The sequence below is a fragment of the Amblyomma mixtum genome, chromosome 1, assembly GCF_055824585.1.
Source record: "Amblyomma mixtum isolate Tamu chromosome 1, ASM5582458v1, whole genome shotgun sequence".
In the NCBI taxonomy this organism is placed as follows: domain Eukaryota; kingdom Metazoa; phylum Arthropoda; class Arachnida; order Ixodida; family Ixodidae; genus Amblyomma; species Amblyomma mixtum.
The window spans coordinates 35,918,978-35,990,255 of NC_143012.1; the positions used below are offsets into that span (position 1 = coordinate 35,918,978).

A 71,278-nucleotide genomic window follows, 5' to 3' on the forward strand; every position below is an offset into this window, starting at 1 on the left:
ACGCTTTGTTGGCGTTGGTATTGCAAAACTTCGTTGTCAAAGCGGTAGCGCTCGCATTTGTGTGTGTGTGTGTGTGTGTGTTTGTGTTTGTGTGTGTGTGTGTGTGTGTGTGTGTGTGTGTGTGTGTGTGTGTGTGTGTGTGTGTGTGTGTGTGTGTGTGTGTGTGTGTGTGTGTGTGTGTGTGTGTGTGTGTGTCACGTAGTCCTTTGTCGGGCATAGCCTTCATCATCGACACACAACGTACGTCAGTTCACTTAGCGAAGAAGTCCCGGCCTAATCGCTGAAGGGCACCGTAGACAATGCGCAACGGAACGGCCCCCTCATGTTATCTTACACCTCCTTAATTGCATCAGTTACGTAACACCCCATAGTGTGCGTGGTTCCACGCCCTGCACTGTGCTAGGTCTAATACTGAGATTAGCAGGTTATCACGCCATCTAAGGCTTTTGTGATAACTGCTCAGTGCTATTGAGAACACTGTTATAAGAAGAAAAAAATGCAGGACGCCGCCGATAGTTCACAGCCCATTCAATGGCGGCACCTCAATCTGCTAAACTCCAGAAACCAGCTGCAGGTTATGCCCCGATTGTAATTCAGAGTTTCGTGCCCGATAGAATCAAAGACCGTGAAAAAAGCTGGTACATTGCGTCACAACCCGCACTCACCCGCGAAGCCTGTCATTTCCACCGTACCACCGTGTCACTTCCGTCAGTGACTTCTGAATGGACAAAAGTAGGGCGTGACCCCAGGCTTGGGCCTACGCAGTATTCTCTGATAGAGATAGCGATGTCTCTGTTCCCGATAGACCTGGAGTCAACGTATAAAATGCCGGACAATCGATCACGGCTGCAGTCACCAGTCAAGGCGCGGCGAACACATAGCCATGCGACACTTAGTTCTCGGCTTCGTTTTGGCTGCCGGTAAGTGTTAGTCCGTTTCCTCTCACTTTGCCGACCTAAAAGTATGTCTATCCCATGTTCTAAATGTCAGCAGGCTTTCGGCAATTGTATAAACAGTATAGTTTGATTAGAGCCTACGAATATTTACATAAACTTCGCAACTGAACTAACTGAACTGAACTTGGAGTATGCGTCATGCATATGGGACCCCTACACCAAAACAAGTATAGACAAGCTTGAAAATGTGCAGAGAATGGCTGCCCGTTTTATTTGCAACCATTACAGACGAACAGATAGCGTAACACGGATGGTTAATCTCTTGGACCTTCAGACCCTCCAATCCAGACGCACAGAATCCAGACGCCTGTACAATAATAAGGCGCAGATAAACAAGACTCTTTACCTTACCACTGTATCACGAGCTAACACACGCTTTAACCACGGAAAAATTTTACAGGAATACCTGGCTTGTACGGATTAATTTAAATATTCCTATTTCCCTAAGAATGTGTACGACTGGAATAGGTTGCCACAGAATGTTGCCTAAGAATGTTGCCTCAGAATGTTGGTGTCGGTGTAAGAACACCCCCCGAAATTTTCCGAGCCCTGCATCCCCGCTCTTTTCAGCCTTTTTTCCGCCCTTGCTGTTGACACATCGATTCGATATAGCAAGATGTAAAAACGAAACTAAGAAGAGTGTTGGTTTGTTGGCGAAAATGGTTCCTCTTCTAAAAACCAGATGGCGACACTAAGCTTTTTTTTTTTACCGGCGGTGTATAACATCTCTTGAAAAATAATGCTGACTACGCCGCTGCCACCTGGGGCTCTTCAAACGGGCGCTGACATCGTACAGTACACGGCATTTATCGTATTTCGCCTCCATAGAAATACGGCCGGCGTGGCCGGAATTGAACCCGCGACCTTGCGATCAGCGGCCGAAGTAACGGGATCTTTAGATAGACGACATGAAAGACGCTATCAAGTGTACGCAGAATATTGGCTTCGCATTTGTCTGAAGCCGATTCTGTTCGTTGCTCAGCTTATAGTAAGCTGCAACGGAATCTGTATTCAGAATACTGCTAAATGCCAAGACCGCTACTGCTAAATGCCGAGACTGCGAGCTGTGCGTCCACCGGCTGCATGACGCCTATCTCTACTCTCTGAGAAAAAAAAAACTCCTTTATACTACGCTAATAGCATGCCGACAGAAGGGGAAACGGCGAGCCGATTTGTAATTGCATCGTGGTAAGCTAACAGCCCTAACACAATGGACAAGAGCGAAAATCTGTATAGTCTAATATCGGAACTATAGGAGCGAAACGCCGCTAATAAAACCTTCACCTCAAAGTTACCGCTACTTCCTGTATATATTTCCCTCATTCTTGTCAGACGTCTTGTGCGCTGTTAACTTAGAGCGATGCAGTACCGAACCGGCTCACCTTTTGCCCCGTCGGTCGTCATGCGACCCAGGAGGTGTATATAGCTCTCTCGTCGACCTACTTCATCATCATCAGCCTGACCACGACCACTGCAGTTCAGAAGTCTCCTCCATATCTCTCCGATTAACCCGGTCCTTTGCCAGCTGCGGCCACCGTATCCCCGCAAACTTCTTAATCCCATTTGCCCACCTAACTTTCTGCCGTCCCCTGCTACGCTTACATTCTCTTGGAATCCCCCCCTTTACCCTTATGCACCAGCGCGCGGGCGGTTATCTTGCCTTCGCATTACATGCCCTGCCCAAGCCCATTTCTTCCTCTTAATTTCGACTAGGATGCCATGAATCCATGTTTGTTCCCTGACCCATCCTGCCCTCCTCCTGTCTCTTAACGTTACACCTGTGATTTTCCTTTCCATAGCTCACTACGTTGTCCTTAACTTAAACAACCTTTTTCGTTAGCATTCACGTTTCTGTCCCAGAGGTGAGTACCACCGGTAAGATACACCGGTTGGGCACCGATAAGATCGAATCTGTTTTGGCGGAAGCCAAATCGCGGCCGATTCGTGGTATCTTCCGCAGTTCTGGCTTGCTCCAAAGCCCAGCGCCCTGCGGCAGTCTCGCTTCGCGATGGAGTAAACCTGCTGATTGGCGACGTCGTCTCCGGTGTGGTGGAGAGTCCGGGATTCTCAAAGGGCCAGAGGACGCCCCACGGATTCAGGGGCGCGGTTACGATCCAAGCACCGACGGGGTACGATGTGAGTAGTCCCCACCTTTGCAGATAAGGACCACAGATAAGCACTGCAGAGAACATTCGTCCTTTTTCGTCTGCTTATCGTATTTCTTGAGCTCTGACTTAACAAATCCAAATCAACTCGCCCAGATCTCAGCTTTAAAGCAGAGATTCGCGTGTGCAGATAGCTGGCAGTGAGCCCGTAATACTGATTTTTAAAAAATGGCCGGCGGTTTAGCATTGCTAACCACGAAGTATTGTGCAACAGCACAGTTTTTTTGCAGGCGTACAGCACCTACGTACCTGTAAGCGCGATTGAGGTGTCCATCGACCCAGGGAGTCAGTTATGCGCGTCTTCCACTTTTGTAGCGAAAGCTAGATTGGCCACGAACTTGCGATTTTGCTGTGGCGGTGCTCCGAGGAGGCACAGAGACCGACCTTGAGCCGTTGCCTAGCAATCGCCGAAGCTGGCGGACGCCACGCGCTCGCCGCGCCATCTGGCGTGACGTCACACCGCGCGCCTCGCCCCGGAGCCGCTGCCGCCGTTTGGTGTGACGTCACACCGCTTGCCTCGTCGTTGCGCTCGCTTTCGCTTCATATATTCTGGCATAGCCGAGATGAGCCACTGCCAATTTTTTTGATCGTCAATGCCAATTTACAAAATGTAGGCCATTGTCCTATGCTCCAGTGCTACGTTTCTGCAGCAGTGTTGTCAATGCCAACGCGTATTGCTCTAGTGCCGTGTTTCTGCCGCCACACAGTTGTCCGCGCCAACGCATGCAGCGCACATCTCTCTGTCGCTAGCGCCACATAGCTCAAAGCGGGAATATTAGTTTGATTGTATTATTGGTTGAAGAAGGAGGTTATGTGTAATGCACAGCGCGAGAGTTTGTTGCAGTGTAACGCGAGGTGTGTTCTCCTGCGGCGATAGCCCAGTGCTCTCGCATAGTGGCCAGCGAAGCTGAACTGTTCGCCCCTCCGCGGGTTCGAATTCCGGTTGCGTGTTTATTTGATTTATTTCACTTGGCATAAACCCACAAACACCTCAAGCATACAAACATCGCAAGATCTTGGGTTGACACATCGGAATAGTGCTTTCACACCAAACCAGAAGAGTAGTAGAAAGTTGTTATCGCCGCCGGTAACACACTTTAATTAGAACGTTGTAAGAAAAGACAGTCTGTAAAACAGCTGTAAAAGAAGAGCGGAAATAACAGTGAACAAGGAAAGACCACTGTTGAACGTATACATTCAGGGTACGTAAAGTTAGTAAAGGTAATAACGCGAATTAAATGTCTGTGACACAAGGGTGGCTAGAAGAGACGGTTCTTTTGAAGTGTGTGGCTCCTGTTCGTTCTTCCCGCAGAGGATCCGCCTGGACTTCACCGACTTCGATTTAGAGACGAGTGCCCAGTGCAGCGCCGATATCGTCGTAATCAGGGAGGCCAGGGTGAGTCCCTCTTTTTTTTTTTCCTTTCGCGCGCATGCGCAGACTGAATCGCGAGGGCGGCAAAAAACGTGCTATCTTTTTTTTTCTTTCAGTTGACTGTGAGGACCTTGTGCTCCGACGTGCTGCCCAAGCCGTACCTTAGCATCTTTGAAAATGTAACCATCTTCTTCGTCACCGACAAGATGAAGAGTAGCCGTGGGTTCAGGCTTCGTTTCACCGCCACCAACGACTCCGGTGGGTGCAGCATACTCGACGCTTTCTTCCTTTCAACTGATGGGTTGGCACGGTGGATGGCTGCAAGCGCTCCAACCACTTTTAATTAGTCACGGTTAGGAGAACTGCCTAAATTGTGAGCGACGAAGGTATAAATCCTCTAACCGCGTTCGTACTTGAGCATTTGCGAGCTCAGTTTCTGACGTAAGAACCACGTCACAAGCACCGACAGCCTCGTATTGTTCCACGGACAACTCTGGCGCTTGAGCAAAGCTACAGGTCAGGTAGGAGAGTTTTTGGCCCTCTATTAGGCAGCCACGCTTGCATGCATACTGTACACGTACTCGTAACGTGGCCTACGTAGTCCTACTGCGTAAACTGGTCTGCGTAACCTGATCTAGGTAGCCATACTAAGTAACCTGGTACTTCGTAACCTCGTCTAGGTAGCCATACTAAGTAACCTCGTACTTCGTAACCTGGTCTAGGTAGCCATACTAGGTAACCTGGTACTTCGTAACACTCCACGTAAAATATGTTTCGCATACAAGCTACTGAGGAAAATGAGCGACTGAGCAACGAGGCAAAAAATCACCAACTTGTTGGAACCTAGTCTCTCCGGCCGCTCGAGCCATCGCGAGTGCTCGAAACAGGCTTTTGCAGCTCGGCGGTAAAAATCGCGGGCGTTTTCGCTTGAATGCAAAATGGGCTCTAAGGTCCAGGATGCAGGCGAGCAACGATGAATCCACTTTTCAAATCCGCTTATTAAGCGCTTTGAGATGCTGATTCCTGTAGTGTAAAATAGCCTTAGAGCTAGCGCAGAGGTACTGGTTCAAATCAAATAAAAAATGTTTTATTTCAGGGCATTTCCTGCGGAGGCAGAGAATAAAGGCTAATACAGCCTGACGAGGTCTCTGCCCCCGTTTTTTTTTTTTGAAGTTTGAAAAGTATTTATTGTTTGTTCGTAAAGCGAAAAAAAAGGTGCACTCGACATAGAAATTTCAGTTTTCCATTCAACATTCAACAAAATAAAGTTACAATATACCAGGAAGAGAAAACAAGCAATACTACACATATACACGGTTGACAAAAAAATCATATGCCTAGACAAACTTCGTAACAATTTTAACGCGTTACAGGTATTCAGTGAGCACTGATGCAGCAGCACACACTGCGCATAAAGCAGAAAACAGTAAATCAGAAGGAAAATGCTGCTAATAAAAACAATATAGAGCAATCTACATAACGCATGTGGCTGTCACATGAAAGGTCCAATATATTCTTTTTAATTTAGCAGGGCTATCTGTTCAGTTTATTGTGCCTTCATGTTTACTTAGAATTGATTGTTTGGTAGGTCAGTGCCTGTTTACCGTAATTTGTTCTAACCTTCCGAAGCCTTCTTGTGTGGTTTGGGGTTCGCTTCGGTCTATGGTTCGCTGAGTGTCAAATGCGGTCATGCTTCGTTTTGCTTCCATGCGCAGATCTGTGTAGCGGCACCATGAGGTTCCAGTGCGGCACAGATGACTGCATTCCGAGGAACCAGGTGTGCGATGGACAGTTCGACTGCCCGGACGGTTCGGACGAGAGATTCTGCAGTAAGCGCCGCTTCACTTCGAGTCCCTGTAGTGGCGAGCTCCAATAGAGCACAGCCAAAGCTGGGCCATAAGAGCACATTCCTAGCTGGTACTGGCGATCGAAGGTGCGTGCCTTCAATTTGAAGAACAGCCGCAGGTGCCCGACATGTCTGGAGGTGCTCGCACTTACGCGGTGGCTAGCCCCCGCGGGGGCTCAATGGTTATGGTGCTGGGCTGCTGACCCGAAAGACGCGGGTTCAATCCCGGCCGCGGCGGTCGAACTTCGATGGAGGCGAAATTCTAGAGGTCTGTGTACTGTGCGATGTCAGTGCACGTTAGAGAACCCCAGGTGGTCGAAATTTCCGGAGCCCTTCACTACGGCGTCTCTCACAGCCTGAGTCACTTTGGGACGTTAAACCCCAATAAACCAAACCATTTCTGTTGACTGTTAATGAGTCCACTGACATGAAAATTGCCGAGAGCCCTCGTGAAAAGGTAGCCTTCATCCGGTTAGTTCATTATGTCTTCAGTTTTTAAGAGCGCAAAGAATAGATATCCAGTCTTTGTTTCCGTATTTTACATAACTACCGTAGCTTCATATCGCGGGCATATAATTTTGAGCCTTCAACCGGCAAGTGCCGTGACGGCCGATGTCAGGCTGGAAGTGGCATGATGAAAGGACTCTTCAGCTTACGAGAGGCTGACCGCGTGCTATTCCGCAGGCGTCGACCTCTGGTCCCAGCATTTGGTGACCAACACGACGTGTGGCACCCCCGCCGTGGAGCCGTCCGTCGATATGTCGGACCGTGTCGTCGGAGGCGAAGAGGCAGTGCCGCACAGCTGGCCGTGGCAGGTACGCTTACAAGGACGCCAGCTATTGCCGTTGGCAGGTGACAAGGGGAGCTGATACCCGGTAGTACAGTCTTTGTCAAAAGTAAATAGCCCAATGGCATGGCCTCTAAGCAAACATCTTGGGACTCCTGTAGCATCCGTGCTACAAGAGCCCCAAGGGCTAACTTCAAGAAGGCTGAAGACGATAGCTTCTGTAACCTTCAAGAAACTTGCAAAGCTGGATATGCATAACGGACCACATAGCCCGGCCCCGAAGCAAACCCTTTTGGACTGTATACTTTCGACGCAGTCTTCCAGTTCCCCCAGAGTCGACGCCGCTTGCTGCCTCTCAGATTTTTTTATTTATTTGGAGATACTGTCAATCCTTTTAGGGATTTTTACAGGAGTGGATTAAGTGCCCGTATACATTTGCTCATAGAACCATACACACGTTTGTTCACAAGAGTATGCGAAGACACTGCAACAAAAAAGAGGCAAGCACATAAAAAAAAACACTTAGGATACCGTCATTCATGCACTGACGTTATCACAGATTTACATTTATACATAAAAAGCAAAACGAAGACACATAAGTGATGACATCACATCCGCGTTGTTGACAGTACAGAAATGCTAGCAAGTTCAACAAATTTGTCAATTGAAGACTGCGAGACCACACTCTGATCTAAAGAATTCCACTCACGCACAGCTCGCGGGAAAAACGAAAAACTGAAGGTATTATTGGCACAAAAATATTCTTGGAGTGTGAATTGATGCTTATGACGGGTTTCTCTGCAAGTATTGAAAGAAATGTAGGTATCAGGATTTACTTTAATCATGTTATGCAAGATAAGGTACAAAAATTTCAGACGTTGTAGCAGCGCACGGCTGGTTAGTGTATGAAGCCCAATCTCGGTCAGCATCTGCGTGGGTGAGTCGGTGCGCTGGTATCTGTTGCAGATAAAACGTGCGGCCTTCCGCTGGACAGCTTCGAGCGTAGATATTTGATTTTGGGCAAACGGAAACCATGCCACGTTCGCATATTCCAAGATCGGGCGAATACACATCACATAAGCCAAAAGTTTGGCTTCCCTCGTAGAGTACCGCAGGGCCCGTTTTAGATACATTAACTTCCGCATCGCTTTGTTTGCCACATAATCTACATGAGCTGACCAACCCATATCTGATGAGACCACGACGGCCAAGTACTTATACTCAGTGACTGTTTTGAGGATCGTACTGTTACATCCGTACGAAAAACAAAGCTTAGATTTCTTTTTTGTTATAGACATTGACACTGTTTTGCTAAGGTTTATGGCCATTTGCCAGTCCGTGCACCATTGGGCTATCAAACCAAAATCCTTGTTGAGAGCAATTTGGTCTTGCCGGTTCAGAACTTCTCTATACAGGACGCAGTCATCTGCGAATAGTCTTATCTTGGAATCCACCTGACTAGCTATGTCGTTCACAAACAAGGGGAACAGGATAGGCGCTAAAACGGAGCCCTGTGGTACACCCGAGAGGACTGGCATTGTTCCGGAAGTATGGGCGCCGAACTGAACAAACTGGCGGCGGTCAGATAAGTAGCAGCGGATCCATTGCACAACTGGCCCATCCCCTAGAATATATTTGAGCTTAAGAAGCAATTTTGCATGGCAGACACGGTCAAAGGCTTTCGAAAAGTCCAGGTAAATTACGTCTCTTTGTGTTTGGTCATTAATTGCTTTAGCGAAATCATGTAGAATCTCAACAAGTTGGGTGACAATAGACAGACCTCTTCTGAAGCCATGCTGGTGAGGGTGAAGAATGTTATTTTCTTCGACAAACTGCGTAATAAATTTTAAAATGATATGTTCTAAAATTTTGCAGCAAGTACACGTCAGAGAAATGGGCCTATAATTTGACTGGCAAGAAATATCTCCGGACTTGAAGATAGGCACTATTTTTGCAATTTTCCAATCCGCTGGGAGGCATTGTTCACTGATGGATTTATTGTAGATTAGACATAAATATTTGCTTATAGGCTCCGCATAACGTTTAAGAAAGCAATTAGGGATACCATCTGGGCCACTGCACTTTTTGTCATCTAAATTTAACAGCAGCGAGAACACTCCTGCTTCAGTTATGACTGGTGCACCTAATGCATCGTTTTGCTGCAATGTTTCTGGCCTGTAATCTTGCATCGTGCCATTATCAGGAGTAAATACGGAATGGAAGAAGACATTGAACGTTTCAGCTTGCTTGCTTCCTTCCGTCGGTGACAACGGTTCTCGGGGGTTATCTTTGTGGCTAATATAACGCCAGAATTTCTGGGGCGAATCTTTGATAAAATTGCTCAGCGTTGTACTGCAAAAGCGTTGTTTGGCTGCTGCTGTTTGTTCCTTTATTTGTCTGTTTAATGAATTCACTTTGTTGTGGTAGTCTGGAACTGGGCGTAATTTATTAGATTGCCTTAACCTTTTAATTCTGCGTTTTAAATGGATCACTTTTAAATGGATGGTGACAATGATGATGATGTCCTCAGGTTTAAAGGCAAATACCTACGGCGGGGGATTGGCCAGGGTGCATAGCCTCTCAGATCTGACCCCGCATAGACTTCTCTTTCGTTCGAAGGCAGGTTGTTGTAGAGCCGCGCTTAATCATCAATCTCGCTCATGACGGCAAGCGACAGCGAGTGAGTGAGTGAGTGAAAAACCATTAATGTCCAACAGAATGAGACTACCTCATCCAGACCTCCCCTGTCCTATACCCTCAGTTAAGGGAGGAGGATCAGGAGAGATCCGGCCGCATCGGGTAAGATGCGCCCAGGCGAACACGTTCGTGCTGTTTTGGCAAGTCTCTGATGGATCGTGCTTCCCATAAACATTAGACTGACTTATAAGTGTGGAGCAATCAAACGCTCAAGAGTACTTATCGCCTTTGAACGTGATTGCAGTGCTGCATTGCCCCGCCGCAGTGGCTCAGTGGTTACGGTGCTCGGCTGCTGACCCGAAAGACGCAGGTTCGATCCCTGCCGCGGCGGCTGAATTTCGATGAAGGCGAAATTCTAGAGGCCTGTGTACTGTGCGATGTCAGTGCACGTTAAAGAACCCCAGGTGGTCGAAATTTCTGGAGCCCTCCACTACGGCGTCTCTCATAGCCTGAGTTGCTTTGGGTCGTTAAACCCCAATAAACCAACCAAACCAGTGCTGCATTGTCAGCGTATGTGCTACCTTGGCGCATGATAACGCGAAGTATATTGGGAGGGAGGGGGGGGGTTGTCTGAAGCACTTTCTGGGAGCATATTTTCTCCGTGCTGCCCTCGCTCCGATGCAGGTTAGCATCCAGAGGAAGAACATCCACCCAGCTGCACATTTCTGCGGTGGATCCCTGATCAGCAACGAACTGGTCATCACGGCCGCCCACTGCTTCATGAAGTAAGGGAATTGTGCTTCTGCACGCGCGCAGTCTCGAAGGTGACATATTCATTTTGCATATTAACCTGTCAGAGTTCAACCGGAAGGGCGCGCGTATGTTTTTAATGCGTTAGCATTCGACCCCCCATTGGCGCAAAAAGTGTCCGGCGTTGGCGGCGACGTGTGAAGCCTCAGTGTGAGGAGGTGAAGCGCAGAGATGGAAAGAGAGAGGAAAGGAGAGAGTGTGAGTCGGTGGGAGGCAAAGAGCGGCGAGAGGGAAAACACGGCCGCCAATCAGAGTACAAAGATGTGGAGAGAGGCGATGGGTTACAGCGGGGCACACTGTGACTGATGGATTGGGTCGGGCGAGTGAAGACGGCCGGGGTAGGGTGTGTCACAGTGGTTGATGGACTGGATCACATCCGCCACCGTCAGAGGGAACACTAATAGTAATGCATTACTCCACCGCATGAATAGCACTGATCGTCTGTGACTTGTACAGCTAAAGCTGTCATAACTTTGGTTTAGCCCTACAGCCATGCATTCTGCCTTAAAATCTACAGCGTCAGCCTTAAGACCCTAATTCTTTAGTGAATTATTGATTTAACTGAAATATTTGAATTTAATTTAAATTAATCAAATGCACGTTGCCACCTACGAACCATGGCAGATGGCGGCTAGCTTCCGCAGTCACCAGGCGGCAAACTGGAGAGAAGAAAATTCTCCTCTCCTCATTTAGGCAGGAGGAGGAGAGGGAAGATAGAAGGTGGAAAAAGGCGGGTGGCTTGGGAGATTACGGCGAGGGCGGCGTAATGCCCATTCGGAAATTGACTGTCACGGGAAGAACTCAGAGGCTGGGTTGCTAAAAAATGAGTATGCGAGGAAAACTAAATATAAGCGCTCTAGAACTATACATACACGAAATCGCCCTCATATTGTCTACCCCATCATATCGTAAAATATAAATAATTAACGCCTGCCGCTGAAACTAGCGTTACACAGTGGTAATCGAACTATCAATTTTTGATTTGCCTTTTAAATTGTATCTGTTTTTTTCTCTGCATTGTTGCGCAGGATGCAGCCGTCCGACGTTGTGGTGAAACTGGGCAGCCACAGCCTTTTCGGCAACGACACCGGTGTCCAGATCAGAACCCTCGCTGCCTACGCAAAGCCCAGCGTGAGTCGGTTCCCGGATTTTTACGACGGAAGTGCCCTCTATAATGTTCACAGCTCTAAGACCAAAAACGACTAGAAAAGGACTGCTGCTGCTTCTTTGGTGTCGTGTGGAAGCGTTGAAAATGCATTCTGTAAAGTCTGTGAGCGGCTAACTGCAGCCAGAGCTGCTTTTTTGACAGTCGGGCGCTGGCGCAAAAGCAACCGACTAGCTCAGAACACATGAAATTGGCCACCCGACCTGCGTTCTATTTGTAGATTTTTATGCTTTTTTTTCTCTTTTTGCCATAAAGTCACTTACTGGCCCGGCAAGTGCGAGGTGTGCGAATAATACTTTACTTTTTCATGCGTTAGCATTAGAACGGTCTGTGGAAGCGGAAATGGCGACCGCCGTCTGTCAGTAGCTAGTGGCAGGTTGTCCACCTGCCACGGTAGGCAGGTGGCAACCTTCTCACTTGACTACGAACGAACTTGGTACACTACATAGGATATAACGAACCTTAATATGCCACCTCAGATATAACGAACTTTAGAGCGCTAACCTCGGATATATCGAACTTAAATATGGCCATCTCGGGTATAACGAAATTCAACGGCACGCCTTATTCGAACTTCTTGCCAATTATCGAAAAACATTGGAAAACATTCTGAAAATCTGATAGTTCTGAGCTTGCACTATTTGATTCGTTTGGGCTGATCCAACACGAGGATATTCGATTCACTTATAGAAAATTTCAAATATTCGCACGCCTCCGAGTTCACATTTTTTTAGCTTGCCTGCGTTGTAGCAGGTTGTCAGGATTGAGGGGGGGGGGGGGGGGGGGGGTAGGTTGGTTTTGACGGTGCGATGCCCGCTCCGCTTCAGGAGTCTATCCGCTGCAGCACCATCTCGCGACTTATCAAGCCGCTCATTTAGGTCAGGCTCAACCGATTCATGAGGAAATTCGCTATATAGCGATGACCTGCGCCTGAAGATTCACTGTACCAGCTCTGGGCTACGCCCTCCTCCTCTCCTTGACAGTGTTTTATTTTTGGGGTTGAAAAAGCCGTGATTCTTTCTAACTTTATTAATTGCCGCGTTTAGTAATCCTTGGTCCGGACGGCTCTCCTCACGTCACGGTTTTGTTCCGCGCAGAGCTTCGTCAACTACGACATGACGCACGATGTGGCCGTGCTCAAGCTGTCATTTCCGGTGAACTTCACTGATCACGTGCGACCGGTGTGCCTTCCCGGTGTCGGACAGACGCTGCCCGTGAACACCACCTGCTACGCCACGGGCTGGGGCGCCACGCGCGGTGGGTATCGCAATTACGAAGCGAAGCGACTCGGTGTTAGTTTCCAAAACCAAACCTGTAGTACGCGTCGACAATGTAAAAATTCCCCAGATAGTATCGGTTTGTAGCTCAGCAGCCAAGTGAGAATGTTTTTAGAGCGAACTGATTTTGCAGTTTCAGAGTCTTTCCTTCCTTCCGCATGTTAGGTAGTACAGCCTTTGTTACAAGTATATAGTTCGAAGGTTCTGCTCCCAAGATGCATAGTGGATCTCTTTAGAACCCGTGGAAGCCTTATGCTTCGAAATGGAGGCGGATCAGAATCGATGGGCTGCACATTTTTTACAAAGACTGTAGGGGCTCTTCTCTCATTCTCTTTGCAATGCCTTTATCCCTTCACTTACGTCACGGTGCAAGATACTCGCCATCTGCATGCCAAAGAAAAGGAGCTTTAATTAGTACGACTACTGCTACTACTACTGCCACTACTACTACTACTTCTACTACTGCTGCTCCTGCTGCTACTGCTGCTACTACTACTACTACTACTACTACTACTACTACTAATGCTGCTACTACTACTACTACTACTCCTACTACTACTACTGCCACTACTACTACTACTTCTGCCGCCGCGGTGGCTCAGTGGCTATGGTGCTCGGCTGCTGGCCCGAAAGACGCGGGTTCGATCCCGGCCGCGGCGGCTGAATTTCTTTGGAGGAGAAATTCGAGGCCCGTGTACTGTGCGATGTCAGTGCACGTTAAAGAACCCCAGGTGGTCGAAATTTCCGGAGCCCTCCACTACGGCGTCTCTCATAGCCTTAGTCGCTTTGGGACGTTAAACCCCATAAACCAAACCAAACCACTACTACTTCTACTACTGCTGCTACTGCTACTACTGCTACTACTACTACTACTACTACTACTACTACTACTACTACTGCTACTGCTGCTACTACTACTGCTACTACTACTACTACTACTACTACTACTACTGCTACTACTACTACTGCTACTACTACTACTACTACTACTACTACTACTACTACTACTACTACTACTACTTCTACTACTACTTCTACTACTGCTGCTACTACTACTACTACTACTGCTCTACAGCTGCGGTTCCACTCCTACTTAGAAGCTGTTTAAATTATATTGCTTCTCTATAGGATTATAGGATATACAACAGCAGTACGATTTTGAATAATTAACATACAGCAATTGACGTAGCAGTTATCTGTTGAAATCAATTACGCTTAATTATGCCATTTTAAAGTGCCCTGTCCGAGGACGCGTACGTGCCATCGAAGCTTTGTGAGTCATCGCAAGTGTCGCCGTCACAGAGTTGCACGTCACTGCGGTGAGGCTGACCGTTTCCCCGCCGTTGCGCATGCACGGTCGTGCAGGCACTGGCAGCGCGTTCGAGCTGAAACAGGTTCGGCTGAAGGTGCGCAACTTTGACGATGCGTGCTCCAGCATCCTCCGTATTCAGCCGCACATCGGGCACGACTACTTGGTCTGCGCTGTGGACGAGTCGGACGAGTCCGGGCCCTGCAACGTGAGTTCCCTCTGGTTGCACAGCACATCTCTTTCCCAAAGCAGCACAGGTAATCGGCCCTATACTGCAAATGAATGGTTTCACTCTGGTCCTTTGTAGGACCGACATTTGCCAATGCGTTTCCAATACTGGGCTGATTAGCTGTGCTGTTCGGGTTGATCCTACCAGCACAGTCTACACTCGAATTAGTCTATATATGGGAGTAAAAAGGGAGTAAGCTGTCCTTTTAGCCCTTTTTAGCTGTGTTGTTGGGGGATCATACCAGCACACGAATTAGCCTATATATGGGAGTAAAAAGGGAGTAAGCTGTCCTTTTAGCCCCTTTTAGCTGTGCTGTTGGGGGATCATACCAGCACACGAATTAGCCTATATATGGTAGTAAAAAGGGAGTAAGCTGTCCTTTTAGCCCCTTTTAGGGGCTGTGTATGCTGCCCAAGTCCAGGGCTAGGTTTCGGTCACTAAATAAATGGAATGCTTGCTCTCGGCAACGCAGGCATATTTCCACCGCAAAGCATAGTACTTGGATGCAGTTAGCAACGAAAGGAGGCTTTTTAAGCGCGGCACCGGAGGTTTTGAGGTTAGCAAATAGAGGAAGTTGATAGCTCGATCACAATCTTCATAACTGCTAGAGTTTCATGTTTTGAAGAAGGAATATGTTTCTCTTGCCAACCATAAGTATTCCATATTTTTAGGGGTGGAAATCTATACACTAGGGCTTGGAGAGTATATCAGTATCCTGTCCCAGAAGGGGCAGGGTATTCTGTAGAGGACAGCTTGCACCCTTTTTACTCCTATATAAACTTATTCATGTTCAGAGTGTAGCGAAAGCTCTCATTGCGACCAGGCATCAAAACAGGCACTATAGTTAACCAAAAACTATGGGTCGCCCACGTCACCTCAAGAGTGGAATGCAATAGCATTACACTTCGCATTTGTCGCAGCTTCTGTTGCAACTTCTGGATGTCTTTTCGTCTGTTTCTTTGCAGTTGTCAGTCCATGAACCGCCATATTTGGACTGCTAGTTGCAGTAGCAGGTATCCACCATGCTGTTACTGTGCCAGCTATTGCATATATAACATTTTTTTTATTTCTATTCCCTATCCATGTTGCTGTCTAGAAACTATAGGTGGTGCACTAGAAACACGTGGTGCTGCGTAGGATGCTTCGATACAGTTTGTTTTGCAAAGGAGAGCTGTGTCGAGTCACCCTAGCTGCGAATCGCATGGCGCCATCTACAGGCGCATCGCGCAACTAGCGTGCTGTGACCTTCCCTGTACCCTGTCACACTGTATGGCCACTCTGTTCAAGCGAGGCGCACGCAGCTAGCACTGCGCGAGATGCAAAACCACGCCTTCAAGCGTTCCCGCTAAGGGTGATCGACACTGTACATTCGACTTCTCCGCATTTGGACAACGCGCAGGGCGACAGCGGAGGCCCTCTGGTGTGCCAGCTAAGCCAGCCGGCGCCGTCTTCCAACTGGACTCTGGTGGGCATGACGAGTCAGGGAACCGTAGTGACGCGCTCTAGCACGCTGTGCGGCATGGGCACCGGCACTGTCTGGAGCGGCGTCATTCCCAACCGGCGCTGGATTGAACGCGCGATGCGCGCTCTTTGAGCACGATGCCTCCACCAGATGGCGCCACGTGTCACATCGCGGCGGAGCCATGGATCGGCTCTGCTTCGCAGTAGGGCGCCTCAATGGCCAATGGACTTCAGGTATCTTCGGGGTACCCTACATCGCAGCATCTTTGCGAGGGTAAGGTCAACGCAGGTGCGCCACATTGGCGCGAATGATACAGATAGATGGAATAAACGTTTATTGATGGCGTTACATAGGTCTGCGGTTGCGTCCTCTAACAGACCTGATGGAGTGCTGGCACTGTAGATGTGGGCCGCTGTTGTCAGCTTGCCTGCTTTTATTTCAAGCGAGGATTGCAGCTTCAGCCGGCACGGTCACTTTATTTCTTTGAAGATATAACTTTTGCAGTATACTGCGTTAGCGATGGGTTTGCTGACAAACATACTGAACACGTGAATTCATTGCAAACGATTGTTCGGACCCTCAAGAAATATCCACGGCGTTTCTTGTCATCATCGCCTTTGAGGACTTCTAGGCCCTAGTCTTCTGCTCCACGATGTCTTGCGTTTGCTTCTCCGGGAATTTTTTCGCTCACAAAGCCGACGATGCCTGATTTTCTGCTGAGCCTTGGCGCTATAGCAGTAAAAGGCAACACACCCAGTCAATGCATCGCGCCACCCTTCGTCCCTAGATTCCATTGCGGCCTTGAACAGTGCAATGATTTGCGCAATGAACAGTGAACCACCAACGCTTTCGCTTTCCAACACGTAGTACAGGCGCCCACAGACTTAACACGAAAGGCGGAGCGCGTGGCTTTGACTGCCGTCAGCGCCGCGAAGCGATAGCCATCAGGTGCGAGATAATGCTCACGGTATGTTCACGGCGGCTAACGACAGGCGGTGCGCAGCTCGCTTTCACTGCTTTTTCGCCTGTGGCCGGTCGCCGCGTAGACAGCGCTCTCGAAGGGGGCGTGTCCCCGCATTTTGCTATCGGATGCGGCCTCGCACGCCCGTGAAACGCGAGACAGTTTTCTTATCGCGGGGTACCGAAATTGCGCGCTTAGCGGCCGCTGCTCGCGCGCCTTGCGAGTTTGGCCCACAGGCTGCCGATGTAACAGGATAAATGTTGTGAGCGGTGTGGTCCACTTCCAAGTTCATTCCACAGGAGGTCACAGATATTCTGTCGTACTAAGGCAGAAACATGCAGCACTTCATAAAAGGGCTAGTGCTGCCGGTAAGGTTTGATAGAAAATAAACCTGCTGCATAAAATTTTCATGGTCTTCCTCATTTCCTTACTCTTCAACACAGCGCGTCGGTTTTCTCTGCCAGAGCAATATATTGTCACGTTGTAGTGACGGCAGTCCAGCGGTCAGGAAGACACCAGAAAGACTTGCAAACGAAGCTCTTTATTTGGGCTGACTTGCGCCCGCAAAAGAACTGAATCACTCGGTGGCGGCGTAAGCGACAAGCGTGCTCGTCAATCGTCGAACTACGAATGTCCGCCGCTCGCGGCATCGCTCAATTTAAAACCGGCAAGGAAACTTCCAGATAGCAGGACAAGATCATCGACAGTAATCTGGAAAAACCTAGATGCAGCCTTTCATGGCTGCGATCAATCGAGATTAGACTGGTCGCTTCTCGCGTCACGAACAAAAATGATAACAGCCATTTCCTGCAGCCTTGAGCGTGAACGAACAGACACTACAATGATACGTGGCAATATCGGCGTCCCGCTTCTACTCCGCTCTGGAGGCCATGCATTCTGACGAGGCATGGCAAAAGAGCTGCGCGTTTTCTGAGCGCGGAAACATTTCGATGCAATTGATTTAAACTAGGAATGCGATGTTGTAATAGCGAAAAGTGCTAACTGAATTGTGCCTCGCAGAAAAATAAACATGCTGCTGAAGCTAACTGGGAACAGTCTTGCTATCCACGCAAAGTGTCAGAGGATAATTGCCGAAGGAGCCGCTTACCCCCATACTATCATGCAGCTACTGCAGTTTGGAATATTTTTAGTTTTTTTACTTCTGCTGCACTGTCTTTTGCGGGCAATCATTGTAGGTCATGTTTAGAAAATGACTCTCATGCATGCCATATGTCACTGGACGCCTGAATCTAGATGGATGGTATATGGACTGTATAGTCGCGGAGTGGTACGGGCTATGAGAGGCGTCGTGGTACAAAGGTCTTGATTGATTTAAGCCACCTGGGGTTCTTCGTCATCTGAAATCGCGCGGTGGACGGGCGAGACAGACGTCATGTAGAGACGTTGCCCGCATACGGAATTCGTTGCCTGGAGTTTCGACATGTATTGGTTAACGACGCACGCCGCAAGGCCCAAAATTTACCCTGTTACATCGGCAGCCTCGCGCCCTTGTGTTTGGAAGACGTGAAGAGCTTCGTCAGCAGCTGAGTGTGATAACGGGCATAATCTCAGAGAATGGCAATGCGGTCAATTTTAGCTACAAATATCGCTGTTCTTATCTCTAAATTTTTTCTTTTAGGTGAAGTTTCTTTCCGCCTCACCGTAGTTTGTACTGTGAAGAAAGAACGTCCTGCAAAGCTGCCCGTTAACTGCGGCCGAGCCAAAAGAAAATCATCGGTGAAGAGTGCCGGCAGCAGGGAAACCAGCTGTGCCCTTTTCACCTCGTTACTAAAAATGGCCGGCGCGTATCGCCACAAGTGAGGGTGGAGGCTATCTGACACGCGCACCAGTGTGGTTTGGCGGAATCCCGCCTGACGGGGGCAAACATGATAGTAATGAAACTAAGAGTCATCAAATCAAGAAAGAAGGAAAAAGACGGTTTAGGGTCCGTACTGGTCTCTTGTTCACAATCGAACACAATTTGGCAAGTGTTAGTTTTTTGCTGTTAAAGTCCTCCTTTATTTGTCTGACAGCACACCGCTACAGAAATGACACGTCTGTTCTGCACACTACCTTTACAATCTTTATTTGTTCTTTATTCGCACATATTGTGCACGTCACAGTCTACACGGAGTGAATAAATGTAAGACTACGTAAACAATAAAATATCAATGGTTAAAAACTTGGTAACGCTTGCGGTTATGCGAGGTAAGTCCGGCTATAAAATCCACTGCTAAAAAGCACGCTGCTCAGTATTACGCAGGCCGCGAGTAACGATATTAAATGCATGCACACCTTCGTCCATTGAAGCACACACTTTAGCTGCTGCTTGGCGGTGACGCTTTACAGAAAACGCTATGGAGGGGCTTTAAGACGAAAGCCCTGCGTCTGAGGTCAGAGTATGGCCTTACTGCGTGCCGACAAGTACGGGATACGTCGGTCGCCGGTTGTCACGGTCCGAAGAGCAGTAGTCCATGTCCAATCGCGGGGTAGCCAGGACCGTTCAAGAAGATTCGTCGCCGGCCGAAGAACCGGCCGCCGCCATGGTGGTCAACAGAGAATTTAGTATCTTCTTGAGCACCATCCCCGGTTCCTCGGGCGAGACTTGACGCTGCTGCTGTTGCTGCTGGCTGTCGAAGAAGCGGACCGCGCTCTCGCCCGTCTCCTCCAGGACGCTAGCCGACTCGAATGCCTCTGGCTGGTCGTCGCACACCGCCTGGAAGGCCGCGCCGTCGACGAAAGGCTCGCGGTACGCGTCCTCGCTGCCGAATCCACACGTGTAGGATTGCTCGAATCTGGCGCCGCCCATTAGAGTTTCCAGGAGCGAACCGGTGGCCCGCTTGCCACCGCCGCAGCAGGAGACGGTCATGTTGAGCAGCTTGCGGACCATGCTGCGACGTTTCTCAGCCCCGACTTCGCCGTCGCTGGATGTCGACCGGGGCTGCAGGTCGACAAGGACGTAACGCTGGTCCAGGATAACAGCGTGCGCCCGCTCCACGTGTGAGGTCAGCTTCGCCAGCTTGGCCTCGCGGTGTCCGCACATTGGGCAGGTGTAGGTCTTGACGAAGGCCAGCTGGTGGCTCTTGAGCTGGGCGCCGCTGGCGAAACGAGTCTTGCACTGGGAGCACACGAAGGCGTGCGGATGCAGGGCGCCGCAGTGTCTCTGGTACGAGCCTCGGGAGAAGAAGAGCTCGCCGCAGCACCGCGCCAGGGTGTGAACGTCCCGGTGCATCCTCTGGCAGTGGGATGCCACCGCTGCACTGCTGGACATCGGAGCCAGGCACTCCGGGCACCGGACGTCCGCGGCAGCCACTGTATTGTTGCTGCTGCAGCTGGAATCCATGGCGGCTGCGTAGAGTTGACAGCGTACAGGGGGTGTTGCTTGTGCAGTCGTCCACAGACCTGTCTATAGAGCGCTCGAACTCCGTGTCGTCTGCGCTCCGCAGCGCGCAGAGCGACGTCTGGCGGCAGCGCCGGGGTTCGAGATAGCGCATGTCTGATGCTCTGCCGCTAGACGTCACTCTGCGCGCTGCGGAGCGCAGACGACACGGAGTTCGAGCGCTCTACAGACAAGTCTATGGACGACTGTAACATGCTTCAACAGGGTGAAAGAAGTCGTCAGGACGACTGTCTAACAAACCCAAATCTTCACTCATCTCAGCTATTGCTAATAAATGCCAAGGCAAATAGTGGATCTATGCTACTTAATTGACTCCAGCGCAAACATTGCCTCTAGAACAGCTTTAAAATTTCCCTTCCTTAGTGCGACAGGGCGGCGTTCGAGCTCTACAGTCAGGCGTGCTGACCACTGTAGGTACAAGTTGTAAGATTACATTTCGACTGGCAGCTCGGGGGCATTTTCACATTTTTGGGACCGGAGTATAATCTTCAAACATACCTTGATAAAATGTGCTCTTCCGTTTCCGCACTGTGTCCTCTCCCGGCTAAACTGGGGTTCCGCCACACAATCAATGTTACCACCTTTAACACGACTCACAAAGGCGCTAAAACTGCGCAAGCATGCAAAATATGCCAAATGGTGGTCCATACAAGGGGAGTTAAGAAATCGTAATCTGACTGACAGTCGCTGTAACTTGTCTGAAGAAAAATCGCAGTTAAATTGATATCTTTAGCGAAAAGGCCAAGGACGGAAGAAGGACTACAGACCATACTATCTGTCATCTTTTTTCATCATTATCCTTTCGTGCTAAGAAAATATGAATTTAACTCTGACGCTTTTGAAGTACATATATGGCTCACCAAAAGTTCGCGCGATCTCAGTGCGCACTACAACCGTGCTAAACATAGCAAACAACGTATTTTGAATGCGGCCCTAGGCAACGTCAACAGACGCAAACACACCCAGCGTTCACTGCAGCAAACACAGGCACGGCTTGCTGGACATCGACCTCACCTTCACAGACCGCGTGGGGTGCCGCTATTTTTAGCCAACTGCTGTGCTCCTTCAGTATCCGTTTAAACGCTTCTGATTGGCGTAAGTCCGGGAATAAGAACGCACAACTCGCTCAAGCCCGCAGAGAACGTGGCGCGAATGCGCTGCTCTAACGTACGTATGCATACAGTGCCATGCAGACCGCGGCAGGAGATCGGATAGCCCCGAAAGATAGCGCTGCTGCTTCCGACTCCAAGCTGGCTGCAGATTAAAGCGGGCTATCAACACCAAGGGCTCGCCTTAACAGTGATGGTTCAAGCTGATTTTCGGCGGGTTCACTTGTCAGTCAAAGCGCAAAACACACAACACCATCGCTGCATATCGCCTACAGACGCAAACTGCAGAAGTTGCCCTAGAGCGTTGCAAGGTTCACATCTACAAAGCTAAGCAATAAGGATTACGTCGGAACTTAAAACAAAACATTGCGTTCGCTTACCAACCAGATGGGCTGAAGAAGTACCCGATCAGCAAGCTGACTGGTTTGAATTTGACGCCCTCAGGATGGTGAAGTGCAGTTTAAATCCAGCTGGCTCCTCATATCAATTGAAACTCACGCGCCTTGAACATCTACCTGTAAATTCTTGCTTAAATATTAAGCACAATTACTTGACCATACATATTCATATCTGCATATTCTTGTGGCAGCTGCAAGGCGAAGAAAAAAAAACGGAAATTAAGATTACCTTAAAGTTTCGTGCAACGGTATTAGCTGATGCCTAAAATCTTAGCGCCTGCTTTATGCATATACTTACCTTGTCTGCATCTGCTTCCCTCGCAGAATTGCGCTACAGGAGACATTTTACTAATTTTGCGACTGAAGGAGCATCGTCGGTGCAACAAATCCGAAACTAAAAAAAAAATGAAGCTTAGGTAGCTACGAATCCAATCCGATCCACTCACATCCAATCATAGCCGCCCGGCGTCGGCAAAAGCAGCTGAGCGCCACGAACAGCGTGATGTATTAACGTCGAACGCATTCAATAGAGCTAGCGTAGGGAAACAGTTTGGTGACACGTATTTATATTTTCCGACAGACTTCATTCTTCTTGCTTACAAAGATGTCGGGCGACTCCAAAGAAGGTGTTTTCACTATTGACGGGAGCGTCATGGAAGGCGTGAGTACGGTGCTGTTCTCGCGTACCGCAAATATCCTAAAAAGGCAGACCTTTCATTTCTTCTTACTGATATGGTAGGCCGTTGGTGTAACATCACCTGTGATTCGTTTTCTTCTTGTATTATTTTCTTTCCTAACGTTGTGCATTTCAGAGTTTTTCTTACTTCGTTTGGTTCGTGTTTCATTAGCGGTAGTTGTACTGCGTCAAATCATTACCATTGGTTCAGGAAAGCGGTGATGGAGCTAAAACCATTCCACTGCTATGTCAACAGGCTTAAGTTTTTTCTAACATGATGGCGAAGTGGCTTACGTGCGAGGAAAAAGCGCATTACGTTGTTAAGCATTATTTACTTGTTTAACTCTTTGCACATCGTTCCTCGGTCCTTAAGGGTGACGGAGTGGATTCCAAGAGAAAGCAAACGTAGCAGGGGACGGCAGAAAGTTAGGTGGGCGGATGAGATTAAGAAGTTTGCGGGGATACGGTGGCGGCAACTGGCAAAGGACAGGGTTAATTGGAGAGACATGGGAGAGGCCTTTGCCCTGCAGTAGGTGTAGTGTAGTCAGGCTGATGATGATGATGATGACTTGTTTAACTCTTTGCACATCGTTCCTCAAGGGAGGACAGATACTGCGGATGGCCATAGCATTCAGCGCCCTATTTCGGAAGCCGATACGGGTGACCAATATTCGTGCTGGAAGGAGTAACCCGGGCCTGAGGTAACGACACGAACGCCTGATATATGTTCGCCGAAAATCTAAACCCACATTTTTCATTACCCCAGGCCGCAACATTTGACAGGCATCACTCTGGTGAGAGACATCTGCGGCGGGCGCCTGGAGAATGCCCACATTGGTTCCACAGAAATCACGTTGCATCCGGGCCCCATCAGGGGTGGCGAATATTCGGCTGATACGGGAACAGCTGGGTAAGAATGGAGTACGATCCTTCACTCGGTTCCATCTGTTAACAAGATCGGCCTGTGGCCATGAGAAGTGCTGTTTTGTTCCCTGGTGAAAATCTTTCCCAGCCCAACTGGTTTATAGAACAATTTCCAGCTGGTTCCAGTTGGAACCAAGTGGAATCCAGATGGTTCCAACTGGAACCCACTGGAAATTGTTTGTCGAAGTCCAACAAACACATCTGCTAGATGGAGTAACAGGTGGTGTGTATATTCTTGGGAGGCTCCCTGGAAGACGGAAAATGGAAATCTTTATTGTAGTGCTCTGAGGAAGTGGTTGTAACTAATAAGTGTAGAAGTTCAGGACAGGATTTGGGATCAGTTTTGTTTTTCTTTATGAGAGCTTTTTTTTTTTTGATCTTGGGTTGCACTCATTAAAAAATAAAAGTATGCTTTTGTTGCTGTGGTAGCATGTGGTCATCTTGGTGATTGTTTTTTGTTTGTAACGCATATTGCATATTTGCAGTGAGAAGCGGTTTGGGAAAAGGTGAATTTTAGCCTGATTTCCTTGAAAGCTTCTTTGCATTGGGAGATTTGCAAATATTAAGTTTTAGACGAAATTATGTGCTGCTGTATGTTTAATGGATGCCACTGTTAATAGGTCCTTGCTTGGACATATGCTCAGTTGTGGCATCCCTCATACAAATACTAAGAAAGCATTTGTAACACGCAAGTCTTAGAAGGGGCTGAATTTGCTTGCTGTCTGGAGGCATGGTCTGACATTGTTTGTAGCAATGTCCAGATTGTTCAGATTTGTAGAGCTCCTGGCTGCATGCTTAGGTTTCCAAGTAATAATTTTTAGTGTTTCTGCATGGAGAAAAACTTACATGGCCATATATATAATTTCCTTTTAATTACAGATGCCCAGTGCAGTTTGTTTGGCCATATGGCAAAGCTGCCTGGAACATTTCATAAGGCATTTTGTGTGCCTTAGTCTAAATCTGTATATGTGCATATACTGTATAAACTCGTGTAAGGGCTGCACATTTCTTTTTTTTTTAATTCGGGTGCGAATTTTGAGGGTGCGGTTCATACAAAAATTGAAAAAACAAAAGAGGACTGTATTTTTTTCTTAGTTATCTAGTCCAAAACTGGGTGTAGCCTTTATGCGAGATTATGCTGCATTTATCTTTTTTCATTTTTTTTTCAGGAGCGTTGTGCTGCTTCTTCAGGCTGCCCTGCCATGTTTACTGTTTGCTGACAGACCTTCGGTTCTGCGTCTTAAAGGCGGGACAAATGCAGAGATGGCTCCTCAGATTGACTACACACTATCGGTAATGTCTTGGAAGTCCACCTCTTAATGTTTTTCAGTGTGCATGGCCCTGATCACCTACACTGCGGTTCATACATGGCAGGCAATTCTGTAGAGGCTTTGGAAGTAGTGCACCTTCAAAACCATATTACTCTGCCACATATAATTCGTTCCTCTCAAAGCCTAGGCGAGTTGATGAAAACAAAGAGCGGTATAAAATGAAGTGGTTACACTGAAAATCATGGTCGAAGCTACGAGCTGTTCAGTGTTTGTCGGTCCTTCTGTCTATGTGAACTACCTACATTTTTGGTGTGGACGGAATAAGAGCGATTCACCTGGCCAGCCATGGATCGTACCACCACATGTCATTCTTACTTTTCTAAGTCTTGATGAGTTGCAGGACAAAAATATGGCAAGAGGTAAAATGAAGTGCAGGAGGTTACAATTCACGGTAGTTGAGATTTGTCGCAACAAAATATGCCTGCGTTCACTTTGGGTGTATTACAAACTGCCTTCTAGGAGCGGACTGGGCCAGTGCTAATGGGCACGCTAGCTTTGGCAGTATTGATTGCTGTGTATGATTGGTTTATTGGTTTATTGGGGTTTAACGTCCCAAAGCGACTCAGGCTATGAGAGATGCCGTAGTGAAGGGCTCCGGAAATTTCGACCACCTGGGGTTCTTTAACGTGCACTGACATCGCACAGTACACGGGCCTCTGGAATTTCGCCTTCATCGAAATTCAGCTGCCGCGGCCGGGATCGAACCCGCGTCTTTCGGGCCAGCAGCCGAGCGCCGTAACCACTCAGCCACCGCGGCGGGGTGCTGTATAGTATAGTAACAGAGTATAGTAACAGATGCTTTTTAAGCTTCAGTTACTACTCATTTAATGTGTTCTTTTGACATGAGATCACATGACAGATATGAAATTCGCTTGGGCTGGAAACCCAGCCAAGAGGCGTACAGTATCTTGGCTATAGTTAAGCTCCTGTTCAGCTGAGAAACCAGTGTAAGTGTTGGCATTGGCTTATCACGAAAATCGATTGTTCGAGAGGGTTGGGACGTCACACATTGAGCTGTGGAATGATAGTGGTTAAAAGTTGAATTAAGTTATGATTATGAGATCGTAACCTGACTCAATACTGATTACGACATATCAAGATATAATGTAAATTAATTACGCTGAAAAGAAAATTGCAGTAATTAGTTGCAAATTGAACCACTGACACCTGGGGTGCGGGTCAGACACGCTACCCCTAGGCCATTGTGGTACATTCACTTGACTTGGTTGATGGTAGACCTTGTACGCCTTGTGGTGTATCACGTGGTCCAGTATGCCTACTGACGTGTTCTAATGAGTGTGCGTAATTAGAAAGAGATACTGATTAAGAAAGAAAGTTGCAAATAAGCACTAACACTGTCAGCTCATACTCTTAAAGGGACACTGAGGAGAAATTGAAGTTGGCTTGTATCGACAGAATACCAGCTCCTGATTACAAAAACGCTTCTCATACTGACAACAAAGCTCTTGTAACGTTGAAAAGAGCAAGAACCAAAATACAGGTATCGCCGCCACAGGCCAAACTCGCAAGTACAAGCGTGATGACGTCATAGGACAAAACGGTGTTGCTAGAACCAATGGTTCTAGCAACACCGGAACACGAGGAGTTACGAATCAGTGAGGCGCAACCAATGCATGCGTAAATCTCCTTTACGTCGCCAGATGGCGCCACGTACCCGGCAGCTACGCGCGCGCCTGCAGCATCGGGACCAATCAGCGCCTAGGCGGGCTGTAGGCGGGCTCCCGGTATTCCGCTAACGGTAACAAGGTACACGGTATGCTAAAAGTGTCTATTTGCGAGAACTTCGTTGGCAACTTCGAGAACAGGATCCATCGTAACGCTGGCAAAACGCCGGTGCAAACGTAAGCGAAGCGACGGTAGCGATGGCCGCAATAGCCGATAGATGCCTTCAACTTGTGGCCGGCGGTAGCTTTCATTTCGGCTGCTGCTAGGCCGCTCTGCTGGCCGTCAGAAATCACGGAGTCTGCGTTACGTCATGTGCACGTCATGTTTCACGTCACTTAGTCCTGTGTCGTCATAGGAGAATCCCAAGTTTGAATTTAAGCTGCAGGAAAAACTTTTTCAACTTCGAATCCAAATTTCTTAGAAATAAATGCATCTTTCGCTGCCGGCCAAGTGGCAACAAAGCCATGAAATGCTGAACTATCGGATTTTGCTATAAAAGAAATATTAATAGAGCTCTCCTCACTGTCCCTTTAAGACAGTGTGTTAATGTTTAGATTCATTTGTTGGGGAGTAGCTCTAGTTACTTCACAGAAAGCTGCGTTGTGCGTACAGGCTACTATTCATTGCTACTATTCATTGCTACTATTCATTGAGGCAAATTAACGGCTGTTCTCTTTTGGGTATTCTTTGAGTACACTACGCTAAAAACTGGTGAATGCTTTAGTTCATGTCATTTAGTGTAGCCTGTAAAGGGTGTTATCAATATGAACATGTGACTGTTTTTTGCACATTAGGTCAGGGGTTGCATTTTATCTACTGCGTTGATCTGAACTGAGACTGAAATGCCCAGGTGGTGAATGAGTTTATGAAAGGTGAGACGATGATTGCAGCCATGAGGTTTCAGTAACATCACACACATGACGTGCTGAAGTAATCTTTGCCTTTCCTGTGGGGCAACATTCTTTTGTAGATTTTCATTCCTAGTTAGTAGTCTACCTGCATGTTTAAAATGGAATTGGGATCTTTTTAACGAGAAGCTTTTTGCAGATGCTCTTCAAGGTTTGATCGCTGCTCTCATCTCTCATTTGTAGATATTCAACTGAATATATTTTGGTTCCATGTATTCATTGCATTCTTGTGGGCCCATAAAAATTAATAGCTTCGCTTGTAACTCCTGCATTCACGAATTTGATGCATTGATAAATTACTAGAACTCCTACTCCACGTTCTACCTTTTACCAACCAAAATGAACTATGCCCGTACAAGTTCTGGTGGGGCACTGTAATTGAAAATAAGATTGTTATAAGGGTAGGGCAAAAAATTGAAGGGGACACTTGAGCCGAGTTTTAAGGCTATGACGTGATAGCATTAATGGGTTAAGGGGGACATGGGTCTTAGAGCATTGTTTTTTATTTACAGACCAAATGCAATGAAACTGCACGGACTTATTCAGTTTTTTCCGCTGATTTCAAATATGCAATTTGTTTATTTCTAGGACAATTAGTTCCTGAAATATTAATATATATCATGCCATTGTCTGCTCAAACAATAGAAAAAAAAATGGGCCACCAGAAATTTAATTTTAATATGTGGGTAGAGACTACAATGTATGAGGAATGCAACGCTGGAAGCAGTTTTCAGTTTTTTGTCTGTGTGGACAAATGGGCTTAATAGTTAGTTTTCAAGTGAGTTAACCAGACATACAGTGCCAGAAAACACATGACACACATGAAACTAACTATTAAGCCCATTTGTTCACACGGACAAAAAACTGAAAACTGCTTCCAGCGTTGCATTCCTCACACATTGTAGTATCTACCCACTTATTAAAATTAAATTTCTGGTGGCCCATTTTTATTCTACTGTTTGAGCAGACAATGGCATGATATATATTAATATCTCATGAACTAATTGGTCTAGAAATAAACAAATTGCATATTTCAAATCAGCAGAAAGAACTGAATAAAATAAGTCTGTGCAGTTTCATTGTATTTGGTCTGTACATAAAAGAAATGCTCTAAGACCCATGTCCCCCCTTAATGCCCATATGCACGGAATCGGTCATTCCTTACCTTACATTCATAGATCCCTGGGAGTCCTCATACGACTCCTGGTGCAGCGGTTAAGCGATGCGCCACTGCCCTGCGATGGCAGGTGCTGACACCTGGTGGGGCTTGTGCGACCCAGCTGGCTATTCCCAAGCAACCTCTCCCGAGCAATCATTAACTGCCACCTACCACAGTGGGCAGTCGTGGCCTAGTGGTTTGAGCGCCCGTCTCGGCTGCGGGAGGTGGGTGGTTCGAAACCAACCCACCGCCGGGCACCCACCGGTCAAAAGGGTACAAGCGTCCCCCGGCCTGGCGCTCGGCTTCCTTTAGGGGTGTACGTTTGGGAGAAGTGACCACAGTGGGCAGTTTTTCTCACTGTCTGATGGGCAGGTTGTGATGACGCCACATGGTCATGTGACCTAGGCGGCCCTTCTGCAACCCAGGTTGCTTCTCCGGATATTTTTTCATGGACTTTTCGCTCATGGCCAGTTGTGCCACTGCCGCCACCGGCGTCTCTGTGACGCGGGCTCCTTAAAGGTGCACTGAAGAGGAATCTGAACTTGTCTTTTTGCCGCGGGAACTCAATCTACACGTTCCGAGCTTTCTTAGAAACCGTGATTTACTGCCCTGTGTGGCCGATTTCCCCAATTAAATCGAATTAACGTCCGGCTCCCGCCTTTTTTTTTTAATTCTGCCTCGTACGGTGGGCGGAGTCGACCAACGCGTGGAGCGCCTTTCACCCAGTCCCATGGCGGCTTGCCGCTCTGCCATCGGCGGAGTAATACGTAGTAGTCCATAGTAGCAAATAGTCCGCGCGTATTTTTATTTCTTCGGGCTTATTTTGCGGCTATATTATCTGCGAATGAAACTATTTATTCATGGAAACCTAAAAAACAAAAAGCGAAAGCAAAGCCTCCACGGGACTGGGTGAAAGGTGCTCCACGCGTTAGTCGACTCCGCCCACCGTACGAGGCAGAATTAAAAAAAAAAGGCGGGAGCCGGACGTTAATTCGTTTTAATTGGGCAAATCAGCCACACAAGGCAATAAGTCACTGTTTCTAAGAATGCTAGGAACGTGTGGATCGAGTTCCCGCGGCAAAAAGACATGTTCAGAATCCTCTTCAGTGCACCTTTAATGGTATCGCGTTAAGACTACACTATTTATTGTACTTTCAGAAGAGTGCTGTTTTTGGCCATTTAGTGCGTGCCATTAGGGTTCACTTTTCATGCATACCATGCTCGTGCAAGCTTACCTTTCCATGATGTCACGATTCACCGTGCTGCCTGGCCTGTCATGCAGGTGTTCCTGCCCATAGCAAGGAAATTTGGAGCATCCTGTGACATCAAAGTCCTCAGGAGGCAAGTTGAGAACACTTTTGTCGCTTGTCAGCATGTGTTTTAATGATTTACTGCTTTTTGTCTACGCTCATGTGCATTTCAACAGCTGAAGGGCACATTATCCTCAAGACAAGTGAACAAGAGAAACCCTACCCTTTTTGCTTATTTTTTTCTTGCTTATGTGTGCAGTGTTCGTTTTGCCGCTGACATGTACCGTATTTTCCGGTTTATAAGACGCGGCTTTTTTTCAAAAATCTTGCTGATGCGTCCTATACAAGGGTGCGTCTTATACGCTAATTTTTCCTTTTTTTTGCGAGTTCAGAAATTACTCAGGCTCTTGTTCAAGTTTTTTTCACCGAAAAAATATCACTACCAATGACGCGGTTCTAACACGGTTAATACTTCAATTCGTGGACCACCATGCGCCACTTTTTTTAAGTGAACTTTATCATGAAACGACGGGGATGACGACTTCCTGGATCACAAACACGCACCGTTTCGGAGGCTCCAAGCAAAAGTAATGTGAAATGCCAAACGATGGCGACAAACACGCTTCTCGCCATTGTCAGGACAAGCCAAGACAAGCCGGTGTTCTTTTTTAGCCACCCTTTGCAACTTTCTTTGCTCCGCGTATGTAGTGAGAAGAGAATGTGTCAGCCGAGTTGCTTCCAGAAATGGGCGAACTTTTTGATAGCACATTCGAAGATGAAGACTTCGAAGGATGTAAGTGCTAGAAATAAAATGTTTTTATGGACATATGGGAGAGCTCTTTCGTTCTTTCTTTTTTCTAAAACGTGGGCGGGTATGGCGTGAGTGTTGCCTTTTTCGATCACTTAGCGTTGCTTAAGAATTTCTCACCGGTACGGTGAATTTCGTGATGGCCACGCAAGCGTGTTTAATTAAGCCTCACTAGCCTAACTGGCTGAATTGGGGTGCGTCTTATACACGGGTGCATCTTATATACCAACTTTTTCAATGACAGCCCGCATATATGGCATGTGCGTCTTATACAGGGGTGCGTCTTGTACATCGGAAAATACGGTACTGCCTAGTCCAACAGCAGGTCATACTAAACTTTTAGTCATTATAGGAACACTAAGAACAAATTGTAGTTGGCCTGCATCAGTAAGTTACCACATTCTAGGGACAGAGGCCATTGTCACTGAAAACTGAGCGCTTATAAGATAGAAGCATTGCAGAAATTGTTAGACGCGGGCATTGCTTCGCTTAGCCGTTTCCACAAGCGAACTGAATTTATCTAGAAAATTTTTTACACGTAAATCTCTGAGATCAGGCTACACTATCATCCACTTCCAAATAGTGATCGCGGAGTCGTTTTCATTATTGACATCATGAGTGCAGTGCAGTGCAGCTGACATCCAAGTGCAGCTTTCTTCTGTCATTTCAGAGTTATTAAAGCACATAATCTTTATAAATATTGCCTCAGTGTTACTTTTAAAACAGAAATCAGGAATAATGTAACAAATCTTAAAAATTTAGCAGAACTAAGGAAAAAAGAATCAGTCTATCCAACAAGACGTGGCGAAGAATGGACAGTGCCAACACCTCGACTAAATCTTGGTAGGGAATGTCTTCAGTACACACTTCCATCTCTTCTAAATAGGTATATCCACATTAACCTCGATTTGTTTTTTTCACGTCATGAACTACATAATTTGTTCTTGAATAACATGGTTTAAGTTTCATTATGTATACATATTGCTGTTTCGTGTATTCTCCGGTGCTTCCTTAATGTGCTTGTTTTTTAAAATTGTATAAACTCTTGTGTTGCCTCCCTGTCAATAATTAGGATTGTAGACTCGTCAAGCTGCCCAAGGGCAGCTTTTTTCTACGATTCCTCCATCTGCAGTGTTAGATGGGAAATAAACTGATTTGATTTGATTTGATTTGATTTGAGTTTGAGCTGAGTTGTGAGAAGAAAAAACTGGAGGCGGCAGTTAAGTTCTGTCTTAAAGGTATGGTGTGATAGCGTGAATGGATTAATGCCCATATGTACGGAGTCGTTCATCTCTGCTTTACATTCGTAGATCGCTGGGAGTTCTCATACCGCTCCTGGCTCAGTGGTGCAGCAGTTGAGCAATGCACCACTTAACGCCCTTAACGCTGTCACATTACAATGTTCCATTTTTAAATCCAAATTTATGAGCAATAAATGTCCCTTTTGCTGCCCAGCAAACAACATAGTGGCCACAAAGGGCCGGACAGTTGAATTTTCTGATCACAAAAATTGTGTAGAGTTGTTCCTAATGGCCACAAAGAGCAAAGATTAGAAATTTGTCTAAAAATTTAGGGGGGCACTTTGTTGACCTAAAGTGCAGTGAGGCGGAAGCCTTAAGCGCGGTGTTGCTGGTTGTGTCACTGATGTGTGGTTAAAGGGGCCCAGAAACACAATCTTAGTTAACTGTTTTGCCTGTTGATTGCATACAGTGAGTTATAATGGTGCTATTAGCATCGGTAAAACCGCATATATTCCGTTTTTTAATATTTTAATGTCCTCCCAAAAACAACTCCATGGCTCTGATGGTGTCCCCACACAGTGGCGGGTTTTAGCAGCGGATATGACATCACCTGGCCCGAGCTTGATGATCGGACAAACAGTAAATATACTGCAAATTGTGTGAATAAATAGACACATTTTGCACCTGTCTGCGTTTTATATAAGATCAACAAAAACAACTTGTTTATCTTAGATAAAAGCCCTGCAAAGCAAGTAAAATAAAAATACACCACCAGGGGCGCTCTGGCATGGAAACGACGCTGCCAGTCTCAGCAAAAATGAGTTACAGGGAGCAGGCAACCATGGAGTACAAACTTCCGCGACGTGCTCTGGCAGGCTGTTTTGATTGGTTGCGCCAAGTGCCGTCATTGGGAGAGCGAAATAGGAGTGGGAAGCCCCGCCAAAATCGAGTTGAGGGCAGTGTTTTGTTTACTTGTATTTTGAAATTTCTTCACTGAATAACTCCCGTTCCTGTGCATCGATTCCTGTAGTTCTTTTTAAGTCAGCATCTGTGTGACATAAAGAACCCACCTGAAGTATAGCCGGTATCCCGCCAAGCAGTGTTTCGCAGCCCCTTTAAGATGGTAAGCTTCGCCTGTAAGAGTGGAACGCGACAGCATCTTGCAACGCTGTCAGGGAGTCCACAGAACGCCATCGCCCGTTCAGCTGTATGCCTTGCTCGTGGGTAAATTGGTTTTTGAGGAAAGGAAATGTATCTTTCTCACATGTCTCGGTGGGCACCTGAACCTGGCCGTAAGGGAAGGAAGAAAGATGGGAGTGAACAAAGACATCGTATTCACTAGAGGCGCCTCTCTCCATTCCAAACTCTCAAGCTGTCATGGCGAAGTGGTTAACGTGCTCATCTCGCACTCCGGAGAACCTGGTTCGATTCCCCAACTCAACCAATTTCCTGCTCGGTTTTATTAACTCTCCTGGTGTGACTAGAAATGTTAATTAGGCTAACTGATTAATTAACTATTTAACTAACCTCAGACACTCTTACTTGGAGCATCACTATACTATCCCTTTAATTGGTCGCATGGTTACTAGCCAAAGTTTGGAATTCGCGCACTGTGACGTCACGACCATTTCAACCAATTGAGAAGCGTGACATTTCTGTCGACAACTCCTGCTTACAACGATGAGGCATTAAAGGCTTCCGCCTTAAAAACAAAAATCGTATGGAGTTTTCTTCAGTGTGCCTTTAGAGCGTCTATAGTACATACCAGATGCAATATATTTATCTGGGGACCTATAGGCCATGGTGCCTTAAAGAGGCCAACATGTTATTTAAGTGCTTTCAGAAGCATAAATGCATCACCGTTTTAGTGAGGCATTAAATTTTTGCTGTGAAGATAAATGACAGGAGAGTGGACATTTCGTCGGGGACGATGATACTACTGCTCATTGCATGCAGTTTCCGTCAAGCTTTAATGGCATCATTGCTGCATGTCATCTTCCACTTCTTTTATTCCCTCCTTATTATTCCATTCCTGAAGTCTTTCTTTTTTTTTTATATTGTGGGGTTTAAAATAGGGGAGATAAATCCGTTCTCCCCGTTTAAGCGCGGCTGACACAGTTCAAAACCGCGCAGACCCCACCCCGTGGTCGCGTACGCTACCGAGCGCACGCCGACCACGGCGGGCCTTGCTCTGTGGGAACAAAGGAACGACACACTGGCTGACACCAAGAAGGCATTTATTGCTATAACAACAATAACGCCAGCTAGCAACAAAATACACTAAGGAATCGAGGATGTCCGACTCACCAGCACGGTTACGAGCGAATGTTCGCCCACGGTAGGGCGGAGGGAATAACTCCGAGGCCGGACGGGACGAGCTGAGGGGAATACGTTTCTACACGAGGCCGCCCGCCGACGAAGAGCGAAGCTGCGAGCGAAACGTCCGGTCACTTCCCGGTCCCAGGGAGAAGAGAGCCCGTCGCTCCCCTCGAGCGCGCAGCAAAACGCCATCCGTGGCGCTGGTGTCGCTGCGACGCGAGCGCCCTCCCCTGTTAGTTAAAGTAACCAAACTGAGAAGAGCGCGTTTCGGAGGAGCTAACTGCAGTAGGGGGTGCAATGCGGGAAAGTGAACGCAGGGGACGAAAGCGTCCCCACAATATCTGTTTTTTCCTGTCCTCCTCGATGAGGGAAGTGACAACAGTAACTTTACTTTGCCTCCTAGCAGTGCATGTAAATGAGGATGTCGGACATCGTTTAGCCTGAAAAGAGAGCCCCCGTACAGCTTGTATGTTCTGAAGCTGTAAGGGATCGGCAGTGTACGCGGGGTCATCGGAACGCGGCTGGGGGCGCTCAAAGCGAAGCGTCTCCTTTTTTGGAATGCGGCGCTCGCGAACGCGCCGGGAAGTACGGGTGTCCCCCCGCCCCGCGGTACCGATTCGCGCACATGCTGGCAAGAATGTGTATTTGTGTTTGTTTTTATTTTTATTTTGTGGTGGAGAGGGTCCTTCACCTTACGGGAGCTGGAGGGCTGGCCATGCTCTCAGTAAACCAATCATGTGAGCAGTGTAAAATGATTGGGTGCTACCAAATGTGGGCCGGGCCTTGAGGTCTTTAAAACCGGGCTCCGGCGCCAGAAAAAGGTGAGATGCTATGCATCTTCGACTACGCCGAGTAGGGGCCTCCCCTAGTGTTAGCCAGTTCCGCCTTTTTGTTGTTTTGTCCTTTTGCTGCTTAATATGTCTCCAGTGCCTTAACTTGTATATGCTGTAAATAGCTGTATATAAACTTCAAGTATTCGCCTTACCCCTGCATCTGAACTGATCACAAGACTGTCTCTGACGGGGCACCTCTGGTGCGAGGAAGGAAGATAAAGAACCTGAAACTTTACTGAAGCCATGCTGTAGCCCTTTTCTGCTTTTCGACGCTGTAGTTTCATCCATGGAGGGTGGCTTTACCAATATACTTTTCTTTGATAATCATCATCATCATTCACTGATGATATTGACCAACCCATCTTTCGCTGACACTTTTGGTCAGTCCATCAGGTATATCGTATTTGTGTTTACTCGCGTAATAAGTGCACCTCTGTTTTGGTGTGCAGTCTGCTTGTGATAATATTGAATGCCAACAGCAGTGCTTGTTTTTAGTGCCGAAAGCACTACACAATACAGTAAAGTGCTGTCTGTCGTATGTCAGGACCTTTATACCTTGCCCTGTGGGACGAATAGGTAACAAGAGTTTTGCATGTGGAATTCAAGAACCAGTGAAAACACGCCTGATCACTAAGGGTTCTCTGTTTCGTCTGCCGTGTTAAGGATTGTTGCAACTTGTTGCAGTTGGGCTTTGAGCTGGATTCTGTAAGTTGTGCTAAAGTGAACTCTAGATGCGCTCTCTTTGGACCGTATCGTGTGTTGCGGAAATAGACGCGCCCCGTAAAATGCTTCTTTCAGCTAAACGGGCGCATTGTTCGAGCTCAAATTTCGCATAGAAATGGCATTTGGTCGGCAGAATTGTTTAATACCACGTTTGCTTGGGGTACTTACCTGATTCGAACAGAATAAGTCGGATATTCACATCGTCTGCGGCGACGACGAAGGAAATTAAGCTGCTCTGTCAGCTATCGCACTGGTGGCGCCATCTCGTTTGTTGGTCGTGAACAATCAGCAAAGGAGGGGGTTTCGGGGGGGTTTGAAGACGCTCTTTCAACTGGTTTTTTAATGCTCACAGAAAACTTAGCTTGGCAAAACTTAGTTTTCAGCAAGCTAAGTTTTCTGTGAGCATTAAAAAACTAGTTGAAAGAGCGTCTTCAAACCCCCCCGAAACCCCCTCCTTTGCTGATTGTTCACGACCAACAAACGAGATGGCGCCACCGGTGCGATAGCTGACAGAGCAGCTTAATTTCCTTCGTCGTCGCCGCAGACGATGTGAATATCCGACTTATTCTGTTCGAATCAGGTAAGTACCCCAAGCAAACGTGGTATTAAACAATTCTGCCGACCAAATGCCATTTCTAGGCGAAATTTGAGCTCGAACAATGCGCCCGTTTAGCTGAAAGAAGCATTTTACGGGGCGCGTATATTTCCGCAACAGTCGATATTATGGGCTGCTGCACAAATTATACATCCGGGTTTACGATAAGTGTGTGCACAGTGTTCTCGAGCATGGAAACCGTGGTGAAGAATGCATTTTGTATTATTTAGGAGGTGGGTCGTACCAGTTGAAGTACAGTTTAACCTTGTTTTAACGAAGTTGAAGGTGCTTGGCGATTACTTCGTTATAGCCATAGCTTCATTATAGCCTGTGTTGACTGAGCTTCCAAGGTGATGCGTCATTCCTCCGTTATATCCACTATTTCATTATAAACAATAACAAGGTTCGACTGTTTATTTCACCAGCCTTCTTTTAGTCCCGTTTTTACCATTTAAAATTTTTCCTGGATATTTTACCCCACATAATGAACGCACCCTGCAAATTTCATGTTTTTTTTTTTACATGTGTTCATTATTTGAGTAAATGTGGTAACAGGTTGTGATGTGGCTGCAGGGGATACTACCCCAAGGGAGGTGGCCTGGTGGAAGTTCGCACGGAGCCTGCGGGCAGCCTGAGGCCGATCAGCCTCACAGAGCCTGGCCATGTGGTTGAAGTCAGGGGCAGGTCCTTTGTGGCCGGTGTCCTGCCTGTCAGGGTGCGTGTCCTATCCCGACCAGTTTTTCACTCATGCTTGGCGAGCTTGATTCTTCATTGGATTGAATGAATTGAAGTTACATTCTGAACTCTGTCTCTTTTGGGCGGAGGAGCTGTTATGAAGTCATGCAACATGCATTAAAGGGCAACTGCAGCACTTTTTTGAGAATTTCGCGATATTCTGGAATTCAGATCTATATAGGCTGTAAGTGAAGCCTGCCAAACGTTTTTGCACTAGCATTTAAAACAGCGACGTAATCGATGACTGAATTTTGCGCTTCCCCTCAATGCACCGGAACAGTGCAGGGAAATTCAGAGTGACATCACGGAAGGTATGATTTCAAATTACCTCTGTCGTCAGCCACACCCTGCCCTGACTCGTTAGACGCTTCCAAACAACTCTCAGCAGGGTTTGCCTTTGGTGGCGTTGGTTGATTTTCTTCAAAGCAGGCGTTTGTGCGTTGAAAATGTATCGATACCTTCGATGACGTCATCATGCGCCCACCACTTGGCGTTGTGCGCTGCGGAGAAGATTGAAGGGTGTCCGGATTTTAATCGACGATTACTTCACTATTTCAAGTGCTAGCCCAGAAAGACTTCGCATGCTTTACCTGCAAGTTTCACACATTCTACCCTCTTAAGCTCGTTGATTTCTAAGACCTATGCAGTTTCCCTTTAACCGCATAGCTGCAACTTAAATATGGAATCGTAATAGTGGTTCAACAGCGTGGTTCAACCAGAAATCATATTGGTGGTTGAACCATTATGAATCAACACCAACTAGCCCATACTGCAGCTCTTCTGCAGTAAATATCGAACTAGTTCAAAGTGACAGCTTTCAAAGGGTAGAGGGAGTAATCGAAAGCAAGAAGGGAATATGTCTCACTGCCTCTCTTTACATGGTGCAGCAAAACAGATAAGCCATTAAAAAAATGCAGCCACTAAGATCGATAGTATTATCGCTCATGGGATAAAGTGGAAACCTCAAGGGTGCAGCTCTAAGGATTCTGAGAGAGAGAGAGAGAGAAAAGGACGGAAAGGCATGGAGGTTAACCAGGCGATGCCCTGTTGGCTACCCTACACTTGGGGAGGGGAACAAAGGGGAAAAAAGGAAAAAGAGCGGCAAGGAAATGAGTTGTCTAAGTGTCCAGCGACCACTATGTCACAGAGACAGAGGGCGCGCACTGAAAACTTAAAGATTATAGGTGGGAATGCTACCCCGAGTCCCTTAAGAAAGTCAGGATTCTGAGAAAGTTATCCTTTCCTACTAAGGTCAATAGTATTATCGCTCATGTGATAAAGTGCAGTGTGTTCAGTTTAAACCCCAGGGGTGAACGAATTTAAAATTTTTCTTCAGCGGCAAGGATTCTGAGAAATTTCGTCATTGCTTTCCTTTGTAACCCACATGGGTGCGCCGAAGCGGGTGCTGATAATTGCTTGCACTGGAATGCTCTGAATCTGCTTGCCGAGCTCATCATTGCGTTCACTTCCCTTTGTTTCGGTCAGGTGGCCGAAATGATGGCAAACACTGCGACTGCAGTCCTCAAGGGGCAGCTACCATCCTCGGTCGCTGTGTCCGTGGAGCGCGTCAAGGAGCCCGAGGCGAAGGCATTCGGCACCGGAAGCGGTATTGTGTCAGTGTGCTCCCCCTCCACTTGTCTCCAATTGAATGCCCTTTCAGAGATCCCAGAAGCACAATTCATTGTGATATTGAAATCTGTTGAGTATAGACAAGCGTCGGGTCACGACATCGTGGAGATGCGGTAGTGCTGGCGTCGGCAGAGTGACTTTCGCTGCGTAGGCAAAAAGCAGGACCGTCCGCATTCCGTGTGCCACACTTACCGTAAAAACCCGCGTATAATACGAACCCGAACATAATACGAGGGGAAGTTTTAGAGACGCGAAATGGGAAAAAAGTTTTACCCGCGTATAATACGAGTGACGCAAGCTCATAGAAGACATTTATTCAAATCGCTTCCCGCACTCCACTTCAATCACTTTCTTCTTCAGTAGCGCTTTCTTCGGACATTTTTTTGTCCGACAAATCATCCTAAATGTACTCATCTTCCGTGCCATCGAGGGCGTTCGAGATGCCGCGCTTCTTAAGCCCACTTCGGCCGCCCAGTTGGCGTCACTGCAGGCTCACCTGAGCGCATCCACTCTGCATAGCACCGCTTGACTGCGTCCTTGAACGGTTTGTTTACACAACCATCAAGCGGCCGGCCGCCAAAGCTTCGTCGCGTTCCGTTGCACGCGAAAGGGGCTTCTTTCTGTCATGGCCATCCACGAATGCTTCCTTCGACAACAGAAAACTGCCTCCCGGCCGCACCGTTGCCGATGTTCTCCGCAGCTAAAATCACTTTTCGTTTGAAAGCAGCCGAGTACGGTTTTCGAGACCCTGACATCGTACTCCCCAAAACAATATCCACTTCGCGAAGCGTGCCTTACATGCGAGCACGTGCGTTGTCAACAGGCACACGGCACACCGCGATCCCCCCACCGCACCCAACGTATTAACAAAGAAATGACGTCGTGACGTCGTTTGTCGAGATTAACGAAGCCAAGCCGTAGCCACGCGCCAATAGCAAAGCCAAGCCATAGCCAGGCCGCAAAAACGAAACCAAAACTTCGAGCAACTTCGAAAATTTTTGTTCGGACCCACAAATAGTACGAGGCAAAAATTTAGGACCCTAATTATGGAAAAAAAACCTCGTATTGTACGCGGGTTTTTACGGTACGTGTTTTTGAACATAATTCGCGATGTGCCGGCAAATTGTGGTGCAGTTGGTTGGGCCGCTAGGCGTAAGAAAGGAAGTGGCACAAGTTTCTACAGGTTTACTGCTGTCGGATATGAGTGAAAGCAATGGGCAGCGGCCATGCAGTGGAACAGGTTTGTCGGCTGCTCGGCATTGCGACTAAGCACTGCATTTCTGCATCGAAATCTGATCACTTAATTTGTATCTCTTAATCCGCATGGCTTCTTTTCGGACACGCAGCGAACAGTGCTAGAATCAGTGCCTTAACTCGTTTGCGTTCTGTCGTCCTCTCAGCATGAGAAGTTTAGACGCGATATTCCATGCACATGTGACTAAAGTTGAATGCAGCGGCCCCTTTTCGGATGCCAATCACCAGGATTATGTGCTGGCCCTCTTTTCGTGCAAAAAAAAAGACAAAGCAGCGGCTGCTGTTCTCCTGCAACGTTCATAAGTTGCTAAACGTGACATTTGAAGCAGCACTGGGCTTGGATACTAGTAGATAAGAGGCAGCTTTTTCTCTATCTTAACTTGTGCGAGCTTCAACAAGAGTGTATTTTCAACATCGGCCTTAGGAAGCAGTTAAACATCGCTAGGATCTCTCCAAATTCTCGTAGTGTTATTTCCCAGATTAGCTGAATTTTCCCCCTGCAGGTCGATCAGAACCTGACGAAAACAGCAAATACCACTCCAAAAGCCGCTGTGATCAAGCAGAAGGTGCACATTTGAATGCAAATTTTAAAATAAACATAAACAGGAGACCTTGAGTTCAACTCCTCACGTAAATTTCGTTTAAAGCTCGAGGAGAATGTCTCTGTATGCAGCACCCCCAAAGCCAAGGACACAAATAGAGTGCATTCTTGCGGACATTACCATTGGAGCGAGACCTTGACTCTTGCCACAGCTGTCAATTTCGTCAAGCAGAATAAAGCATTTAAGGGGGGACACTGGTCTTGAAAAGAAAATTTTATTAATTTAGTCATAGTTATGAAATTTTCAGGGCACATGTATTTTTGTGCGCTGATTCTAGATATGTCATTTAATTTCATGTAAAACAATTCCTTGAGCACTTATGCACTTTTTATGCAAGTATTTTGCGGAGAGTTTTGAAGAAAATTTGCTGCAGGAAACTCGCTGAAATGTATGCCATTGGGTTCTCTTGACACTAAGGAATACAATAAAGGTAAAATTATCATCCTGGCTCTCATAGAACTTGAGTAATAGGGTACTGAAGCTGCCACTTCAGAAACAGGAATACACGCTTTCCTTCTCATTTCTGAAGCGACAACTTCAAAACTCTATAACTTAAGTTCTATGATAGGCAGGAAGACAATTTCACCCTTATTGCATTCCTTGGTGTCAAGAGAACCCAGTGGCGTACATTTCAGCGAGTTTCCCGCAGCAAATTTTCTTCAAAACTCTCCACAAAATACTTGCATAAAAAGTGCATAAGTGCTCATGGAATTGTTTTACATGAAATTAAATGACATATTTAGAATCAGCACCCAAAAATACATATTCCCTGAATATTTCGTAACTGTGACTTCATTAATAAAAATTTTTTTATTCAAGACCAGTGTCCCCCCTTAAGCACACTGTGTGGTCGACAATGTTCTGAAGAGCAGGGAGATCACATTTGCCTTATTCGAGGTGACTGCATGACTTAAATATATTGAGTAATTTTCCATGTTCTCTGGAATGAAGTGGCTTGAAGACAACTGGAAGCACAACACAAGGTTCGTCATGTAAAAGATCGGCTTTGTGTCATGCATTGCAACGTTCTACTTCTTGCACTAGCAATAGGGTATGCTGTACTGTCCCATATGCTGAGAACTGTAGGAAGACTACCGTATTTTCCGGTGTATAAGACGCGGTTTTTTTCAAAACCTTGCTGGTGCGTCCTATACAAGGGTGCGTCTTATATGCGAATTTTCCGGTCTTTTTTTTTTTCGAGTTCAGAAATTACTCAGGTTCATGTTCAAGCTTTTTTCACCGAAAAAATATTACTACCAATAACGCGGCTGTAACATGGTTAATACTTCAATACGGAGACCGCCGTGCGCAACTTTTTTAGGTGAACTTTATCATGAAACAGCAGGGTCGACCCCTTCCGAGATCTTGAACACGCGGCCGTTTCGGAGGCCCCAAGCAAAGGTAATGTGAAATGCCAAAAGATAGCGACAGTCGCGCTTCTCGCCATTGTCAAGACAAGCCAAGAGAAGCCGATCTTTTTTTAGTCACCCTTTGCAAGTACGTAGTGCAAAGAGAATGCTTCAGCCGTGTTGCCTTTTCGATAGCGCATCCGAAGATGAAGACTTTGAAGGTTTTATGTAAAAATAAATTGTTATGAACATAAAGAGAGTTTTCGCTTTTTTTTCTTTTGTGCTAAAACGTGGGCGGGTATGGCGTGAGTGTTGCCTTTTTCGATCACTTAGCGTTGCTTAAGAACTTCTCCCACGTACGGTGCATTTTGCGATGGTCGCATAAGCATGCTTAATTAAGTCTCACTAGCCTAACTGGGTAAATTGGGGTGCGTCTTATACACGGGTGCGTCTTATATACCAATTTTTTCAATGACAGCCTGCATATATGGCGGGTGCGTCTTATACAAGGGTGCGTCTTGTACACCGGAAAATACGGTAGTTTTTCTCTATACCTTGTGCTTTCTTGATTTCATTTAATTAGTCAGCGTAATCACCCGCAGCTGCGCTGTTACTTGCTGCAACCATGAGGGGAGAAGGAAGTTGATGCAGCGCTCCGCCTGGCAACTCCTTTTGAAGAACAGGTTGAAAAACTGCAGAGCTACTCCCCAGCTTCAACCAAAAAATTTCTCATCACAAGCAACGCGCACACTATGAAATATTTGCATACATGAGTTGGTTTTGAAGGCAGCGTCGCTTGGCTTGGTACAGTGTAGGCATGAGTCGTCACCTTTGTTTACAAACATGATGCTTTTCTATAGGAGCACACATTATCATCTCCTCTGTACTGAAATGTTTCTGTGTGATTTGGACATATAGATTTATTGGTGTACGCAGGCTGCGCGATATGAATGTCTGGGTGCTGTCCGTATGCTTTGAATACAGTCTAGCCCGTTTATAACGAAGCCACTTATAGCGAAATAGCGGTTATAACGAAGGGATTTCAATTTCCCATTCCCATTTTTGCATTTTCAATACATTTTGGGTCCGGTTTTAACGAAGTAAATAAGAGCGCGTCAGCGGATATAACGAAGAGATTTAATACCAACCGAAAAATAATCTGCCAGTCAAGACATTTTTGCGTCCTTGAGGCGATTTTTTCCGCGAAAATAAGAGCAAAATTCGGCTGACGGCGTCCTTTCGTGGCGTCGTCTGCTCTCCTGCGGATCGAAAGGTTGCTTCACTGCATTGCATGGCACGCCGGTCTCGTGTTGCGCCGTCCTTGAACAGCGTCACGACGTAGAGCGGTAGAGCACGCCGCGCAGGGGAAAAATGTAAAAAAGAACAGAGACGATTTTTTTTTTCCGATGACGTCGCAGAGATCGGCTGTCTTGGCCAATCGCGGTTCTCTGTTTCTCCCGGGCAGTTTCTCCCAGCGGCAATAAATCGGTATGCCGATGTTTGCATTTTTTTTTTTCGTAGTCCGCATACTACGAAATAGCGGATATAGCGAAGTGATTTCCGATTCCCGCCGACTTCGTTATAACCGGGCTAGACTGTATAGCATGATGTACAGGGTGGTCTGCGGTGAGCACGCGAGTGTTTGGGTGCGCTTTTTGGAGCATCCGTGTGTTTGACATGGCCGTGCATTAAAGCACTCACAGAAGGACCTGGAAAGGGTGCTTCGTGTTGTCTGAGAGTTTGCTTTGATGCGTGGCTGATATAGACGCACAGATGCTCTGAAGAGCGCGGCCACACACTCGTGCGTTCACCCTAAGAGTAGATTTCATTGTTGTGAGACTTGGTTTATTGACTAGACAGCTTATCTATAAATGCTTCTAGCCGCCGCAGCGGCTCAGTGGTTATGGTGCTCGGCTGCTGACCCAAAAGACGCGGGTTCAATCCCGGCCGCGGCGGCAAGAATTTCTTTGGAGGAGAAATTCTAGAGGCCCGTGTACTGTGCGATGTCAGTGCACGTTAAAGAATTTTCCGGAGCCCTTCACTACGGCGTCTCTCATAGCCTTAGTCGCTTTGGGACATTAAACCCCATAAACCAACCAACCATAAATGCTTCTACAAGCTTGTAAAGTATAGCTTCTGTCCAGTCTGGTGTCTGACAACACCACCCGACAGACCTTTGACAGGTACTGATCAAATTAGCAAACATGGGTTTGCAATTCATTCTGGATGATGGGATGACAAAGAATAACAGTGAAGGCAGCAGTGAACATTAAAACCTAGGTACAGTAGGAAAAGGGAGCACACATTTCTAGAGCATTAGAAAAAATGGTTTCAGTTATCGCCGAAAATGTTGCTTGCGTCATTTAATAATGCCACCTGCTACATCTCTGGAATGAGAAGGTTCTAGATCAACAAGGCATAAAAAAAACATCAAAATGATGAAAAAGCAACTGATTTCGTTTTAAGGACATGTAAATTGTACGGTTAAGCAAGTAATCATTCACGTTAGCCTGTAGCATGAGAGGGGCCACAGAAGTGGTTGCCTGAAACGAGCAGATATTGGTTGTTGTCACAAATATTTATGGCAAATAAACTTTTTTTTTTCTAACCTGCAGGTTGTTCGCCAAGTCTTCAACTGGGCTGATACGGGCTGCAAGTGCATTGGGGAAACGAAGTGAGTTGGAATTGTTGTCAGCTGTGTATTTACCAAGTAGCACAGAACATTAAGAAAAACTGAAAAATACTCTGAAGACGTTAGTACTGTTAAAATATTTTGAAAAATGTGACTGAAAAGCATTGTGGTAAAGCTTTGGATTTCTACAAAAACAGTGTGCTCAAAACAGAGAAGTGTGCAGTTGTATGTGCGTCCACTCAGCCCTATCTCAAACCATAAAAATTCGTAAAAGTGGAGTAAAGTAAACTATAATATAAACATATTGTCACGTGCTTCCACAGAACTTCGACGGAAGAAGCAGAAGATGGACTGACCAGCAGGAAGCCTACCAGAGTCCTTCAGCTCTTTTTCTTCCTTTCTCCCTGCTGGTCAGTCCATCTTCTGCTTCTTCCGTCGAAACTATTACGTGCTTAGCACGCAGGGGAGTTTATTCACAGAGGGGATCGGTCGGAGCAGGATGGAAGCAGGAAGCCTACCAGAGTCCTTCAGCTCTTTTTCTTCCTTTCTCCCTGCTGGTCAGTCCATCTTCTGCTTCTTCCATCGAGGTTCTGTGGAAGCACGTGACAATATAAACATTCTTAAGATATTCTGTGGAAATGCTAGTGCTAGTTCTTTGTTTGAAAGTTCTACTGCTTCTCTTAATAAGTAGTATCTTCAGTATCAGGAAAGTTGACATAAATTTTAATTATTGCCTGGAGAAGTGGCAGAGCGTTCAGGCTGAGGTTTTTAATTTTATTTATTGAACAGTCATTGAGCCAAATGAATATAAGTGATCCTCCTTAGTGGCTCCATGGCTCAAATGGCGTCGGTGTAATCGTCGGCATTGTTGGTGTAACTGGTTGCCCTAGCAGTAGTGCGAAATGCTGCTTGGAAAGCGGCTGTCACGGGAAGATCCCGAAGAGTGGCTAGCAGCGTAACACATCCCCTGCCAGCGGTGGCATGTAACCGACTATTGTAATCGTCCGTCAATTTTATTGCGAAAGCAATACTACTTGCACTTTCACGCCGTTGCCGTGCCGCGGCCGGTGACCACCATCGTGCTGCGGCCGGTGGCCACCATCATGCCGCGGCGGTGACCACCATTGACCTTCATTTTACCTTGATTGCATTACGTTTGATTAGATTAGATTGGATGGGGCTGGATTGGACTGGACTGTATTGGATTGTTTTGGATTGGATTAGATTAAATTAGATCAGATTAGATTACATTACATTGGATTGCATTGGTTTGGATTGCATTGGATTGGAGTGGATTGGATCGCATTGGATTGTATTGGATTTAATTGGATTGGTTTGGATTACATTACATTGGATTGGAGTGGAATGGATTGCAGTGGATTGGAGTGGATTGGATTGATTTGGATTATATTACATTGGATTGGAGTGGATTTGATTGGATTGCATTGGAGTGGATTGCATTGGATTGGTTAGGATTTGATTGGATGGGATTGGTTTGGATTTGATTTGATTGGATTGCACTGGATTGTATAACCGATGCACCACCCCAAGTCTAACCACAAGCACCACCACCAGCTACCCTGCCAGCTGTACCATGGCGTTGGTACGGATATTGCTTTCACAATTACCGGGCTTAACCAAGCTAAGGTGCAGCGAATTTTTTGTTAACTTTTTCTAGCCTATAAAAGCTGTATCCTTAGTGAGGCACTTTGTCTCTAGAACGCAGTAATCTATTGACTGAGGCCAACTTCAGTCCATCCTCAGTCTCTTTAAGCCATCAGACAAGGCTAAGCAAAGAGACGTACGACTAGGTTTCTTTTTCTTTTTTTTTTTTACATGTGCTGCTTGGGGAGGAAGTACTACTTGCAGAAAGGCAGCTTGTGTAAAGAGGAAGAGGGCCCAGATACCTACGTTTTTTTTTAGATTAAGCCAAGCTCAAAATAATTTACCAGTCGATGTTTACCGGTGCTTTTCAGCTAAAACTGTGAATCGCAGGCCCAGTTATGGGTGAAAGATGCACGTCTGCCGGCAGCGTGTTCTGATGGTCATGCACATTCCCCGTGCAGATGTGATGGCAGAGGATGTCGGAGAAGCGGCAGCCCAAGAGCTTCTGCAGGAACTGGAGCACAACTCTTGTGTTGACAAGCACCTCCAAGATCAGGTATGCTACACGTTGCAGCTGCAGAGCGGGCAACCTAAGTTAGAGGGAGGGGAATCGACTTCAGTGGGAGATTTATAATTTCCACGAAATCCATGCTACGCTGTGCTGGCGCTGCGAACTAGTCTTAAAGGGACAGTGAGGAGAGCACTATTAATATTTTTTTTATAGCAAAATCCGATAGTTCGGCATTTCGTGGCTTTGTTGCCACTTGGCCGGCAGCGAAAGATGCATTTATTTCTAAGAATTTTGGATTCGAAGTTGAAAAAGTTTTTTCCCGCCGCTCTGATTCAAACTTGGGATTCTCTTATGACGACACAGGACTAAGTGACGTGAAACATGACGTAACGCAGACTCCGTGATTTCTGACGGCCAGCAGTGCAGCCTAGCAGCAGCCGAAAAGAAAGCTACCACCGGCCGCACGTTGAAGGCATCTATCGGCTATTGCGGCCGTCGCTACAGTCACTTCGATTACGTTTGCACTGGCGTTTTGCCAGCGTTACGATGGATCTCGTTCTCGAAGTCGTCAACGAAGTTCTCGCAAATAGACACCTTTAGCATACCGTGTACCTTGTTACCACTAGCGGAATACCGGGAGCTCGCCTACTGCCGGAAAACAGGCGCTGATTTGTCCCGATGCTTCAGGAGCGCGCGTAGCAGCCGGGCACGTGGCGCCATCTGGCGACGTCAAGGAGATTTGCGCATGCATTTGCTGCGCCTCAGTGATGCATGGTTTCTCGGTTCCTGGTGTTGCTAGAACCATTGGTTCTAGCAACACTGTTTTGGCCTATGATCTCATCACGCTTGTACTTGCGAGTTTGGCCTGTGGCGGCGATACCTGTATTTTGGTTCTTGCTCTTTTCTACGTTACAGGAGCTTTGTTGTCAGTATGAGTGGCGTTTTTGTAATCAGGAGCTGGTATTCTGTCAATACAAGCCAACTTCAATTTCTCCTCAGTGTCCCTTTAAACTCGCAAGTACAAGCATGATGACGTCATAGGACAAAGCAGTGTTGCTAGAACCAATGGTTCTAGCAACTCTAGGACCCGAGATGTCACAAATCACTGAGGCGCAGCAAATGCATGCGCAAATCTCCTTGACGTCGCCAGATGGCGCCACGTACCCGACAGCTACGCGCGCTCCTGCAGCGTCGGGACCAATCAGTGCCTGCTCAGCGCGGTAGGCGGGCTCCCGGTATTCCGCTAACGGTGACAAGGTACACGGTATGCTAAAGATGTCTATTTGCGAGAACTTCGTTGACGACTTCGAGAACGGGGTCCATTGTAACGCTGGCAAAACGCCGGTGCAAACGTAAACGAAGTGACAGCCGCAATAGCCGATAGATGCCTTCAACGTGCGGCCGGCGGTAGCTTTCTTTTCGGCTGCTGCTGGGCCGCACTGCTGGCTGCCAGAAATCACTGAGTCTGCGGTACGTCATGCGCACGTCATGTTTCTCGTCACTTAGTCCTGTGTCGTCATAGGAGAATCCCAAGTTTGAATCAGAGCAGCGGGAAAAACTTTTTCTACTTCGAATCCAAAATTCTTAGAAATAAATGCATCTTTCGCTGCTGGCCAAGTGGCAACAAAGCCATGAAAGGCCGAACTATCGGATTTTGCTATAAAAAAAAATATTAATAGAGCTCTCCTCACTGTCCCTTTAAAAAGGATCAGCATGCGCAGAACCATGTCATTTGCTCCTTTGAGAGTGCTTTGCTGGCACATTCAGTTGTTGTTACAGTTTTTCTATTAAAAGTTTTAAATTAACTTTTTCGCGCGAACGAGATATAACAGCCGCTAAGTGTTGTGCGATTTTTCTGGTGACATCAATGCAGAGAGTATGGGAAGAAAGTTTTCCTGCTGTATTGGAACACTTGCAGGGCCAAGACAGTGCAGTTCTTATTGGAGGCTAAGCGAGTATTTCTAAAGAAATGATTTTCCTGGTCTAGAAAGGCTTATTTGTTGGCAAACATATTTCAAGTGCAAAGAGTTTTGTGCGGACTTTCTCTGTAATGATAGTTCCTATTACGGTATGAGTGTGTATGGTGATGTGCCATTGTGTTATCCATAGAAATGGGCATGGGGTGATATTATTTAATTCGTATTCCATTCCTTTCTGATTCCTTTTGCTCTTCGTTATTGCCCCCAGGCTGTCAGTCAAAGCATACTGCACATCTAACACTTTTCATATATATTGTGTGCATTCAATAATATTTGCTAAGTTGATCGTGAGCACTTTGTCCTGTCCTTTCTTCTTCTATGTGTCCATCTTGTGTGTGCTACCACACTACGGATCCTTACCAGCTCACCCAAATTTCCACCCTTTTGTAGGCTGTCAGGCAGGCAGATGATAACAGTTGAATAGAATAAAATGAACAGAGTCTTCATAGCAGCCTTACATTCTTTACATGCCTCCCATCCACTGTTAATACGCTGAGATTAGAGGCACGGTTAAAGCCTTTGTGAAAATAGTGCGCAAAAAAAAGGCGACGCCGTTGTCCTCGATTCCCACTGGTATTAGTGATTTTCACGACCTAGAAAGGGCACCTGAATTTAACCAACATCTGGGGTCGGCCTAGGTAGTAACCCGCTTGTTTTACATTTTCTTGATAAATTTGCGCTTGTTCATGAATAGTGGTAGCCTCTTACTAGCCAAACAGCCTTGACCGATTCTCCCCATTGACTGATCCCCTTGGACCTGTTACCTGGAAACTGTGGGGTGTGGTAGATGAATGGGGAATAACCATGGCTTAAAGGTGCACTGAAGAGGAATCTGAACTCGTCTTTTTGCCGCAGGAACTCGATCTACACGTTCCTAGCATTCCGACAAACTGCGACTTATTGCCCTGTGTGGCTGATTTCCCTAAGTAAACCGAATTAACGTGCAGCTCCCGGCTTTTTTTTTTTAATTCTGCCTCGTACGGTGGGCGGAGTCGACCAACGCGGGGAGTGCCTTTCAGCCAGCTCCGTGGAGGCTTTGCTTTCGCTTCACTTTGTTTTTTAGGTTTCCGCGAATAAATAGTTTCATTTGCAGTTAATATATCCGCAAAATAAGCCTGCAGAAATAAAAATACGCGCGGACTATTTGCTTCTATGGACTACTACGTATTACTCCGCCGATGGCAGAGCGGCAAGCCGCCACGGGACTGGGTGAAAGGCACTCCCCGCGTTGGTCGACTCTGCCCACCGTACGAGGCAGAATTCAAAAGAAAAGGCGGGAGCCGGGCGTTAATTCGATTTAATTAGGAAAATCGGCCACATAGGGCAGTAAATCGAAGTTTCTAAGAATGCTCGGAACGTGCAGATTGAGTTCCTGCGGCAAAAAGACGAGTTCAGATTCCTCTTCAGTGCACCTTTAATCAAATTAACTGTGGCATCGTGAAAATCGGTCCACGCCGCTTGAGGGTCTCCTTTGAGGGGCATTTGCCGCTTTGTTCTTGGGCTGTGTCCGATTATGGCAAACTTTTCTAGCTTCATTTCTGCACGAGCAGCATGACAGTCGCTAGCTCATGCTTACCTGTAGTACCAAGCGCAGGAAACTGCGCTTCTAATTTTGTTATTTGTGCGTTGTGCAAGCATCTTCACTGTCGATGTAAATGATTTACATTATCTGCGAAGAACGCGTGGGCCATGTAGCACTTCGCTTTGATGCCAACCATTTTCAGTCGCGAGACAGTGATTTCTTCCCTACCTCTTGTTTATTCCTTTCTACTCCCAAGGAAGATTGGCTCATACGAGGTTGCCACCATTAACAAACAGGAGCTAGTTTATTGGAAATTTTAAAACAAGTGTGATTCGACCCAGGCCGGCCAGAGGAGGAGTCCTCCGTAACGCCGCCATACTAGATTGCTTGTGGCATTCCCTCTAGGTTGTGAAAGTCGCTAATACATTGCCATCTTGGGCATTGTCAACATTTGCGCACTGTCACGGTACTGTTAGTGGAGTCATTTGGGATTAAAATTAAAACTTACCTTTTTCTAGTAGTGCGCTCACTCCTCTAGTGGCCGCCAGGCAAAACAAGCTTGCCAGGTTGGTCTGGCTTTGCACCCTTATATCTTTTCTGCAAAAATTTCTTTAAAATGACAGAGTGGGCTTCTATTAGGGCAATACAGTAGACTCCCTTCAAGACGAACTCCAAGGGACCATGAAGACTGTTCATCTTATCAGAAGTTCGTCTAATTAGGAGTGCTTCTTAAAATGATGTTCGAGCATGCAGTGTGTGTCCAAATACTTCGTATATGTGAACAAAGCCATGAAATAGTCTTTTAGGAAAAAAATAGTTGCAACATAAGCATTTATTGCACTACTAGTTGCACTGTTGAGTGTTGCCCAGTCTGTTATTTTTTTTTGTGTCTGTCGAGAAAATTGTCTGCTTGCTACAAGCGTAGGCATATCACTTAACCTTCCAAGAAATCCTTCAGTGCCCTCACAGGGGAGGAGCAGCGACAGTTCTGCTTTCACAGAATCGCCCTTTCAACGGAGATGTGGTTAGGTCTCTGTGCCTCCCCGCGTCGCATGGATCGTTGGCGGTGCAAAAAAGCTTTCAATTTTTTAGCTTTTTTTTCTTTCCTTCCGCTGAAATACTGCTCGAATGGTCGAGTAAAGCTGCATGGCTTGGGCATGGCTGGTCGTGAAAGTTCATCTTAACCAATTAGCACGTGTGCAGTGTACATCTTAAGCAGATTTTTTTTGCATTGACTCTATGGGAAACCAAACAAATGACCACCACTGTTCATCTTAACCAAGGGTTCATCTTAAGCGAGTTCGTCTTAACGGGAGTCTATTGTAGTTAAAAGCAGTGCTGGCTTCGTCTGAACAAGAGCAGATAGACGTAACTCATCTTTGACCACATCTGTCACGTTGCACTTTGTGAGTGCCGCACCTCATCTTTTTATTACCATTCTCAAGGACGCGGGCAAACCTGACTATGTCGTCTCGCTTGAGGCCAGTGTTTGACAAAACCATGTGTGTATCTCTGCGGGCCATGAAGATACTGGCACTGCGCCTAATTACTGTCTCGCAGTTCGTCATGCTGCTTGTCGCGGAAATGCTAGTTACTGAAAAACAAGCGCGGTGAACTCCTCCGCAGTCTTCACAATGCAAAAAGACGGATGTGAGGGCCTGGAACACATGCAAGACGCCTTTGCAGAAAGGTCCATTTGTGCTTTCGATGCTGCTGCTTTGTTCTGAGTGGACAAGATTTTCTTTGATATGTGTTGCACAACATATGGGATAAATTACTGTGTCCTTTCTCTGGCATTGCTCTGTTCACCATTGCAGTTGGTTGTATTCATGGCGCTTGCAAATGGATCATCTAAAGTCCTATGTGGGCCGATCACATTGCACACTGAGACTGCAATATACGTTGCCCATCAGCTAACACAGGTAAGCCGGCTCTCCCTTTGCTATCAGCAGAAAAGGTTGACCAAATGTTTAGGGGAATCCCCCAAGGTGGGGTAGATTTGTAATAAGGGAGTAATTACTCATTGACGTCCACCCGAGCGCAGCCATACGGCTACAAAGGAAAGCTATACAGCTTTCTCAGAAACTTCGTAGTTAAAGAAAAATTCGTCCTGGTCCGGGAATCGAACCCGGGACCACCGCTTCACCGGAGCAGTCGCTCTACCAATTGAGCTAACCGGGACGGCAAGCTTATGGTAGGGCGAGAGCGAATTGATCAATAACTCGAAGTGGGAACAGTGTTGAACAAATGTTTAGGGGAATCCCCCAAGGTGGGGTAGATTTGTAATAAGGGAGTAATTACTCATTGACGTCCACCCGAGCGCAGCCATACGGCTACAAAGGAAAGCTATACAGCTTTCTCAGAAACTTCGTAGTTAAAGAAAAATTCGTCCTGGTCCGGGAATCGAACCCGGGACCACCGCTTCACCGGAGCAGTCGCTCTACCAATTGAGCTATCCGGGACGGCAAGCTTATGGTAGGGCGAGAGCGAATTGATCAATAACTCGAAGTGGGAACAGTGTTGAACAAATGTTTAGGGGAATCCCCCAAGGTGGGGTAGATTTGTAATAAGGGAGTAATTACTCATTGACGTCCACCCGAGCGCAGCCATACGGCTACAAAGGAAAGCTATACAGCTTTCTCAGAAACTTCGTAGTTAAAGAAAAATTCGTCCTGGTCCGGGAATCGAACCCGGGACCACCGCTTCACCGGAGCAGTCGCTCTACCAATTGAGCTAACCGGGACGGCAAGCTTATGGTAGGGCGAGAGCGAATTGATCAATAACTCGAAGTGGGAACAGTGTTGAACAAATGTTTAGGGGAATCCCCCAAGGTGGGGTAGATTTGTAATAAGGGAGTAATTACTCATTGACGTCCACCCGAGCGCAGCCATACGGCTACAAAGGAAAGCTATACAGCTTTCTCAGAAACTTCGTAGTAAAGAAAAATTCGTCCTGGTCCGGGAATCGAACCCGGGACCACCGCTTCACCGGAGCAGTCGCTCTACCAATTGAGCTAACCGGGACGGCAAGCTTATGGTAGGGCGAGAGCGAATTGATCAATAACTCGAAGTGGGAACAGTGTTGAACAAATGTTTAGGGGAATCCCCCAAGGTGGACGTCAATGAGTAATTACTCCCTTATTAGCAGAAAAGGTTATCGGAAAATATTTTTTTGGCCATTGTGGGCCACTTATGATGAATACTGAAGAGTGAAAGTGCTTATTTAAATAGTTTAGTTTTGTGTAGTACTTGGGTTTTGAGTCGTAGTATTAAGTAAACAATGCTAAAGCTGTCAGGGCTATGAGAAAGGCACTCCACGCGTTGGTCGACTCCGCCCACCGTACGAGGCAGAATTAAAAAAAAAGGGCGGGAGCCGGACGTTAATTCGATTTAATTAGGGAAATCGGCCACACAGGGCAATAAGTCGCAGTTTCTAAGAATCCTAGGAACGTGTAGATCGAGTTCCCGCAGCAAAAAGACAAGTTCAGATTCCTCTTCAGTGCACCTTTAATGTCATTTATTTGAATGAGGTAGCATCTAACGTCATTTGCTGGCTGCTGTGCGAGATTATTCTTTGTCATTAGGGTCGAACTCGAATAACATTCTCATTCATTGTCAAACTGAGTGTTTACTCTGCATGTCTGGACAGAAGCAAAAACAAACGCCACGCAATGAAAGAAATGCATGCCATGAAGAAAATTTCCTACCATTTCAAGCATTTTGTAGCACTCTTGTTAGCTTTAGCTAAAAGCTTTCTGTAGTGCAGGCTGTCCAAGATGGTTGTTATTTCTTTTGGTGCCACTTCGTGTGTCATCCTACTCAGACATGCTTGCAATTATCAGATTTGTGTTATGCCTGTGATGTCCTGACTTACGATGGATATGTACCGAAGTAGGGATGTGAAACCTTGAGCGAAACTGGATTAAAACTCATCAATTGCAATAAAAATGGCCTTGCAGTATGGCTTTGCAAAATGGCCTTGCAAAGCTTCAATCACTTTGCATGTGTAGTACTTTGCTTTTTCGGTCAATCTTGACCTCTGATTGACTTTGCCATCACTCGAATGACTTGATTTTTTGCTGTGTGTGTAATGCCAAAACAAGGTAAATGGCTTTTGATATTGAATTTCTTCCGCTTCAGAAAATATTAAATTTTCAAGTGTGACAGAGTATAAGCTGGTGGCAATAAAACTAGTACGAGGGGGTACCCAAAAGAAACCGGACTAAATTTTTTGGTCGGCAATGCTTCTGTGGTACCGCGTTTTTCCACTAGGAACGCATAGAACGAACATTCCTGAGTCAGTAAGCCGAGTGCCGTCGTTGAAGGAGGTCAGACTAGTTTAGGCAGAGTTTTAGAGTGACGACTGTTTTGTGTGAACGTCGTTTTTGCAATGGCTGATTTTCGTGAACAGCGTGCGCCGGTGAAATTCTGATTTTTGCTCGGAAAAAGTTGAATGGAAACTCTTGAAATATTAAGAAAGACGTACAAGGACGATGCTATGGGGACAACTCAAGTGTTCCTGAATCGAATCCTGAATCAAAGCAACAATCATGCCAATGGAAAACTTCAAATTCACCTCACCGCAAGAAAGCTCGTCAGGTGAAACCAAACCTCAAAACAATGCTGATTTATTTTTTCGACGCGAGAGGAGTCGTGCATTGAGAATTTGTTCCGCAGGGTCAGATAGTTAGCCAGGCTTTCTACTTGGATGTTTTGAAAAGATTGGGCAACAGTGTGCGGTGGAAGCGGCCAGATTTGTGGCGGTCGGGTGACTGGTTTTTCCATCATGGCAATGCCCCTGCTCACACAGCCCTGTCTCTACGACAATTTTGGACCAAAAATGGCATGACCCCTATTCCTCAACCCTCATACTCTCCCGACCTTGCCCCGTGCTACTTTCTTTGTTTCCTAGAATGAAAAAAATAGGTGAATGGAAAGCGTTTCGCTGATGTTGCAGAGGTGAAGAAAAAAACGACGGAGGCACTGTCAAGCATCACAAAAGATGAATTTAAACAATGTTTTGAAAAATGGAATGAAAGATTCGACAAGCGTATCATTGCAAGTGGGGAATACTTTGAAGGAGATTGAAGGTCTGTGCTTAAAATGTGAACAAATAAGTTCAAACAAAAATAAGTCCGGTTTCTTTTGGGTACCCCCTCGTACATAGCTTTACCTGTCACGAGACCAAAGTCTGGGGCAGGGAAGTAGGGATGGCCATTAGTTCATACTTACGAAAAACTGAAGAAGCTATTTAGCATTGCTCTGTCATCAGTTGCACTCGGGTAGATGTTAAATATAGCTACAGTAAAACCTCATTAATTCTGTCCCACCTAATGAGTAAATTTGAATAATTTGGACTGTTGGAGTGATCCCAGCCAACGTCGGAGGCAATTCAGACATAGCTCGGGTAATATGGCAGTGTGTTAAGGTGTGACCAGAACTGAGGGTGATCATCCGAATGGCGCTCGCTAAGCTGGAGCAGTTCTCGACATTCCCAACATTGTGCACGGAGTAAAGCATTCGAAGGAACTATGAAAATTTGCTGTAGCCGTGCTGTTTTCATTGGAGCAGCCGTCAACCGTGACCTAGGTTTTCATCAAACACATTTGCTTTGATGCGACGGTTTACGGCAGTTTTTGGCTGCCCATTCGATAATTCAACCTCTGGATAATTCAAAAAATTTTACCAGTCCCTTAAAGCCTGGATTAAAGGTGTTTTACAGTACTTCTTTCATTATGGCAGTAGTCTGTAGGCGCTAAATATGGGCGCTAAATGTTATTTATGTTGTTTGTGCCTGAGACCGCATTTTGATCACTTGACGCACTTTTTTTTTTTGTATATTTGAGATCTAGTGACCGCTTTGCTTGACATGTTTTTTGAATTACTAGAATGTACAGCTTAAGTGCCAAATGTTTTGCGCTTTATTTGACACGCAAATCTTATTCGTGTTCTTTTTTTTTGTTTTGTTTTGTACACGTGCTGCAAGTCATGTACAGGGAGGGTTCAGGCTGTTTCAAGTGGAAGTTGTTTCCACTTTTTTGCCTGAACCAATCCTCATCAATTTGTGATGAAAATAAAAACGTTTGATTGATTGATTGATTGATTGAAGAGCACATAACTCTACCCTTGCCACTGTTTTGTTTCTTTTGTGATAGCAGGCCTCACTGTTTACCTGAAAGTTTCATTATGAAATGTGCAGTTCATCATGACTGGCAAGGTATATTTTGCCATAACACTGGCCACAGTTATAAAGCTAGGGACAGAACTTGCATATCTTGCTCTTAAAAATTGGCTGATAGAGTTCATTCATGCGTTCGTTTGTCCGTCCGTTTCCTTCAAACCATTCACAAATGAAAGCCACGAATGTAGAGGAAGTAAATAATCACAAGCAAGATAAAATCAACAGGTTATGTTTGGCTTCGATATTGGATTGGGGAGTGCTTTGTGCATGCTTAAAGGTGCACTGAAGAGGAATCTGAACTCGTCTTTTTGCCGCGGGAACTCAATCTGCACATTCCGAGCATTCTTAGAAACTTCGATTTATTGCCCTGCGTGTTTGATTTTCCTAATTAAATCGAATTAACGTCCGGCTCCCGCCTTTTTTTTTTAATTCTCCCTCGTACGGTGGGCGGAGTCGACCAACGCGTGGAGTGCCCTTCAGCCAGCTCCGTGGAGGCTTTGCTTTCGCTTCATTTTGTTTTTCAGGTTTCCGTGAATAAATAGTTTCATTTGCAGATAATATAGCCACAAAATAAGCCCGCACAAATAAAAATACATGCGGACTATTTGCTTCTACGGACTACTACGTATTGCTCCGCCAATGGTAGAGTGGCAAGCCGCCACGGGACTGGGTGAAAGGCGCTCCATGCGTTGGTCGACTCCGCCCACCGTACGAGGGAGAATTAAAAAAAAAAGGGCGGGAGCCGGACGTTAATTCGATTTAATTAGGGAAATCGGCCACACAGGGCAATAAATCGAAGTTTCTAAGAATGCTCGGAACGTGCAGATTGATTTCCCGCGGCAAAAAGACGAGTTCAGATTCCTCTTCAGTGCACCTTTAAGAATGGAGAAGGTAGTTGGCGTCTCTCTGGTCACAAGTTCCCACTTGATGATACCTAGTGGCGTTGAGTATTAGACAGTCCTTAATATTACAGCACTAGCTCCCTAAAACACGTTGGCTGATTTCACAGCATATTTTGTGCAATGTCTGCATAACAGAAAGAAGGGCAAATCTGGTTGCTTCCTGACTTTCGCCACAGTGTACCACTGTGACAGGTAGCACTGAACCATACAAGTTTGTAGGAAATATACATACATATACGTACATATTTATTTTGTCATATTTACACATGGAAGTATATGTGCCCGCGGAAGTGCAAGATAGGGCGCTTGTGGGCGGGCCACGGCAATCAAACAAAGTGCAGACTCAGTACAGACAAAATTACATGGTTTGCAATATAAAAGAGAGAAAAAAAAAGAAAAAAAAACATATATTGATAGGAACAACAATCACACTTGTACACACTGAAAAAGTAGGTTAAATACATAGATTATGAGGATGCAACAACAACAACAAAAAAAAGCAACCGTGCTTCATAACACATATCAACAAGACCTTCAGAGTGTTTCGAGCCATGATGTCAGAGTACCGTTTTTAAGGTTCTAGACGTAACTAGCCAGGATTTTACTTGTGATTTGACTTCTTTGATAGTCTGCAATTATAGTATTTTTGTTGGAAGCTGGTTAAAAAGGAAGGGGATGTAGAACATTCGGCACCTTTTTCCATAGTGTGTATATATCTTTGGAAGCTTAAACGGCTCTACTTTTCTTAGTATTTTAGGTTTGTTCACAGGAAGCTTAAAGTTATTAGAGAAGTAGTTTCTACTAATTACTACATGTGTAAATAAATCTTGAATGAAGTACACATCAGCTGCAATCATTCTTTCAGCACTATCTAAGGTCTCCTTAGACGTGCCATACAAAATGTTTGCGGAAATTCTGTGTAGTAATCTATCGATTTGGTTCCTTCTAGACAACGCACATGAGCCATAAACAGTGAATGTGTATAAAAGCTCATTTTCGATGTAAATAAAAGCAGTCGTGCTGTATTTTATAGCTTGTAATTTTTTTCTCTGCTATTGTGTTCTGTCTTATCTGTTGTGGCATGGATAAGACCATGCCTTTCATTTGCATTTCTCGACTTATTTTATTGGTGCTGTGGGGGCTTAATGAGTACATAGGTAGTGCTGTCATTGCATTCTTTTCCCTCTGTTCTGGCAGGCCAAATTTACAACAACCCCACAGGATGGCAGCAGTGTACTCCTGGAGTGTGTGGGAGCTGGCAGCCACATACCAAAACCGCAGTGACCACTCACAGTGCACTCAGTGCCATCTGGGAACCACTGTGTAAGTGTGGTTTCGATGTGCAGTGCTAGTATTAGAAAACTAATATCAATTTGCCAGTTTTAGCCACTTGAGCTTATAGCATAAATTGATTAGCTTACTAAGTGATTAGGTTATCAGTGGAAAGAGAACAAACAAGAGGTAATGTTATTCTAGCTGAAAATATGGTCACAGCATGTAACGAACTGTGTTAAGGTGAGCGACAGGTAAGCAGCTTAATAGCTCACATCTATTGTTGAAACACAATTGCACAAAACTTTTCTGTTTATCTTTTCATTGGGAGCTCTTTTTTTTGCTGTACCACATTGCACCTGCTGAGGGTCACTGAAGTGAACATTCTCTGTAACCCTGCTATGTTTTCTTTTTTAGCCAAATGTGACGTCTGGTACCTTACAGGTCTGCCTGAGTCTAATTATAATTAGCTTGTTGTAGTGAACGGTTTGCCACCATTAAGGGAGGACACTACCCTAAAAAGTGAACTTTGAACCGCTTGCTCAATTTCATTGAAACTTGCGAATATCACTGCTGGGACCACCTCTGCCAAATTTTATTAATCAGCTTGGGGCTTGTGTTGAACACTGTAGTACTTAAAATAAAATGGGATGATTTTCAATCATGTGAGTCTATTTTTCTCATCTCCTGTTTCTCCAGTGAACTGTCAGCTTAGAAAAACTATCATTCCAATATTACTTGATAATATTGGTATTTTAGCAGGTTTTCTGGAGTGAAATTTTATGAGGAACACAATTGTGCACTCAGTTTGTCTATTTTTTTCCTTTTTTTCACACTAGAAAATGACTTCAAAAAAATTGATGCAAAATTAAAATCCAATGTCATTCTTTACATGGTGTCATTCTTTCAAAATATAGGAGAACTAAGCAAAATAATTCCACAGTTGTGTGCTCTGGACATTCCCAATGCCACAAAACAAAAAATTGGGAAAATTACCCTTATTTTTCGAACAACAGTTTTCCTAAGCAAGCACAGTCATCCTTGGCACAAAGGTTGCATAATCTGCTTCATACTTATTCTAGAAGAACTAAATTTGGCAGAGGTGGTCCCACCAGTAACATAAACTAGCCCCACAAATTTCAATGAAATCGAGCAAGTGGCTCAAAAGTTCACTGTTTAGGGTAGTGTCCCCCCTTAAGTGCTAGCCATATGGCACAAATGCATGACTGTACAATTCCTGGATTTTATGTACTGCAGTACTCACTGTCGTGGTATTCTACAGTACTATTACTTACGAGAAAAAAACCTCTCATGTGACGAGAGAGTTAATGTTGCTTTGACTGAAGAATTGTGAAAGAATTTCTCGGGGGCTGAATTTGTTGAAAAATACTTTAGCTTTGTGAAGTGGAGAACCAGCTACCAGTACCATAAGTGGTGACCAGTTCCACTAACTGGTTGTCCTGCTCTTTGTAACCGAACATACATCATGCTCACTTTTGTCAAGATGGTTAGCGACTCTATATATGAGAGCTTATCAAAGGAGTGCCTGCATTTCCATAGTCATTTTCTTCTACCTGTCTTGTAACATGGGACAGGACGCCGCCTAAAAGTCGGAAAATGACACTCAGCTTGGAGGAAAGTTTTTAGCATTCATGCAGGCGTGTTGTGAGCCACATTCAGTGCTCGTGCCTCTTTCAGCTAAGCTCAGTTTCACATGTGTGTCCCTCTTCCGTAAGTCTGTGCCGGTTGCGACTTTTTCAGAATGCATGAGGCTGCATAGGCACCTTTCATTGTGCTTTGACGGTATTGATATCTTGCTCTGTACGGTTTAAGCAGTTACTTCATTCAAGGCTGATCGTTTGGGGAAAACATGATCAGTGCACAAACATTATACAAATCGACACACAAGATCTGTGCTTCTTGATCGTATCATACTACAGTAGAATCTTGCTGTAAATTGCTCAGACCACCAAAGATCTTTACTATAATAGTACCTTTCCTATTGTGGTTGTTGGTGATGACATAGCTGTCGGGATGCAGTCTAGTAATCTAGCTTTTTTTTTACTAGTTAGATACTGGGCCAGATAAAATGAGGAGCACGCAGAAGCACTTTCAAACTTCATAGGCCGACCTGAATGCACTGAGCTCCATGTATAGAGGAAAGCTTTGGGAAAACTTCGCCACTTTTTGGAAGGTCAATGAAGGGAAAGTGAGCACGTCTGAGTTTTCAAGAGCTAAGTACTTAAAATAAGGTCATCATCATCATCAGCCTGATTGCGGCCAAAAGCCTCTCCTGTGTCAATAAGGTACCGTGCGCTAATCACGAAGAGACCACTGTCACTGAAAGCGGAGCTTTTATAAAGTAGAAAAGACCAAAAAACGAAATACGTGTGTTGCCCTCGTCGGCTGATTTCCCAAGTACAATGCATGTGTTGGCACCAATTTTGCCGCGGATTTCAGAGGCTATGCTGCGCTGCCATTCACTTCAGGACTGTGGGAACTCATCCTTTTTGGTAAGTGTCACTGTCTGTCTAGGACGTGAGTCAAAAAAACCAGTGAGGTGTACGTCTCCTAACACAATGTTTACTACAACAGTCAACAACAACTACAAAACTAAAAAAACCGAGAGTTACATGACATAAATGAACATGCACAAATCAGGCAGAGTTCCCACACGCAGGTGGTTTCTAAGAGCAACGTCAAATAGTTCTACTTAGAGTCTTTTGAGTCCGTGTAGCAATCGAAGGAATGATAATGAAAACAGTCCAATCGGTACTTAAGGTGGATGAGGAATGTCGCTAGAGGAGACCTCGCCGGGGCCTGCGGTGCGTAGCCGAAGGAGCGTCACGACGGTCCGGATCGTTGCCGGGGTGCGTCGGCCTGGGAGGGCAGCCTCAAAGCGTGTTTCCTTCACCGGCGTCAAAACTCGAGTCCCTTTGTCTACCCTCGGGGCGGCCGCACGGAGGGGACGCCGTGGCATACCGACCTCCTCGCCCCGCGGGTGCGTTGCGCCCATGTATCTTCGCGGCCGTGGTTTCACACGCACTTGCGGTCCCCAAAGCCGCGCGCCCACGCCGTCTGGTTTTCTTCGGTCTCCGTGTAAACGATTATTGCTTCCGCGCAAACGCGCGCACTTTGCATCGTCTGCTTCGCTCTTTCCCCGTGGCTACGTCGGTTTCGTCCGCTGCGTGCCGCAGTTTCTATCTTCTTTTCCTTTCTTGGCGGGGCGTCTCGCACTCAGCCGTGACAAGTACCCCCCCACTTAAGAGTTTTCCTACGAAGGAAAACTGCTCACTCGCGTAATATGCACAAACACGCACACACAAAAGTCACAAGAAACCGCACAGTTCACACAGTATGCACACAAAGAACAGCAAAGCGCGAACATATATAGATACTTCTTTCCTGCGGATATGTATGCATGCTAAACACGCTGAAAGCCACTTTTAGTTCAGCCTACTAAGGAAGTCTGCTCCCAAGTTTTCTCTTCCTTTTATGTATTCGATATGGAACTCGTACTCCTGGAGTGTTAAGCTCCATCTCATCAATCTTCCGTTCGACCATTTGGTTTTTGTCAAACACTGTAGGGGCTGGTGGTCTGTTTGCACCCTGAAATACGTTCCATACAGGTACAAATGAAACTTCTTTATTGCCCACACAAGTGCTAAACACTCCTTTTCTACAGTCGAGTAGTTTTGTTCGCATGCAGTGAGCTTCTTGCTAGCATAGGCCACAGGGTGAAGTATTCCGTCTTCCTCCTGCATCAGCACTGCGCCTAGGGCTGTCCGTGATGCGTCTGTGCGTAAAACAAATTCTTTGTTTACATTAGGGGCCAGCAAGACGGGTGGTTGCGCCATTCTTTCTTTAAGCTTGTTGAATGCTTCCTGCTGTCGGTCACTCCAGTTTACTGTATTTGGTGCCCCTTTCTTTGTCGTCTCCACCAGTGGGAGAGCTATGTCTGCATAATGTGGAATGAATTCTCTGTAGAATCCAGTTAATCCCAAAAAGGACTGCACCTGCTTTTTGGTTGTCGGCCTTGGTGCCGCCTGGATTTTTTCTACGATATCTGGCTTCGTCGCTATCCGCCCCATCCCTATCTCGTGTCCTAGAAAGGATACCGATTCAAATCCGACCTCGCACTTTTTGGGGTTCACCGTCAGCAGCTGCTTCACCGACAGGAGACGACTTATTTCCTTCATTAAGTCTGAAGTGAAATTTGATCCCCGGTCGGTGAGCATCTCTTTCGGTACTCCGTACCGCGAAAACATTTCAAGCAGAGCTTCTGCGACTTCGACTGTGTCAATGGATTTTAGCGCGATGGCATCTGGATATCTTGTCGCCACGTCCACCAGGGTGATGACGTAGCGATTTCCTTTCCTAGATGCAGGAGATATGGGTCCAATAATATCGACTGCCACTCTCTGGAATGGCATTTCAATGGTAGGCATAGTTCCAAGTGGCGCCTTCCCGACTTTTCCTTTGGGTATCGTCCTTTGGCATATGTCACAAGATTTGACATATCGCTTCACGTCACTTTGAATGCCTGGCCAGTAGAATTCTTCTGTTATTCTGTTTGCCGTGTTCTTGGCCCCTTGGTGACCAGCCATAATCGAATCATGGCCTAGACACATGACAGCCGGTCGCAATTCTTTGGGTATCACTAGCTGCAGCACTTCTCTTCCTGAGCTGAACTGACAGTTTCTGTATAAAATGCCGTCTCGTATGAAAAACTGAAATGTCGTTCGGCATTTCTTTCTTTTTATAATTTCTCCAACCTTTTTGAAACAGTCCGCCAGTGACAAGTCGTCTCTTTGCCCCTGCGCTACACTCTCGGGAGTCACCTTCAGCAGCTCCGCCGCAGGTACCTTCAGTTTAGATGTCTTTCCCTGCGCTGCTTTTCCTGCTCTTGTCTGTACAGCTCACGAAATCATCGGTGTTTCATCCCTTTTTTCTTCCGCGGGCTCCAAGCTGCCATTTCCCTCGAGCGAAACTTCGTACACGCGGGTCTTTACAAGTGTTTCCTCTTCACTTCTCTCCCTCAGGCCTGGGTCTTGTTCCGCACTGGGGGTCCAGTTGGCATCTGGGTCGTCAACCTTTCTTACGCCCTTGATATTCCCTAGCACTAAGTTGTACAGCGGTTCGTCTAAGCATTTTGCTACCACAGGTCCCGAATAGTATGGAGTAGAAATGCAAATAATTGCCTCCGGAAGGTAGCGAACCGTGCTGTCCACCAGTAGGACTGACGCCAACTGACCAGTAAGCTCCTCCTCTTCAACGAGGCTCCTTCTCACTAGGACAGTATTTGTGCCACTGTCTCTCAGAACGGTGATGCGCTGTCCATGAATTTCGCCCTCGACTACTGGCATCGGTAGCTCTCTGACAGCTGCGTGCTTAGCTGTTTTGCTTTCCGGTATCTCCCGCTCGGCCTTTGCGTCCGTCTTTCGGTCTTCCTCGGCGCCCGTGTCATCTTGTCTCGGATGCACGATACACGCGGCCTTCTCCTGAGTTCGAAATCTGCATTCTTCAGCTCGGTGGCCTCTTTTGTTGCAGTTTTGGCAGATTAATTGTGTCTGCCCTCTATTTCCTCCAAACCTACAATCCGCGGCGCGGTGTCCAATACGATTGCACAGGAAACACCTCGGGGGCTGCTTGAATGCGCCACATTGTACTCCTCGCTTTACCGCGTCTGCATCGGAACTTCTGCCGACGTCTTCCTTAACCTTGCTTAGGTTTCTATGGCCTTGGGCTTCCATGAACTGATCTGCGTACTCAGTCAATTCTTCCACTTTCTTCAACTTCCTCTCTTTTAGAAATACGGCCAGCCTTGGGTGACAACAGGACAAAAACTGCTCTGCCATCATGTGGTCTTTCACCCCCTCGTACGATTTTTCTACCTCGGCCATTTCCAGCCATCGTTCAAAGTAGTTCGACAATCTCGATGCGAACTGCTTGGCTGTTTCCGCATCGTTAGGTTTGCTACCTCGAAACCTTTCACGAAAACCTTCTGCGGTTAAGCGGAACCTCTGCAGAAGTGTCTTCTTCACCTTATCATAGTCTGTCGACTCTGATGCGGGCATTCTCCCAAAAACTGTTAAGCCCTCTCCTACCAAACAAAGGCTCAAGGCTGTTGCCCACTCGCTCTTATCCCATCCTTGTCCTACTGCTATTCTCTCAAAGCGATGCAAATAGGCATCCAAATCGTCACGCTTATCGTCAAAAGGAGCCATCAGCTTTCTTGGACAAACAGCTGTTGGGCGTGGAGCCACAGTACCTGACGAAAATCCTGTCGCCTCTGGCATCGCTTCCACGCTAGTGTTAGCAAGGCGTAACTTGAGCTCAAGCACTTCTTTCTCCTGTGCCATTCTCTTTTCTTCTAGTTCTGCCATCCGCTTAGCTCTCTCTTCTGCTTCCAGTGCCTGCTTTTGCGCCGACTCCCTTTCCTCTTTGTATCTCGTTTTCTCCTCCTCATAAAGAGCCATCGTTTCCTCTTTCGTGAACCCGAGCTTTTCGGCTCTCAACATAAGCTTGTGGAGATCCATCTCTCTGGTTGTAGCACGAACACAAGCGTGTTGACATTAACGTTACGACAGAGTGACAAATGAGGATCCTGGCAGGCTCGCCATTAATTTTATGTCACTGTCTGTCTAGGACGTGAGTCAAAAAAACCAGTGAGGTGTACGTCTCCTAACACAATGTTTACTACAACAGTCAACAACAACTACAAAACTAAAAAAACCGAGAGTTACATGACATAAATGAACATGCACAAATCAGGCAGAGTTCCCACACGCAGGTGGTTTCTAAGAGCAACGTCAAATAGTTCTACTTAGAGTCTTTTGAGTCCGTGTAGCAATCGAAGGAATGATAATGAAAACAGTCCAATCGGTACTTAAGGTGGATGAGGAATGTCGCTAGAGGAGACCTCGCCGGGGCCTGCGGTGCGTAGCCGAAGGAGCGTCACGACGGTCCGGATCGTTGCCGGGGTGCGTCGGCCTGGGAGGGCAGCCTCAAAGCGTGTTTCCTTCACCGGCGTCAAAACTCGAGTCCCTTTGTCTACCCTCGGGGCGGCCGCACGGAGGGGACGCCGTGGCATACCGACCTCCTCGCCCCGCGGGTGCGTTGCGCCCATGTATCTTCGCGGCCGTGGTTTCACACGCACTTGCGGTCCCCAAAGCCGCGCGCCCACGCCGTCTGGTTTTCTTCGGTCTCCGTGTAAACGATTATTGCTTCCGCGCAAACGCGCGCACTTTGCATCGTCTGCTTCGCTCTTTCCCCGTGGCTACGTCGGTTTCGTCCGCTGCGTGCCGCAGTTTCTATCTTCTTTTCCTTTCTTGGCGGGGCGTCTCGCACTCAGCCGTGACAGTAAGGACATCATGAATTTGAATTGACTGGTGTGAAGATTCTTAATCCAATCTTTTGCTGTCTCACAAATGTCAGCATAGCAAAAAAGAGCCATAAAACCAATTTTTACTGAAAGCAATAATGGCATGGAGTTGTTGTCAGTGTGCCTTTAAGCGCATGGTGACACATGCGTCCATAGCATAATATAATAAGGGAGTAATTACTCATTGATGTCCACCCGAGCGCAGCCATACGGCCACAAAGGAAAGCTATACAGCTTTCACAGAAACGTAGTTAAAGAAAAATTCGTCCTGGTCCGGGGTTCGAACCCGGGACCACCGCTTCACCGGAGCAGTCGCTCTACCAATTGAGCTAACCGGGACGGCAAGCTTATGGTAGGGCGAGAGCGAATTGATCGGGTGGACGTCAATGAGTAATTACTCCCTTATTACAAATCTACTCCACCTTGGGGGATTCCCCTAAATATTTGGTCAATAGCATAATATAGTTAATGATGGCACTGTGCAAAGCGTGTAAGTAGCACTTATAGAGTCTGGTGTAAAACGTGATGGTCAGTTGGAGGAAGAGAAAATGCATGGCCATTGTCAGTGCAGGGGATCAGAACAATGCTGCGTTCCACAATTATTTGGCTCAGAAAAAGACAGACTCATGAAAACACTCGGAACTCAATTAACAAAGGTCATACTTGAAGGGAAATAGTCGGTGATTGTAGATTTTCTTTGTGAATAAAAATCGTTTGCAGATGACCCATTTTATCTTTTAACCAGATGTGATAATCTTCTTCATCACTTTCAGTAACTTGAATGTATTTTATTTTATTTCAGTTCATTTATTGATTTCAAGCCCCATGAAGTGCAAATTGTTGCCTGTGTGAACTGAACATGCATACTAGCTTTATCAGCTTTAGTATAATCTTTGTTTTATTAAAGGTACCTTTAGTGTGGATAAAAAATTTTTAAGGGTCTTTTGGAGATGTGTTGGTACCATAGTTTCACTTTACATTATCCATCTTACTATGAGGTCAGTTTTTTTTGCAGCGGGATTCTGCTGTATATTGCACATGGATTTGTTTTTTTTTCAGCTTGTTCAACATTGAAGCTCTCTCCACTAGCAATGCAAGATAACCTGAACATGCTCCCGGAGAACAAAGGCCATCTTTTATTGTCTGAGCGGTCACACTTGGTGTTCTGTGTGCATTTTGCTCTTCTGTGAACGGTGCGGTTTTTTTGTGAACGGTGTGATGTTTTGTGAGCAGAGTGATGTTTTTTGAGCGGTGTGATGTTTTTTGAGCGGTGTGATGTTTTGTGAGCAGTCTGACACTGTGTGAGGAGCACTCCGTGTCAATAAATTATTTTGCAGCTTACATTTGAGAGTGCTTTTTTAGTGCTTTCTTGTCTTTTACCTCTATGAAGAGTACCGCATGAAATGTAAAGGGACCAGGCAAGTAATAGTTTTCTAGCTCGCGACAACTCTATTGCATAACGTCATAACATTGCACTTACCTACATTCTACATTCTAGAGTACAGACTCTCATCAGGACTGGACCTGTTTGCCTTTTTGAAGTGCAGATAAAACCGAGGCCCTAATTTAAAAAACTAGTGAATGCTTCTTAGCTTAGATACGGTGCAGAAACTTTATGCCTTCAGATGTGCACATTGCTTTGTCCCCACCTCGGCATGTGAATTTCAGTGCCTTTTCTGGCTTCTAGTACTTTGCAATGGGCAAAATGCATGGCTCTGTTAGTGACAGGAACTGGGCTGAACTATGAGCTCCCATAGAATACTTAGGTATTCGCTATCTCGTTTTTATGAAGTAAAAGCAAAGAAAGCTTCCTTTGATTGATTGATTTATTGATTAATCGGCCACTTCTTATATTGATTTGTTGTGGTGTGCAACTGTGACATAGCGATTCCACACGGCAAGTTGAGATTACTGAGCATAACCCACTGTGACGAGCACTACGTGAAATATGCGCAATACTGTTATTGCCTCAAGCGTGGCCTGCACAGTGTGTTTCTCCAGTCATCTCCTTGGTTGTGGCGTGACAAAATTTCGAATGTGACCATTTTGACAGACGTTTGTGTGGTCGCGAGGTGAACTAGACATCCAGAAAAAGGTGTAACACTCCAACCAAAGTCTTGGGAGGGCAGAACATGAAATTTTGACGCCAATGCGGTGATCTTCATCAAAACTCCAGTATACGGCCTGGTGCACTGCCCGCCGCGTCTTGACACGGTTGCCTAGGTCACTGGAGCTCCCTCTTCTCCAACCTCCTCTTTGTGAGCGCACTATACCTATGCTTCTGAGGTGCCGTGTGCAGTTTACTTTCTGTTTAGGCAATGTGGTCGCAGCACGCGGTTTCGTATCATTGGACAGTGTGTTTGGTGCGCTTGATCATATCGGCGTCTTGCATATTTGATGAAGTCAAGATATATCGTTTGACAGTGTGTTTGGTGTGCTTGATGGCATTGACGTACCGCATGTTTGACGAGGCCAAGCTGATTGACAGCATCGGAAAACGAATGCCTAAGACGGTTTCAGTTGACCAAAACGCGGCCTTGACCAAAGCAGTGATAGCTTTCGGTCTGGCATGCTGTTCTCCACCACAGGACACTGTTACCACGCGGTGAAGCCGTGTAGTGGCGCTGTTGTGATCGGCGTACTCATGCGTCATGCGGGGAAGCCGACACACTGGTCAAAGTAGGAATTTTATCAAACAAAATGACACCTGCACAGATGGTACCTTTCAAAATGTCTTAACTTTTGGCTCCTTGCTTTTTTTTTTTTTGACAGAATTGACACACTTTGTTTTGAAACGTAAGTTGTGGCATGAACTAGAGGGAAGCTGGACACTCGAAAATAAGTACCTTGAGACTTTGCCATTGTAGAGGCCAGGGTGAATCTCTTAATCCTCATGTGCATATGATTGAACCCACCTCCTAATACGCTTTTGGAAAGCTCCAGTGAAGTGGCTAGTTTTGCTTTCCGACACACTGTATGGAAGACAGTGTGACATGAGTTACCAGAAAGTTGAAACAGAAAATTGTAGTACAAGGTTATCTTTATAAAGTGGTATGCATACTGCATGAGAATTTTTACCTTACATTGACTAAAGCAATCTGGCAAAGCAACTGCACAAAATACGTTTCTACAGATGCGCTGTCCATCTTACCTACTTGAATTGCTTTTTTCTTTCAACGGAACAGCAGACGGCCAGCTAATACACCTACTCAACCTCTAGCTCTAGAAAAAAAAAAATCCCCTCATGGCTGAAGTCTCTAATTCACTTTTGCAATTACGTATTCTTTGAACATCTGTTCATAATATATCTGGTGGTTTTGTTGAGCCTGCATGAACGTTTTATCACAGCATCATTGTACTTGTGGACAATGCTCAACCATATATTTTCCGAAGAAGCGGACACACGAGTGTATTCTTTTGTAGTGCATGTTTTCTTCTAGTTATATGGAAAGGTTTCTACATTAAAGCTGCTTGCCTGCTACTCCTTTGTTTAATTCACATATTAAAAGAGTTAGCGGTTTAGCCATTTTAGCTAGGTTTAACAGTGCCGCCCTCCATCATGATGCTGACCGATTATAATCAAGGAAGTCATGTGGAACATCGTTATTCTCCGTTTCTCTTTGACAGGACCACGTTTAAAGGACATGAATGCAGGACGGGTTTAATGGTCAGGCGATTTGGAATCGCTTCATTGAAAACCACCATGGAAGGAGGAGCAGATAAAAGCACGAGACATGCGCTTACTTGAAACCAAGTTCTTATTCGAAAGGAAACCTACTTTCACTGTTATATGCTCACAAGATTAGTTAAATGGCGTCGAAAAACCTTACCTCATTACTGTGAAAGCCATTAGAAAATGACAAATGTGCTTCTTGACATGAAACGCTTTGGTAATTTCTCTTATATGCTAATCCTCACGTTCACACAAAATAACAGTGTTCTTAAAAACAAGTGTACACAGCTACAGGTATTCAGCACACTGCCAAATACGAGCACAGGCTATTCTGTGATGGATTTATGCATTCTGAGCACAGTAATTCTTTGCAGACCAATACAACGTCACCTCTAATCGCGGTTTGTGCGTCCAACTGACTGGAGCAGATATCGAAAAGCCGCCGCGGTGGCTCAATGGTTATGGTGCTCGGCTGCTGACCCAAAAAACGTGGGTTCGATCCCGGCCGCGATGGCTAGAATTTCTCCTCCAAAGAAATTCTAGAGGCCCGTGTACTGTGCAATGTCAGTGCACGTTAAAGAACCCCAGGTGGTCGAAATTTCCGGAGCCCTTCACTGCGGCGTCTCTCATAGCCTGAGTCGCTTTGGGATGTTAAACCCCATAAACTAAACTAAACTAGATTTCGAAAAACCAAAGCCCGGCATTTGCTGGCTGTTACGCAAAAATTTATAGCCATTGCGTTTTTGTCTTAAACGTCGATGGTGCTCTGGGTTATATTGCCATTCTATGCCGACCCTTCAAAGATAAAATTATTTTTACATGCTGAACACTGTGTCTGCTAATTTCGCATGTGCTCTGTCTGGTATTTTGGTCCGCGTGGTAAAGCAAAATATTTCGCAGAACTTTTGACGTTATGCTGCGCATAACGTAAACTGTTCATGCTGGGCAGAGATTCATTTCTTATTCAGCACAGAACAAGCGATGATGTTGAAATCTCTGCTATGCTTCGTCTATGGATTGCCTGCATTTGACGTCACGGGCGCTGTGATGGTAAGCCGCGTGCATAGCTTCTATTATGGAAGCCAGTGCAGGTGGCTATGAGCGGATTATAAAAGCATACAGGTTTTCGCTGTGATCCTGGTTCGCCAACTGGGCTACTGCTGTGACGTCGGTTCGCGCGATCTGTAGGGGGTAGCGATCTGTTTATTAAGGCGAAAGCCTTTAATGGCTCACACTGTCGTCCGTAACAAAGCGTGTAACACGCGTTTAACTCTGGAACTAAAAGAGATAGAAGAAAACCAATGGCTGCTTCAGATAGAGGAGGAAAACATGAGCCTATAATCCAAGTTTCATGTCTGTAGATCAATTGGTTAATTGTAGGCAAAAATGTCAAAATTGCGTCGAAATAGCACAGACGTCGATATAGCCACGAGAACGGTGTGATGTCAAATCCACCAGAAGTCGTCACGGCATAGTGAAAATTATCACAATGGTTGGAAAAACGTCGGATTTGTGTCAAATTAGATGGGAAAATGTGTAGTTAAGCGTAATTAACACTTAAGATCCACGAAAGATGTAAAATATGGGTATCGATATAGCCGCGGGAACGGTGTGACATCACATTCACCAGAAGCCGTCACAGCAGTGTCCTCGGCTTTCGCCTCTCAACACTTTAGTTGCCAAAGTGTCATCGCAATTTTTAAACTCTGTTTA

General features: G+C 46.1%; 3 protein-coding genes across 3 annotated transcripts; 2 read left to right on the forward strand and 1 right to left on the reverse strand.

Moving 5' to 3' along the window:
- Positions 1 to 883: 883 nt before the first annotated feature.
- LOC149366016 (chymotrypsinogen A-like) lies at positions 884 to 16,222 on the forward strand. Its single transcript, XM_089569525.1, has 11 exons — positions 884 to 920; positions 2,917 to 3,092; positions 4,434 to 4,517; positions 4,610 to 4,751; positions 6,209 to 6,322; positions 7,024 to 7,154; positions 10,448 to 10,548; positions 11,602 to 11,704; positions 12,836 to 12,995; positions 14,381 to 14,532; positions 15,953 to 16,222. Exons 1-11 carry the CDS (start codon positions 884 to 886, stop codon positions 16,145 to 16,147), a joined length of 1,395 nt encoding a protein of 464 aa, XP_089425651.1. The 3' UTR covers positions 16,148 to 16,222.
- Positions 16,223 to 19,151: 2,929 nt separating this feature from the next.
- LOC149366017 (uncharacterized) lies at positions 19,152 to 20,319 on the reverse strand. The gene has a single exon (XM_089569536.1). The coding sequence runs from the start codon at positions 20,317 to 20,319 to the stop codon at positions 19,480 to 19,482; it is 840 nt and encodes a 279-aa protein (XP_089425662.1). The 3' UTR covers positions 19,152 to 19,479.
- A 253-nt stretch (positions 20,320 to 20,572) lies between these two features.
- Rtca (RNA 3'-terminal phosphate cyclase) lies at positions 20,573 to 58,561 on the forward strand. The gene is made up of 11 exons (XM_089547590.1): positions 20,573 to 22,544; positions 23,160 to 23,260; positions 23,326 to 23,469; positions 24,653 to 24,776; positions 29,850 to 29,908; positions 36,910 to 37,051; positions 38,557 to 38,684; positions 44,521 to 44,579; positions 46,604 to 46,698; positions 51,972 to 52,076; positions 58,434 to 58,561. Exons 1-11 carry the CDS (start codon positions 22,488 to 22,490, stop codon positions 58,518 to 58,520), a joined length of 1,101 nt encoding a protein of 366 aa, XP_089403716.1. The 5' UTR covers positions 20,573 to 22,487; the 3' UTR covers positions 58,521 to 58,561.
- The last annotated feature ends 12,717 nt before the right edge of the window (positions 58,562 to 71,278 follow it).

Bases quoted from the DNA above. Each gene is read 5' to 3' on its own strand.
- LOC149366016 (XM_089569525.1), top strand. From the start codon at position 884: ATGCGACACTTAGTTCTCGGCTTCGTTTTGGCTGCCG. The intron at 921-2,916 runs GTAAGTGTTAGT...TATCTTCCGCAG, and splicing joins CGGCTTCGTTTTGGCTGCCG to TTCTGGCTTGCTCCAAAGCC. The intron at 4,752-6,208 runs GTGGGTGCAGCA...TTCCATGCGCAG, and splicing joins CACCGCCACCAACGACTCCG to ATCTGTGTAGCGGCACCATG.
- LOC149366017 (XM_089569536.1), bottom strand. From the start codon at position 20,319: ATGGATTCCAGCTGCAGCAGCAACAATACAGTGGCTGCCGCGGACGTC.
- Rtca (XM_089547590.1), top strand. From the start codon at position 22,488: ATGTCGGGCGACTCCAAAGAAGGTGTTTTCACTATTGACGGGAGCGTC. The intron at 44,580-46,603 runs GTGAGTTGGAAT...TTCCCCGTGCAG, and splicing joins AAGTGCATTGGGGAAACGAA to ATGTGATGGCAGAGGATGTC. The intron at 52,077-58,433 runs GTAAGCCGGCTC...CTGTTCTGGCAG, and splicing joins TTGCCCATCAGCTAACACAG to GCCAAATTTACAACAACCCC.